Raw genomic sequence first — 72,089 nt, forward strand, 5'->3', positions numbered from 1 at the left:
CCCTGCTGAAAAACCCCCAGCATGGACCAGCATAGATGCTGGTTTTGCTGGTAACCAGCCTTCGCTGTATTTTTGTGGTGATAAGCCTTCGCTGTATCTTTGCCGGTGAGCAGCCTTCGCTGTGGTTAGAAAGATTAATAAATCAGACTACCCAAACCATCTCAACTGGAACAACAATCTCAGTAACAGATGCAATAAATCCAACTAACAGATCGGATTACATGTTATTTATCTTTGTGTAGCATAATATTAATGAATCAATCAATGTACATGCAAAAACACAACAACAAAAAGATATTGAAACAAACTATTCTAAAAATCAACAGCAATGGAGCATGCTGTGAAATATGATAATGATGGGCATGGTCAGACCAGCTTGACCATGCTGGATCAGCATGGACCAGCTTGGTCACCAGCATATCAGTATCACCAGCCTAAGCTGGTATGTGTCCAAAACACAATGAAGGCAAGTCACCAGTGTCCAAAACACAGCAAAGCCTAGTCACCTGCAAAAACATCTAGACCATGATGGTAAACCAGCATAACCAGCTAGACCATACTCGTCAGACAAGCATGACCAGCATCCAACCAGCACTGACTAGCATAGACCTGCATGGACCAGCAAATATCAAATCAAATTGTATTTGTCACATGCACCGAATACAACAGGTGTACACCTGAAATGCTTACTTACAAGCCCTTAACCAACAATGCAGTTTTAAGAAAGAATACCCCAAAAAAGAAATCACACAAAAAATACAATATAAAATAATATGAAATAAAAGTAACAAATATTTAAAGAGCAGCAGTAAAAATAACAATAGCGAGGCTATATACAGGGGGTACCGGTACCGAGTCAATGTGCGAGGGCACCGGTTGGTCAAGGTTTTTGAGGTAATATGTACAGTGAGGGAAAAAAGTATTTGATCCCCTGCTGATTTTGTACGTTTGCCCACTGACAAAGAAATGATCAGTCTATAATTTTAATGGTAGGTTTATTTGAACAGTGAGAGACAGAATAACAACAAAAAAATCCAGAAAAACGCATGTCAAAAATGTTAGAAATTGATTTGCATTTTAATGAGGGAAATAAGTACTTGACCCCCTCTCAATCAGAAAGATTTCTGGCTCCCAGGTATCTTTTATACAGGTAACGAGCTGAGATTAGGAGCACACTCTTAAAGGGATGGGTAGTAGTGCAGTTCTGTTTTTGTCGTGTGTCTGTAAATAGCCTGTAAATACCCTGTTTTTTTGTATTTTTCGTACATATTTCCCTATCAGACTTTTCATCCTTCTACAAAATATACTTTCCTGCAACCCGCCTCACTCAATGTGGAACGGATTCTATTATTGACTTACCTTTATCTGGAGTCTCCAGTTGAAACTAGCTAGCCAGCTGACTGGCTACTTGCTATTAGCCACAGCTGGCGGTATTTCACCCAGAGCATTGGATTTTTTTTTCTGCGGGATTGATTTGGTCACTGGACATTAATCACCGGATATTCGGCCAGTCTGCACAGCGTGTTGTCGACCCAGAACATATCGGTTTTTCCGCCGGAATCACTGGACCTTTAACTCCAGATTCATCGCTACCAGCTAGCTGCAACGGAATGGACGCTGTGGTCTGGCTAATCATCCTGAGCTAGGCCCATCTCCCGGCTATCTACCTCTCTGTCAACCGGACGGGACCACCTAGTGTTGACACGGAGCCCCGCCGATCCTACACGACTGGTCTGCCGACGAAATCGTCTGATGTGGTTAGGACGTTAACCACGAAGATTCCATCTGCTAGCCCCGGCCCGCTAGCACACGCTAGCCGTGGCCTCTTACTCGAACTATCCTATTGCTGTTCACCGGACCTTATGATAACTCAGCTATACAGCTGATGTCTGCTGGACTGTTCCTTTTTACGGTACTACATCCTGTGTATGTTTAGCCTCAGCCCAAACATGGTTAGCTTATTGTTGTTTCGGTTATTTCTAATTGTACTATTTCACTGTAGACCCCCCAGCCCAGCTAAACCTGCCTTAGATAGCTCCTTTGTCCCACCCCCTATACACGCGGAGACCGACTCAATTGATGCCTCCAGCGATGCTATCTCTTTCATTGTTACCCAACGCTTAGGTTTACCTCCACTTTACTCATATCCTTCCATATCCTTGTCTGTACATAATGCCCTGAATCTTTTCTATAACACCCGGAAATCTGCCCCCTTTATTCTATGTACCCAACGCACTAGAAGACCAGTTCTTAAAGCCTTTAGCCGTATCCTTATTCTAGTCCTCCTCTGTTCCTCTGGTGATGTAGAGGCTAACCCAGGCCCTGCAGCCCTCAGTATCACTCCTACTCCTCAGGCGCTATCATTTGCTGACTGTAATCGCAAAAGTCTTGGTTTCTTGCACATAAATATCAGAAGTCTACTTCCTAAGTTTGAGTTATTCACTGCGTTAGCACACTCCGCCAACCCTGATGTTCTAGCAGTGTCTGAATCCTGGCTCAGGAAGGCCACCAAAAATTCTGAAATTTCCATCCCCAACTATAACATTTTCCGTCTAGATAGAACTGCCAAAGGGGGTGGAGTTGCAATCTACTGTAGAGATAGCCTGCAGAGCTCTATCATACTATCCAGGTCTGTGCCCAAACAGTTTGAGCTTCTACTTCTAAAAATTCACCTTTCCAGAAATAAGTCTCTCACAGTTGCCGCTTGCTACAGACCCCCCTCAGCCCCCAGCTGTGCCCTGGACACCATATGTGAATTGATTGCCCCCCATTTATCCTCAGAGTTCGTACTGCTTGGTGACCTAAATTGGGATATGCTTAATCCCCCAGCCATCCTACAATCCAAACTAGATGCCCTCAACCTCACGCAAATTATCAACGAACCTACCAGGTACAACCCTAAATCCGTAAACATGGGTACCCTCATAGATATCATCCTGACTAACATACCCTCTAAATACACCTCAGCTGCCTTCAACCAGGATCTCAGCGATCACTGCCTTATTGCCTGCGTCCGTAACGGGTCCGCGGTCAAACGACCACCCCTCATCACTGTCAAACGCTCCCTAAAACACTTTAATAAGCAGGCCTTCCTAATTGACCTGGCCCAGGTATCCTGGATGGATATAGATCTCATTCCGTCAGTAGAGGATGCCTGGTTGTTCCTTAAAAGTAATTTCCTCTCAATCTTAAATAAACATGCCCCATTCAAAAAATACAGAACTAAGAACCGATATAGCCCCTGGTTCTCCTCAGACTTGACTGCCCTTGACCAGCACAAAAACATCCTGTGGCGTACAGCATTAGCATCAAATAGCCCCCGCGATATGCAACTTTTCAGGGAAGTTAGGAACCAATATACACAAGCAGTCAGGAAAGAAAAGGCTAACTTTTTCAAACAGAAATTTGCATCCTGTAGCACTAACTCCAAAAAGTTTTGGGACACTGTAAAGTCCATGGAGAATAAGAGCACTTCCTCCCAGCTGCCCACTGCACTGAGGCTAGGAAACACTATCACCACCGATAAATCTACAATAATCGAGAATTTCAACAAGCATTTTGCTACAGCTGGCCATGCTTTCCATCTGGCTACCACTACCCCGGCCACCAACTCTGCACCCTCTGCTGCAACTTGCCCATGCCCCCCCCCCGCTTCTCCTTCACACAAATTCAGACAGCTGATGTTTTGAAAGCGCTGCAAAATCTGGACCCCTACAAATCAGCTGGGCTAGACAATCTGGACCCTTTCTTTCTAAAACTAGCCGCCGAAATTGTCGCAACCCCTATTACTAGTCTGTTCAACCTCTCTTTCATAACGTCTGAGATCCCCAGAGATTGGAAAGCTGCCGCGGTCATCCCCCTCTTCAAAGGGGGTGACACTCTAGATCCAAACTGCTACAGACCTATATCCATCCTGCCCTGCCTTTCGAAAGTATTTGAAAGCCAAGTTAACAAACAGATCACCGACCATTTCGAATACCACCGTACCTTCTCCGCTATGCAATCCGGTTTCCGAGCTGGTCAAGGGTGCACTTCAGCCACGCTCAAGGTCCTAAACGATATTATAACCGCGATTGATAATAGACAGTACTGTGCAGCCGTCTTCATCGACCTGGCCAAGGCTTTCGACTCTGTCAACCACCGCATTCTTATTGGCAGACTAAATAGCCTTGGTTTCTCAAATGACTGCCTCGCCTAGTTCACCAACTACTTCTCAGATAGAGTTCAGTGTGTCAAATCGGAGGGCCTGTTGTCTGGACCTATGGCAGTCTCTATGGGGGTGCCACAGGGTTCAATTCTTGGGCAGACACTTTTCTCCGTGTATATCAATGATGTCGCTCTTGCTGCTGGTGACTCTCAGATCCACCTCTACGCAGACGACACCATTTTTTATACATCTGGCCCTTCATTGGACACTGTGTTAACAAACCTCCAAACGAGCTTCAATGCCATACAACACTCCTTCAGTAGCCTCCAACTGCTCTTAAACACTAGTAAAACTAAATGCATGCTTTTCAATCGAACGCTGCTGGCACCCGCCCACCCGACTAGAATCACCACTCTCGACGGGTCTGACCTAGAGTATGTGGACAACTACAAATACCTAGGTGTCTGGTTAGACTGTAAACTCAACTTCCAGACTCACATAAAGAATCTCCAATCCAAAGTTAAATCTAGAATCGGCTTCCTATTTCGCAACAAAGCCTCCTTCACTCATGCTGCCAAACATGCCCTCGTAAAACTGACTATCCTACCGATCCTTGACTTCGGCGATGTCATTTACAAAATAGCCTCCAACACTCTACTCAGCAAATTGGATGTAGTCTATCACAGTGCCATCCGTTTGTCTCCAAAGCCCCATACACTACCCACCACTGTGACCTGTACGCTCTTGTTGGCTGGTCCTCACTACATGTTCGTCGTCAAACCCACTGGCTCCAGGCCATCTATAAATCACTGCTAGGCAAATCCCCGCCTTATCTTAGCTCATTGGTCACCATAGCAGCACCCACCCGTAGTCTGCGCTCCAGCAGGTATATCTCACTGGTCATTCCCAAAGCCAACACCTCCTTTGGCCGCCATTCCTTCTAGTTCTCTGCTGCCAATGACTGGAACGAATTGCAAAAATCTCTGAAGCTGGAGACTCTTATCTCCCTCAATAACTTTAAGCATCAGTTGTCAGAGCACCTTACCGATCACTGCACCTGTACACAGCCCATCTGAAATTAGCCCACCCAACTACCTCATCCCTATATTGTTATTTATTTTGCTCTTTTGCACCCCAGTATCTCTATTTGCACATAATCTCTTGCACATCTATCATTCCAGTGTTAATACTATTGTAATTATTTTGCACTATAGCCTATTTATTGCCTTACCTCCATAACTTGCTACATTTGCACACACTGTATATATATTTTCTGTTGTATTTTTGACTTTATGTTTTTTACCCCATATGTAACTCTGTGTTGTTTTTATTGCACTGCCTTGCTTTATCTTGGCCAGGTCGCAGTTGTAAATGAGAACCTGTTCTCAACTGGCTTACCTGGTTAAATAAAGGTGAAAAAAAATAAAATAAAAATAATAATAATAATAATCTCAGCTTGTTACCTGTATAAAAGACACCTGTCCACAGAAGCAATCAATCAATCAGATTCCAAACTCTCCACCATGGCCAAGACCAAAGAGCTCTCCAAGGATGTCAGGGACAAGATTGTAGACCTACACAAGGCTGGAATGGGCTACAAGACCATCGCCAAGCAGCTTGGTGAGAGGGTGACAACAGTTGGTGCGATTATTCGCAAATGGAAGAAACACAAAATAACAGTCAATCTCCCTCGGCCTGGGGCTCCATGCAAGATCTCACCTCCTGGAGTTGCAATGATCATGAGAATGGTGAAGAATCAGCCCAGAACTACACGGGAGGATCTTGTCAATGATCTCAAGGCAGCTGGGACCATAGTCACCAAGAAAACTATTGGTAACACACTACGCCATGAAGGACTGAAATCCTGCAGCGCCCGCAAGGTCCCCATGCTCAAGAAAGCACATATACAGGGCCGTATGAAGTTTGCCAATGAACATCTGAATGATTCAGAGGAGAACTGGGTGAAAGTGTTGTGGTCAGATGAGACCAAAATCGAGCTCTTTGGCATCAACTCAACTCGCCGTGTTTGGAGGAGGAGGAATGCTGCCTATGACCCCAAGAACACCATCCCCAACGTCAAACATGGAGGTGGAAACATTATACTTTGTGGGTGTTTTTCTGCTAAGGGGACAGGACAACTTCACTGCATCAAAGGGACGATGGACGGGGCCAAGTACCGTCAAATCTTGGGTGAGAACCTCCTTCCCTCAGCCAGGGCATTGAAAATGGATCGTGGATGGGTATTCCAGCATGACAATGACCCAAAACACACAGCCAAGGCAACAAAGGAGTGGCTCAAGAAGAAGCACATTAAGGTCCTGGAGTGGCCTAGCCAGTCTCCAGACTTTAATCCCATAGAAAATCTGTGGAGGGAGCTGAACGTTCCAGTTGCCAAATGTCAGGCTCGAAACCTTAATTACTTGGAGAAGATCTGCAAAGAGGAGTGGGACAATATCCCTCCTGAGATGTGTGCAAACCTGGTGGCCAACTACAAGAAACGTCTGACCTCTGTGATTGCCAACAAGGGTTTTGCCACCAAGTACTAAGTCATGTTTTGCAGAGGGGTCAAATACTTATTTCCCTCATTAAAATGCAAATAAATTCATAACATTTTTGACATGCGTTTTTCTGGATGTTTTTGTTGTTATTATGTCTCTCACTGTTCAAATAAACCTACCATTAAAATTATAGACTGATCATGTCTTTGTCAGTGGGCAAACGCACAAAATCTGCAGGGGATCAAATACTTTTTTCCTTCACTGTACATGTAGGTGGAGTTATTAAAGTGACTATGCATAGATAATAAACAGAGTAGCAGCAGCGTAAAAGTCTGGGTAGCCATTTGATTAGATGTTCAGTAGTCTTATGGCTTGGGGGTAGAAGCTGTTTAGAAGCCTTTTGGACCTAGACTTGGCGCTCTGGTACCGCTTGCCGTGCGGTAGCAGAGAGAACAGTCTATGACTAGGGTGGCTGGAGTCTTTGACAATTTTTAGGGCCTTCCTCTGACACCGCCTGGTATAGAGATCCTGGATGGCAGGAAGCTTGGACCCAGTGATGCACTGGGCCGTACGCACTACCCTCTCTAGTGCCTTGCAATCGGAGGCCAAGCAGTTGCCATACCAGGCAGTGATGCAACCAGTCAGGATGCTCTCGATGGTGCAGCTGTATAACTTTTTGAGGACTTGAGGACCCATGCCAAATCTTTTCAGTCTCCTTAGGGGGAATAGGTTTTGTCGTGCCCTCTTCACGACTGTCTTGGTGTGCTTGGACCATGTTAGTTTGTTGGTGATGTGGACACCAAGGAACTTGAAGCTCTCAACCTGCTCCACTACAGCCTTGTCATTGAGAATGGGGGCATGCTCGGTCCTCTTCTTTTTCCTGTAGTCCACAATCATCTCCTTTGTCTTGATCACGTTGAGGGAGAGGTTGTTGTCCTGGCACCACACCGCCAGGTCGCTGACCTCCTCCCTATAGGCTGTCTTGTTGTTATCGGTGATCAGGCCTACCACTGTTGTGTCATCGGCAAACTTAATGATGGTGTTGGAGTCGTGCCTGGCCATGCAGTCATGAGTGAACAGGGAGTACAGGAGGGGACTGAGCACGCACCCCTGAGGGGCCCCCGTGTTGAGGATCAGCGTGGCGGATGTGTTGTTACCTACCCTTACCACCTGGGGGCGGCCCGTCAGGAAGTCCAGGATCCAGTTACAGAGGGAGGTGTTTAGTCCCAGGGTCCTTAGCTTAGTGATGAGCTTTGAGGGCACTATGGTGTTGAACGCTGAGCTGTAGTCAATGAATAGCATTCTCACATAGGTGTTCCTTTTGTCCAGGTGTGAAAGGGCAGTGTGGAGCGCAATAGAGATTGCATCATCTGTGAATCTGTTGGGGCGGTATGCAAATTAAGTGGGTCTAGGGTTTCTGGGATAATGGTGTTGATGTGAGCCCTTGAAATGTATGCTGATCTACAATGGGGGGAAAAAGTATTTGATCCCCTGCTGATTTTGTACGTTTGCCCACTGACAAAGACATGATCAGTCTATAATTTTAATGGTAGGTTTATTTGAACAGTGAGAGACAGAATAACAACAAAATAATCCAGAAAAACGCATGATTTGCATTTTAATGAGGGAAATAAGTATTTGACCCCCTCTCAATCAGAAAGATTTCTGGCTCCCAGGTGTCTTTTATACAGGTAACGAGCTACTTTACTCCTAACCTCTAATTTCTCCATGTTAATACAACCCCACACATCCCCGCATATACCTAGTGTCAAATATGGAGATTAATTTAAAATAGATTATGTCCATTCCAATGATTTAGTTGACTGAATTAATCAAAAGTGTAATCATTGGTGCGCCGGATCGATAGGGCAGCAGGCAGTCATGTCCAAAAACACAGGAGATCTCAAGCGACACATGCTGCCTTTCTTCTAGGTCACTCCGTCTGCGATATCAATCACAGGGGAAATTAACTAGAAGAGAAATGTAAATCTGTCATTTACTGTATTAATTAGGGAATTGAGTCAATTAAAGCTGACATCATCAGAGTAACGGAGATATATATATATATATATATATATGTATATACAGTATGTCCCATCCAGACCCTCCTCCGGTCACACACAGGTTCACAGGTTACGGGTTAACATTCCATAGCAAATCAAAAACTTTTTTATAGTCCATATTCAAACTGAGATTCTCCTTTTCTCTGGTCAAGTCTTGAAAAGTCACAAGACAAACATACACTCTAAGGGCAGATACCACAAGTTGGAGACATACAGGGTGGCTTCTCTCTGTGGTTTTGTTGATCCCCATATAATCTTTGGTTATTTACCTAACAGAGGAGTGAGTAGCCATTTGGCTCTGATTGAACATCTGAGTGACTCTGAGTAGCTTAACTGGAGATTATTGTCCCCTACGCCGCTGGACTTGTTTTTAAAGTTATGTCATAAGTAGCCTTGCACGGGCTGGAAAGGCAGGAGCCTATCTCCTATTTCTGTAGAGTGAGGCAGCTTAATATACAAGCACACCCCCTGGGCGCTAATCTATCACAGAACCTTACCCCAGATCTCCTTAATGCTGCGTGCCAAGCAGAGCCACATCATGTCCCATTTTTACAGTCTTTGGTATCACTCGGCCAGGGATTGAACTCACAACCTTCCAATCTCAGGACGGACACACTAACCACAAGGCCACCGAGTTGTCATTGTTTTAAACTACTGTGAAGTCTAATGCTAACCATGAAAACAAAATGCTAATCTGTATGGCTAAGCTCCTGAACATGACAACTTTAGGAAAAACACCAAAATATGGCCAGGGACAGCTAATGAAAATAAATAACAACAACAGGATCACAATCAGATCGACAACGTGAAAACAATAGGCTTCAGACACCCCAGGGCTCAGGATATAATCTGTCTTGCAACTGAACAAGGAGATGAGGATTGGGTGAGGACTGGTGTGTGTGTGTGTGTGAGAGAGCAGAGGGGGGCTACAAATGCCGCAATAGGCTGCTGTTCATTTGAGGCATGGGGCTTGTGTTAAAATGAGAGGAGTAAGTCCCCCATGGCCCCCCTCTAGCCCCGACCCTAATCTTATCTCATCACACAGGATCAACTAATCTGCTTCATGACAGATTATGAAACCAATCGTGATCAGCAGTGTAGTGGCGACACTGCATGGGATGGAGAGGCTGGGGACTCTGGGGGTTTGTTACTCAGCTATTGTAGTATACTGTAGGATCCAGTGGATATATACAGTGATGGAAAAAATGATTTGATCCCCTGCTGATTTTGTACGTTTGCCCACTGAAAAAGAAATGATCAGTCTATAATTTTAATGGTAGGTATATTTGAACAGTGAGATACATAATAACAACAAGAAAATCCAGAAAAACTCATGTCAAAAATGTTATAAATTGATTTGCATTTTAATGAGGGAAATAAGTATTTGACCCCTCTGCAAAACATGACTTAGTACTTGGTGGCAAAACCCTTGTTGGCAATCACAGAGGTCAGACATTTTTTGTAGTTGGCCACCAGGTTTGCACACATCTCAGGAGGGATTTTGTCCCACTCATCTTTGCAGATCTTCTCCAAGTCATTAAGGGTTCGAGGCTGACGTTTGGCAACTCAAACCTTCAGCTCCTTCCACAGATTTTCTATGGGATTAAGGTCTGGAGACTGGCTAGGCCACTCCAGGACCTTAATGTGCTTCTTCTTGAGCCACTCCTTTGTTGCCTTGGCCGTGTGTTTTGGGTCATTGTCATGCTGGAATACCCATCTACGACCTATTTTCAATGCCCTGGCTGAGGGAAGGAGGTTCTCACCCAAGATTTGACGGTCCATCGTCCCTTTGATGCGATGAAGTTGTCCTGTCCCCTTAGCAGAAAAACACCCCCAAAGCATAATGTTTCCACCTCCATGTTTGACGTGGGGATGGTGTTCTTGGGGTCATAGGCAGCATTCCTCCTCCTCCAAACACGGCGAGTTGAGTTGATGCCAAAGAGCTCGATTTTGGTCTCATCTGACCACAACACTTTCACCCAGTTCTCCTCTGAATCATTCAGATGTTCATTGGCAAACTTCAGACGGCCCTGTATATGTGCTTTCTTGAGCCGGGGGATCTTGCGGGCGCTGCAGGATTTCAGTCCTTCACAGCGCAGTGTGTTACCAATTGTTTTCTTGGTGACTATGGTCCCAGCTGCCTTGAGATCATTGACAAGATCCTCCCGTGTAGTTCTGGGCTGATTCCTCACCCTTCTGATGATCATTGCAACTCCACGAGGTGAGATCTTGCATGGAGCCCCAGGCCGAGGGAGATTGACTGTTATTTTGTGTTTCTTCCATTTGCGAATAATCGCACCAACTGTTGTCACCTTCTCACCAAGCTGCTTGGCGATGGTCTTGTAGCCCATTCCAGCCTTGTGTAGGTCTACAAACTTGTCCCTGACATCCTTGAAGAGCTCTTTGGTCTTGGCCATGGTGGAGAGTTTGGAATCTGATTGATTGATTGCTTCTGTGGACAGGTGTCTTTTATACAGGTAACAAACTGAGATTAGGAGCACTCCCTTTAAGAGTGTGCTCCTAATCTCAGCTCGTTACCTGTATAAAAGACACCTGGGAGCCAGAAATCTTTCTGATTGAGAGGGGGTCAAATACTTATTTCCCTCATTAAAATGCAAATAAATGTATAACATTTTTGACATGCGTTTCTGGATTTTTGTTGTTGTTATTCTGTCTCTCACTGTTCAAATAAACCTACCATTAAAATTATAGACTGATAATTTCTTTGTCAGTGGGCAAACGTACAAAATCAGCAGGGGATCAAATACTTTTTTCCCTCACTGTATGTGGGGTGGGGGGGTGTTTGTGTGGCATGTGTGTGTGTGTTAGATAGTCTTACCTGGGCCAGTATCCACTAAGCGTCTCAGAGTAGGAAATTGGTCGTCAGTGCTGAAAATTGAGACATTTTACTCTCATGGGTAAAAATAAAAGATATGTATGAAGCCTCTTTAGTCATAAGACTCCCACCTAGTCAACCGATATTTATGAGACCTTGTGAGCTGTCCTAACCAGTTAAGAGTTAGCAGCAGGTGTCTTGATAATACACTGAACAAAAATATAAACGCTGAAATAAAAGATCCCAGAAATGTTCAGTTAGCACAAAAACCTTATTTCTCTCAAATGTTGTGCACAAATTAGTTTACATCCCTGTTAGTGAGCATTTCTCCATTGCCAAGATAGTCCATCCACCTGACAGATGTGGCATTTCAATTAACTGATTAAACAGCATGATCATTACACAGGTGCACCTTGTGCTGGGGACAATAAAAGGCCACTCTAAAATGTGCAGTTTTGTCACACAACACAATGCCACATATGACTCAAGTTTTGAGGGAGCGGGCAATTGACATGCTGACTGCAGTAATTGCCACTAGAGCTGTTGCCAGAGAATTGAATGTTAATTTCTCTACCATAAGCCAATGTCATTTTAGAGAATTTAGCAGTACGTCCATCTGGCCTCACAACCGCAGACCATATCTAACCACGCCAGCCCAGGACCTCCACATCCGGCTTCTTCACCTGCAGGATCATCTGAGACCAGCCACCCGGACAGCTGATGAAACTGTGGATTTGCACAACTGAAGAATTTCTGCACAAACTGTCAGAAACCATCTCAGGGAAGCTTATCTGCGTGATCGTCGCCCTCACCATGGTTTTGACCTGACTGCAATTCGACATCATAACCGACTTCAGTGGGCAAATGCTCACCTTCAATGGCCACTGGCACGCTGCAGAAGTGTGCTCTTCACTGGTTTCAATTGTACCGGGCAGATGGCAGACAGCGTGTATTGCATCATGTGGGGGAGCGGTTTGCTGATGACAACATTGTGAACACAGTGCCCCAAGGTGGCGGTTGGGTTATGGTATGGGCAGGCAAAAGCTATGGACAATGAACACAATTGCATTTTATCGATTGCAATTTGAATGCACAGAGATACCGTGACGAGAGCCAGAGGCCCATTGTCGTGCCATTCATCCGCTGCCATCACCTCATGTTTCAGCATGATAAATCAAATTGTATTGGTCAAATACACATATTTAGCAGATGTTTTTGCGGGTGTAGCGAAATGCTTGTGTTCCTAGCTCCAGCAGTGCAGTAATATCTAACAATTCACAACAATACACACAGATCTAGAAGTAAAGTATTGGAATTAAGAAATATATAAATATTAGGATGAGCAATGTCGGAGCCCTTTATTAAAGATAAAAAACGGAAATATGACATTTACATAAGTATTCAGACCCTTTCCTCAGTACTTTGTTGAAGCACCTTCGGCAGCGATTACAGCCTCGAGTCTTCTTGGGTATGACACTACAAGCTTGGCACACCTGTATTTTGGAATTTTCTCCCATTCTTCTCTGCAGATCCTCTCAAGCTCTGTCAGGTTGGATGGGTAGCGTCGCTGCACAGCATTTTTCAGGTCTCTCCAGAGATGTTAGATCGGGTTCAAGTCCGGGCTCTGGCTGGGACCCTCAAGGACATTCAGAGGCTTGTCCCGAGCCACTCCTGCGCTGTCTTGGCTGTGTGCTTAGGGTTGTTGTCCTGTTGGAGGGTGAACCTTTGCCCCAGTCTGAGGTCGTGAGCGCTCTGGAGCAGGTTTTCATCAAGGATCTCTCTGTACTTTGCTCAGTTCATCTTTACCTTGATCATGACTAGTCTCCCAGTACCTGTCGCTGATAAACATCCCCACAGCATGATGCTGCCACCACCATGCTTCACCGTAGGGATGGTCCAGGGTTCCTCCAGACGTGACGCTAGGAATTCAGGCCAAAGAGTTCAATCTTGGTTTCATCAGACCAGAGAATCTTGTTTCTCATGGTCTGAGAGTCCTTTAGGTGCCTTTTGGCAAAGTCCAAGAGGGCTGTCATGTGCCTTTTACTGTGGAGTGGCTTCCGTCTGGCCACTCTCAATAAAGGCCTGATTGGTGGAGTGCTGCAGAGATGGTTGTCCTTCTGGAAGGTTCTTGGTCACCTTCCTGACCAAGGCCCTTTTCCCCTGATTGCTCAGTTTGGCCGGGCGGCCAGCTCTAGGAAGAGTCTTGGTGGTTCCAAACTTCTTCCATTTAAGAATGATGGAGGCCACTGTGTTCTTGGGGACCTTCAATGCTGCAGAATTTGTTGGTACCCTTCCCGAGATCTGTGCCTCAACACAATCTTGTCTCGGAGCTCTACGGACAATTCTTTTGACCTCATGGATGGATTTTTCTCTGACATGCACTGTCAACTGTGGGACCTTATATAGACAGTTTCCAAATCATATCCAATCAATTACATACAACACAGGTGGACTCCAATCAAGTTGTAGAAACATCTCAAGGATAATCAATGGAAACAGGATGCACCTGAGTCTCATAGCAAAGGGTCTGAATACTTATGTAAAAAAAGGCATATATTGTATATATATATATATACAGTGAGGGAAAAAAGTATTTGATCCCCTGCTGATTTTGTACGTTTGCCCACTGAAAAAGAAATGATCAGTCTATAATTTTAATGGTATGTTTATTTGAACAGTGAGAGACATAATAACAACAAGAAAATCCAGAAAAACGCATGTCAAAAATGTTATAAATTGATTTGCACTTTAATGAGGGAAATAAGTATTTGACCCCCTCTCAATCAGAAAGATTTCTGGCTCCCAGGTGTCTTTTATACAGGTAACGAGCTGAGATTAGGAGCACACTCTTAAATGGAGTGCTCCTAATCTCAGCTTGTTACCTGTATAAAAGACACCTGTCCACAGAAGCAATCAATCAATCAGATTCCAAACTCTCCACCCATGGCCAAGACCAAAGAGCTCTCCAAGGATGTCAGGGACAAGATTGTAGACCTACACAAGGCTGGAATGGGCTACAAGACCATCGCCAAGCAGCATGGTGAGAAGGTGACAACAGTTGGTGCGATTATTCGCAAATGGAAGAAAAGACTGTCAATCTCCCTCGGCCTGGGGCTCCATGCAAGATCTCACCTCGTGGAGTTGCAATGATCATGAGAACAGTGAGGAATCAGCCCAGAACTACACGGGAGGATCTTGTCAATGATCTCAAGGCAGCTGGGACCATAGTCACCAAGAAAACAATTGGTAACACACTACGCCGTGAAGGACTGAAATCCTGCATCGCCCGCAAGGTCCCCCTGCTCAAGAAAGCACATATACAGGCCCGTCTGAAGTTTGCCAATGAACATCTGAATGATTCAGAGGAGAACTGGGTGAAAGTGTTGTGGTCAGATGAGACCAAAATCGATCTCTTTGGCATCAACTCAATTCGCCGTGTTTGGAGGAGGAGGAATGCTGACTTTGACCCCAAGAACACCATCCCCACCGTCAAACATGGAGGTGGAAACATTATGCTTTGGGGGTGTTTTTCTGCTAAGGGGACAGGACAACTTCACCGCATCAAAGGGACGATGGACAGGGCCATGTACCATCAAATCTTGGGTGAGAACCTCCTTCCCTCAGGCAGGGCATTGAAAATGGGTCGTGGATGGGTATTCCAGCATGACAATGACCCAAAACACACGGCCAAGGCAACAAAGGAGTGGCTCAAGAAGAAGGACATTAAGGTCCTGGAGTGGCCTAGCCAGTCTCCAGACCTTAATCCCATAGAAAATCTGTGGAGGGAGCTGAAGGTTCGAGTTGCCAAACGTCAGCCTCGAAACCTTAATGACTTGGAGAAGATCTGCAAAGAGGAGTGGGACAAAATCCGTCTGACCTCTGTGATTGCCAACAAGGGTTTTGCCACCAAGTACTAAGTCATGTTTTGCAGAGGGGTCAAATAAGATGTTTTTGTTGTTATTCTGTCTCTCACTGTTCAAATAAACCTCACATTAAAATTATAGACTGATCATGTCTTTGTCAGTGGACAAAATCAGCAGGGGATCAAATACTTTTTTCCCTCACTGTAATATATATACACACACACACACACACACACACACACACACACACACACACACACACACACACACACACACACACACACACACACTACCATTCAAAAGTTTGGGGTAATTTAGAAATGTCCTTGTTTTCGAAAGAAAAAAAGTCCATTAAAATAACATCAAATTGATCAGAAGTACAGGGTAGACATTGTTATTGTTGTAAATGGATATTGTAGCTGGAAATGGCTGATTTTTAATGGAATATCTAAATAGGCGTACAGAGGCCCATTATCAGCAACCATCAGTCCTGTGTTCCAATGGCAAGTTCTGTTTGCTAATCCAAGTTTATCATTTTAAAAGGCTAATTGATCATTAGAAACCCCTTTTGCAATTATGTTAGCACAGCTGAAAACTGTTGTGCTGATTAAAGAAGCAATAGAACTGGCCTTCTTGAGACTAGTTGAGTATCTGGAGCATCAGCAATTGTGGGTTGGATTACAGGCTCAAAATGGCCAGAAACAAATAACTTTCTTCTGTGTACTACTCCCTTCACAGAACAGCGCAAACTGGCTCTAACCAGAATAGAAAGCGGAGTGGGAGGACAAATATATTAGAGTGTCTAGTTTGAGAAACAGACACCTCACAGGTCCTCAACTGGCAGCTTCATTCAATAGTACCTACAAAACACCAGTCTCAACATCAACAGTGACGATGCGACTCCGGGATGCTGACCTTCTAGGCAGAGTTGCAAAGAAAAATACATATCAAAAACTGGTCAATAAAAATAAAAGATTAAGATGGGCAAAAGAACACAGACACTGGACAGAGGAAGATTGGAAAAAAGTGTTATGGACAGACGAATCGAAGTATGAGGTGTTCGGATCACAAAGAAGAACATTAGTGAGACGCAGACCAAATGAAAAGATGCTGGAGGAGTGCTTGATGCCATCTGTCAAGCATGGTGGAGGCAATGTGATGGTCTGGGGGTGCTTTGGTTGTGGTAAAGTTGGAGATTTATACAGGGTAAAAGGGATCTTGAAGCAGGAAGGCTATCACTCCATTTTGCAACACCATTCCTATACCCTGTGGACGGCGCTTGACTGGAGCCAATTTCCTCCTACAACAGGACAATGACCCAAAGCACAGCTCCAAACTATGCAAGAACTATTTAGGTTAGAAGCAGTCAGCTGGTATTCTGTCTATAATGGAGTGGCCAGTACAGTCACCGGATCTCAGCCCTATTGAGCTGTTGTGGGAGCAGCTTGACCGTATGGTACGTAAGAAGTGCCCATCAAGCCAATCCAACTTGTGGGAGGTGTTTCAGGAAGCATGGGGTGAAATCTCTTCAGATTACCTCAACAAATCGACAACTAGAATGCCAAAGGTCTGCAAGGCTGTAATTGCTGCAAATGGAGGATTCTTTGACGAAAGCAAAGTTTGAAGGACACAATTATTATTTCCATTAAAAATAATTAATTCTAACCTTGTCAATGACTACATTTCCAATGAATTTTGCTATATTTCCTGTTCAAATTCATTTCATGTATGTTTTCATGGAAACCAAGGACATTTCTAAGTGACGGTAGTGTATATATAGTACCAGTCAAAAGTTTGGACACTCCTACTCATTCCAGGGTTTTTCTTTATTTTTACTATTTTCTACATTGTAGAATAATAGTGAAGACATCAAAACTATGAAATAACACATATGGAATCTCCTAGTAACCAGAAAAAGGGTTAAACAAATTGAGATTCTTCAAATAGCCACCCTTTGCCTTGATTACAACTTTGCACACTCTTGGCATTCTCTCAACCAGCTTCACCTGGAATGCTTTTTCAACAGTCTTGAAGGAGTTCCCACATATGCTGAGCACTTTTGGGCTGATTTTCCTTCACTCTGCCGTCTGACTCATCCCAAACGATCTCAATTGGGTTGAGGTCGGGGGATTGTGGAGGCCAGGTCATCTGATGCAGCATTCCATCACTCTCCTTCTTGGTAAAATCGCCCTTCCACAGCCTGGAAGTGTGTTGGGTCATTGTCCTGTTGAAAAACAAATGATAGTCCCACTAAACCCAAACCAGATGGGATGGCGTATCGCTGCAGAATGCTGTGGTAGCCATGCTGGTTAAGTGTGCCTTGAATTCTAAATAAATCACAGACAGTGTCACCAGCAAAGCACCCCCACACCATAACACCTCCTCCTCCATGCTTTACGGTGGGAACTACACATGCAGAGATCATCCGTTCACCCACACCGCGTCTCACAAAGACATGGCGGTTGGAACCAAAAATCTCCAATTTGGACTCCAGACCAAAGGACAAATTTCCACTGGTCTAATGTCCATTGCTCATGTTTCTTGGCCCAAGCAGGTCTCTTCTTCTTATTGGTTTCCTTTAGTAATGGTTACTTTGTAGCAATTCGACCATGAAGGCCTGATTTCCATAGTCCCCTCTGAACAGTTGATGTTGAGATGTGTCTGTGACTTGAACTCTGTGAAGCATTTATTTGGGCTGCAATTTCTGAGGCTGGTAACTCTAATGAACGTATCCTCTGCAGCAGAGGTAACTCTGGATCTTCCTTTCCTGTGGCGGTCCTCATGAGAGCCAGTTTCATCATAGCGCTTGATGGTTTTTGCGACTGCACTCGTTCAAAGTTCTTGAAATGTTTTAGATTGACTGACTTTGATGTCTTAAAGTAATAATGGACTGTTGTTTCTCTTTGCTTATTTGAGCTGTCCTTGCCATAATGTGGACTTGGTCTTTTACCAAATAGGGTTATCTTCTGTATACCCCCCCTACCTTGTCACAGCACAACTGATTGGCTCAAACACATTAAGAAGGAAAGAAATTCCACAAATTCACTTTTAAGAAGACTCATCTGTTAATTGAAATGCATTCCAGGTGACTAACTCATGAAGCTGGTTGAGAGAATGCCAAGAGTGTAGAAAGCTGTCATCAAGGCAAAGGGTGGCAATTTGAAAAATCTCAAATATAAAATATATTTTGATTTGTTTAACACTTTTTTTGGTTACTACATGATTCCATATGTGTTTTTCATAGTTTTGATATCTTCACTATGATTCTACAATGTAAAAAACAGTAAAAAATTAAGAAAAACCCTTGAATGAGTAGGTGTGTCCATACTTTTTGTAACGATCCCGGCAGTCTGAGTCGGGTCCTGTCTGTGGACTAGTTTTTCTGCTCGTGATCTCCAGTTTCCCGAGGGTTCTGGAACGCTCCGGGGAGCTCTCTTGATTTCCGCACCTGCATCCCATCAGCAATCTGCACACCTGGTCCTGATCATCACCCTTCTTAGGCTCTGGCCTAACATCCATTCCCTGCCGGATCGTTAGCCATGAACATCACTCGTCCGGAACCTTCATCCTACCTCTGCCTGGTGGTCGGCGGCTGCCGAGCCATGATTGGATCAACCACTGCACCCCCAACAACTAATCAACGCCGCCCGCTCTGTTCCCTGGATTATTCAGCATCACTCTTGAATTTGTAAATAAACACTCACCTTCGTTTCAACTTACCTTGTCCTGGTCTGCTTCTGGGTTCTGGCTTTGTAACTCGTGACAGAACGATCCGGCCAGTAATGAACCCAGCGGACCTGGACTCTGTTCGCCATGCCATTACCCATCAGGAGAAGATGTTGGGCCATCATAGCACGGAGCTACAGGAGATCGCGTTGGCAGTTCGGAACCTTTCTACCGGTCTGACGGAGGTCCAGAACCAGCGCAAGTTTCCGGTGGAGGATCCACTACCGGTTTCACCCATCTCGCCTGCCGCGTCTGGAGCGGTGTCCTTCCGTGAGCCCAAGGTTCCGACGCCGGATAAGTATGAGGGGGAGCTGGGAAGATGCCGTTCTTTCCTTATGCAGTGTGGGTTAGTGTTCGATCTACAGCCCTACTCTTATGCCACAGACAAGGCTAGGATAGCCTTTGTGATTGAGTTGCTGCGTGGTCGAGCGCTGGAGTGGGCTTCAGCCGTTTGGGAACGACAAGACCCCTGCATGGCTTCATACCAGGGGTTCACGGCCGAGCTGAGGAAGCTTTTCGACCATTCCGTCCGAGGGAGGGACGCAGCTAGGCGCCTGTTTTCGCTTCACCAAGGAACTCGCAGCGTGGCCGACTTCGTGATCGAGTTCAAGACGTTGGCTGTGGAGAGTGGGTGGAATGAGGAGTCTCTGCAAGCGGCCTTTTACCAGGGTCTGTCGGAGCAGCTCAAGGATGAGTTGATCTCCTATCCGGAGCCTAGTGACCTGGACAGCTTGGTAGCCTTGTCTATTCGGGTGGATAATCGAGTCCGAGAGCGAAGGAGGGAGAAGCAATGGGGTCCGTCCAATCGATCAGCTTCTCAGGTTCCAGTCGGGTCGGGGAATGGACCAGAATACGTCGATCATCGTCCACCACACAGGATTAGTGGAGAGGTCCTGTCTCCCGATTCGGAACCAATGCAAGTAGGGCGGCACGGGTTAACCAAGGAGGAACGCCAACTCAGACGTAGGACTAACTGTTGCCTCTACTGTGGTGGTTCGGGACATTACTTCGCCACCTGTTCCCGGCGGTCGTCCAAACTGCGCGGCTCGCTAAAGTTGGGAGGACTTTTAGCGAGCCAGTTTCGACCTCTCAATACCTCTGTCAGACCCCGTTTCCGGCTACCCTTGTGAACAGGAATCAGAGCTTAGCGATTAACGCTTTTATCGATTCAGGTGCCGATGGAAGCTTTCTTGATGCCGAGTTGGTGGAACAGCTGGGGCTTTCCAAGGAGCAATTGCCGGAAGCCATTGAAGCGACCACTCTGAACGGCAGTAGTCTGGCACGTATCACGATGAGGACTGAACCGGTTAAGATGCTGTTGTCGGGAATCATTCGGAGATGATTTCATTCTTCATTCTGCCGTCTTCCCATGTTCCTCTGGTCCTTGGATACCCCTGGCTGAAGGAACACAATCCCACGTTCGATTGGGTGACGGGCAAGGTAACGAGTTGGAGCCTTGATTGTCATGCTAACTGTCTCAAGACTGCCTGTCCCCATTCGGTTCCCAGTCAGGTGATTGAGGCTAAACCCCAGATTTGTCCCTGGTTCCCGAGACATATCACGATTTGGGGGAAGTGTTCAGTAAGCAGAAGGCTCTGTCACTCCCTCCCCACCGACCATATGATTGTGCCATCAACCTGTTCCCTGGAGCTGTCTACCCCAAGGGAAGGTTATACAGTATCTCCCGCCCTGAACGTGAGGCTTTGGAGACCTACATCAAGGAGTCCCTAGCTGCTGGTCTCGTTCGTCCCTCGTCATCACCCCTGGGGGGCAGGATTCTTCTTTGTGGGTAAGAAGGATGGCTCTCTTCGACCGTGTATTGATTATCGGGGGTTGAATGACATCACGGTCAAGAACAAGTATCCCCTGCCCTTGATGAGTTCTGCCTTCGACTCCTTACAGGGTGCTACGGTGTTCACCAAGCTAGACCTACGCAATGCGTATCACATGGTCCGGATCAGAGAGGGAGACGAGTGGTTGACGGGTTTCAATACACCGATGGGTCACTTCGAGTATCAGGTGATGCCGTTTGGACTGACCAATGCTCCAGCGGTATTCCAGAGTATGGTGAACGACGTCCTGAGAGATATGATCGGTCTCTTTGTGTTTGTTTATCTGGATGACATTCTGATCTTCTCGAAGGAACCTTCCGACCACGTCCAGCATGTCCGGCAGGTTCTGCAGCGATTGTTGGAGAATCGCCTGTTCGTGAAGGCCGAGAAGTGCGAGTTTCACGCCCACACGACATCCTTTCTCGGGTACATCATCTCCAGGGGAGAGATTAGGATGGACCAGGAGAAGGTTAGAGCGGTTCTGGAATGGGCCCAGCCCGGTACGAGATTGCAGCTCCAGAGATTTTTGGGGTTTGCGAATTTCTACCGCAGATTCATCCGGGATTACAGCCGTGTGGCCGCTCCGTTAACTGCCTTGACTTCCAGTATCAGGAGCTTCAAGTGGAATCCGGAGGCGGATCGAGCGTTTCTGGATTTGAAGAGGCGATTCACCAACGCACCGATTCTCTCTCAACCGGACACGGCCCGTCAGTTCGTCGTTGAAGTGGACGCGTCTGATGTGGGAGTTGGCGCCATCCTGTCGCAGCGATGCTCCACGGACAGTAAACTCCATCCCTGCGCCTACTACTCGCCGCCTTTCGCCTGCGGAGAGGAATTACGATGTGGGTAACCGGGAGCTTCTCGCGGTGAAACTTGCCTTGGAGGAGTGGCGCCACTGGTTGGAGGGGGCGGAGCAACCGTTTATTGTCTGGACTGACCACAAGAATCTTGCTTACGTGCAATCGGCTAGACGTCTCAACTCCCCGGCCAGGCCAGGTGGTCGTTGTTTTTCGGACGATTCAATTTTTCCCTGACGTTTCGACCTGGATCTAAGAACGGCAAGGCGGACGCCTTGTCTCGGATGTTCTCCAAGACGGAGGAGAGTGGGTCCAAGACCGAGACAATTCTCCCCCGGAACTGCGTCGTGGGAGCTGTTAGGTGGAAGATTGAGGAGGAGGTGATGGCGGCCCTTCGGACGCAGCCCGGTCCCGGTAACGGTCCACCCGGTCGGTTGTTTGTGCCTGAGTCGGTTCGTCCTGCGGTCCTCAAATGGTCCCACGCCAGCAAGATGGCTTGTCACCCTGGCGTGGCTCGGACGATGGCGTTTCTTCGCAGACGCTTTTTGGTGGCCTGCCATGGCCGAGGATACTCGGGGTTATGTTGCTGCCTGTCCAGTGTGTGCGCAGAATAAGAGTACCAATCGGCCCAGCTCTGGACTACTTCACCCCCTTCCTATTCCCCGCGACCATGGTCGCATCTGGCCCTGGACTTTGTCACTGGGTTGCCCGCTTCTGAGGGGAACACGGTCGTTCTGACTATCGTGGACAGATTCAGCAAGTTCGCCCACTTTGTGCCAATTGCCAAGCTTCCCTCTGCCTCGGAGACGTCCGAGATCCTGGTTAGGGAGGTTTTCAGGGTCCACGGTTTGCCCAGTGATATCGTTTCCGACCGTGGCCCTCAGTTTACCTCTGCTGTCTGGAAGTCCTTCTGTTTGGCCATTGGAGCTACAGTCAGTCTCACATCTGGTTTTCACCCCCAATCTAATGGTCAGGCGGAGAGAGCCAACCAGAAGATGGAATCCACGCTACGCTGCCTGGCCTCTTCCAACCCCACCTCCTGGGTCTCTCAGTTGCCTTGGGTTGAGTATGCCCACAATACTCTCCCCTACATCTGCCACTGGGATGTCTCCCTTCCAGTGCCTGTATGGCTACCAACCTCCCTTGTTCCCTTCTCAGGAGAAGGAGCTCTCAGTGCCTTCTGTTCAGGCCCATATTCGTCGTTGCCACCGGACCTGGCATCGGGCCAGAAAGGCACTCCTTAGAGTTTCGGACCGGTATCAGCTCCAGGCGAATCGTCGCCGGATCCCCGCTCCCACCTATACCATCGGAGATAGGGTCTGGTTGGCCACACGGGATCTTCCTTTACGGACTGAGTCTAGGAAGTTGTTACCGAAGTTCATTGGTCCGTTTGTGGTGGAGAAGGTGATCAATCCGGTGGCAGTTCGACTCAAACTCCCGAGGACGCTCAGAGTCCATCCCACCTTTCATGTCTCCTGCCTCAAGCCTGTTTTCCTCAGTCCTCTGTTGCCTCCTCCGCCTCCTCCTCCTCCTCCTCGGATGATCGGAGGTGGTCCTGCCTACACGGTGCGACGCATCATGGATTCCAGACGGCGGGGCCGGGGTTTCCAGTATCTCGTGGACTGGGAGGGGTATGGTCCTGAAGAGAGGAGTTGGATTCCGCGGCGACAGATCCTAGATGCTGACCTCATCCGTGACTTCTACCGCCTCCATCCTGGCGCTCCGGGGAGTCCGCCCGGTGGCGTTTCGCCGGAGGGGGGTACTGTAACGATCCCGGCAGTCTGAGTCGGGTCCTGTCTGTGGACTAGTTTTTCTGCTCGTGATCTCCAGTTTCCCGAGGGTTCTGGAACGCTCCGGGGAGCTCTCTTGATTTCCGCACCTGCATCCCATCAGCAATCTGCACACCTGGTCCTGATCATCACCCTTCTTAGGCTCTGGCCTAACATCCATTCCCTGCCGGATCGTTAGCCATGAACATCACTCGTCCGGAACCTTCATCCTACCTCTGCCTGGTGGTCGGCGGCTGCCGAGCCATGATTGGATCAACCACTGCACCCCCAACAACTAATCAACGCCGCCCGCTCTGTTCCCTGGATTATTCAGCATCACTCTTGAATTTGTAAATAAACACTCACCTTCGTTTCAACTTACCTTGTCCTGGTCTGCTTCTGGGTTCTGGCTTTGTAACTCGTGACACTTTTGGCTGGTAGTGTATATATACATTTGCAAAAATGTCTAAAAACATGTTTTTGCTTCGTCAGTATGGGGTATTGTGTGTAGATTGTTGAGAAATAAAAAAGTAATACATTTTAGAATAAGGCTGTAACGTAACACAATGTGGTAAAAGGGAAGGGGTCTGAATACTTTCCGAATGCACTGTATACTTGGAAGCGGTAGATGGTGTGAATGCCTCCTGAGTTGGACTAGAAATCCACTCCAAATACCTCTTCTCTGCCGGTGGCGTCTTGGAGCAGCCTCTGAGTTAAGTTAAATTGCCTTGGGGGGTATGAACAAAGGATCCAATTTAGGAAAGTCGTATTTCTGGTCGGAATGCTGGTGAGTTACCGCTGCTCTGATATCCAAAAGTTATTTCTGTCTGTATGTAATAACACAAAAAAACGTTCTGGGCTAATAATGTAAGAAATAACACCTTTTTTTTAATACTGCAAAGTTGCTTAGGAGCTGGAAGCAGAGTTGCCATGTCTGTCGGCGCCATGTCGCAAGTATCTGTACACAATTCCTTTAAGCTGAAAATGTCCCAGTTCTTCCCTGGCCTACATTCTCACCAGACATGTCACCCATTGAGCATGTTTGGGATGCTCTGGATCTACGTTTACGACAGCGTGTTCCAGTTCCCGCCAATATCCAGCAACTTCGCACAGCCATTGAAGAGGAATGGGACAGCATTCCACCGATCGCAATCAACAGCCTAATGAGCTCTATGCGAAGGAGATGTGTCGCGCTACATGAGGCAAATGGTGGTCACACCAGATACTGACTGGTTTTCTGATCCACGCCCCTACTTTTTTTTTTTATGGTACTGTATCTGTTACCAACAGATGCATATCTGTATTCCCAGTCATGTGAAATCCATAGATTAGGGCCTAGTGAATTTATTTTAATTGACTGATTTCATTATATGAACTGTAACTCAATAAAATCTTTGAAATTGTTGCATGGTGCGTTTATATTTTTGTTCAGTATAGTTACCTAAGAGGGTGGAGAAGACGGGGGGTCAGTATGAAAAATGTATGAACTCACTAACTGTAAGTCGCTCTGGATAAGAGCGTCTGCTAAATGACTAAAATGTAAATGTAAGACATGAAAGAGGAGCAGGGTGTGTACACGGCTATGGACTGACGCCATCCAGGCAAGGAAGGCACTCTATGGGCCTATCACACACCTTATTGGAGTTTTAAATACTCCTCATTTGCATTTTATACTGGAGGGGGTTTATGGGTAATGCAAATAGAGCCCCCCCCCCCAAAGCCCACCAACCACCCTTTCCATCTTCTCTTTCTCCCTCTCTCTTGATTAAGGTATCAAGCTCTTATCACACGCCTCATCTCCCATTCTGCTCCTCTCTTTCTCTCTCTTCGCTCCACTCGCTATCAGCCTATCAGAGGCACTCTCAATGTTATAGCCATCCTTACCATAGACTATCATTAAAATGTTATAGCAACCACCCTGACCATCCTGTAGATCACGAGCATTCTCTATGATACAGCCTTGCATACTCCCCCATAATGACATAGGTAAACAGGTTTTATAACAGGGTGCTGCAGTAGTATAATGGCTGTTAGTTCTGGGTGCTAGAGTTAACCAACCAGGTAGAGGAGATGCAAGATGGTCTCCAGTCTTCCCTGGTCGTCTCCTTCACATCAACATGGTCTAAAGATGAATATGTAAAATCCTCAACCTATTAAAATCCCATTCGATTTATCAGCACTCCCGCGCTTCATAAATGAATCATGTTATACTAAAGAGTCTTAGGGCCTCTTTACAATACACTACTTTGACAACACAAACTAGGTCTAAGAGAAAGATACTTCTGTAGTGTAAAGGGAGAATCTAGATTCAAATCTCTCTTTAAGAAGTACTGTGGAAGACAACTACACCAGATACCCCCCTCTGACTGGTACAGTGTAAGGTCAATAGAGCCCCACAGTGGAGGTGTCATAATACCCATAAAACCTAGCGGTAAAACAGGGAAATGTTCCAATAATTTTTCCACCATTCATTTTTCCCATAGGGGATTTTAAAAAATATATAATAATAAGGCCTGTGTAAAATGTCGACTTACCCTGACGTTTTGATAACCATAGAAATCTCTCTCGGACAAGACTTTTATCAATATATTAGGCTCTATTTACTCTCAGATTTGAAAATTGTAATTAGCATCAAAGTAGACATCACGCAAAACTACAAATCCCTGCAAGCTCCTGCACGTCATCTCTAGCTGATACCTTTGCTAACAGGTATTGTGTCAATTTAAAACTTGCACAAGACAGTTCACAGAATTGTCCATTTAAAGAAATGTAGCCTATTTATTCATTACTACATTTAGCTAACATTAGATAGTTAATACAGAGATTCTTACATTTGCCTTGATTTGGCAGTCTCATCCACATCATCATGGCATTTGTAGGTCTTTACAATAGCCACATTAGCAGCTAATTAGCATTTCATTTTTGGGGGGTAAATACAGGTGAATATATTGATAAAAGTCACCTTGTCCTAGAGAGATTTACACGGTTATCAAAACTTCACGGTTGTGGGAGGTGGTGAAGCCTGCACCAAAATTAAATACAGGCCTTTACCCTATCAGGTCCTGACTCTCTCATGCATTTATTAAATTGACCAATTCAACAGCTGTAGGGGAACTGAGGGAGAGAGCGGGTTACATGCTGACTAGACCGGGCGCGCGTGTGCGTCATTGCGCACATGTTGATTTTGTCCACCCACACCAGACGCAATCAGGACACGCAGGTGGAAATATCAAAACTAACTCTGAACCAAATATATTAATTTGGGGCCAGGTCAAAAAGCATTAAACATGTATGTAAATTTAGCTAGCTAGCTTACTGTTGCTAGATAATTTGTCCTGGGATATAAAAATGGGGTTGTTATTTTACCTGAAATGCACAAGATCCTCTACTCCAACAATGAATCCACAGATAAAAGGGTGAACCGAGTTCGTTTCTATTAATCTCTCCTCCTTCAGGATTCTTCTTCTTCTTTGGACTTTATATGGCGGTTGGCAAACAACTTTAAGGTGCATTACCACCACCAACTGGACTGGAGTGTGGTACCTCAGTTCATCTTTCAATCACCCACGTGGGTATATGCTCCTAAAAACCAATGAGGAGATGGGACTTGCATCGCATCAAGTGTCACAAATAGAACCAAGTTCTATTTTAGCGCCTGCTACGCAGATGCTCGTTGACGCGCGCGAGCAGTGTGGTTGCAATGATTGTATAACATGTGTAAATTTACTTTGTGACGCGAGCGGTGTGGTCAGCATGTCAGGCTGATGTCATTGCATGATTTGATTCCATTTCCAGTGCTGCACCAGTCAAATCAGTGCTATTGGTGGCATAATTGACCTGTGCAGGGCAGTGTGTAAATGACCTTGGTGCTGAGGACAGAGTTGACTGGCTGCTGAGTCAGCAGAAATGTCTTTAACAGGAATAAAGAGGAGTGGGGGGGTGACTTTCAGTGGTTTCATCTTCATGCCACTTACATAGGCCACTTATGTGGTGGGCGAACTGACTGTTTAGGGATCTTAGTTGAAAATGCATAAGGGTTAGATATCTATGTTTGACTATCTGTCAGGTGCAGTGCATCTTCGTTTTAAACCACTACAAGATGGCATTTCCATATACAACATGAAATAATAAAGATGTTAACGTCATTTTCTAATTAAAGTGGGGTCATAATTTTTATAGGTGACTAAAGCCTCCCATCAGCTATCACCCACGAAAATCTGCTTCACCGGCCAAATGTAGTAGCCTAGGCCTACCACCAGACAGAAAAACATGACCTTACATCACCTCGTCTGGCAGACAGACAGGCTGTTTTTCACAACAGACCGCCTCCCCTCTAGTCTACGGGACCAGAATCCGGGATGGGACTGGCAGGATTTGAGGTTCGGGAGGGAGCGCGATAGCCATCAGGGCAGAGCTTTGTCTTCACCTGCCGCTGACGCACCAAGATTCAGGACCAATGACTCTGCGTCATTATAAAAACAAAAATATATAATATAACCATATTTGGGTAATGATTTTTCTGTTTTCTGTGTTGAGAGGTGCTCTCTCCTCTCTCCCTGCGTGAAACGTAGGCTATCTGTGCTCAAATACGGAATACAGGAAGCATCCAACGGGCCTTCTCCCCTTTTGCTCACAGTGAAGGCAAATGTACTCTTGCATTACGGTTGGGAGCCTGGGCGCAGTAAAAATAGGCCAGTGGGCGCGCGCGCCTTATGTAACAAACTACAGAGCGCGCCGTGGGATCTTGCTGCTTTCAAGGCAACTGGGAACTCGGAATTCTCTGACATCCGACTTCAGTGCGTTCAAAGCAACTGGGAACTCTGAAAAAAACGAGCTTCGACTGGGAATTTTTTTTGAACGTTCATCCAACTCGGAATTCCAAGTCAGAAATTTGGGGATCTTTCTAGAGCGCCGACTTTCCGACCGAAGAACACTGACATCATGATTAAACCTACTTTTTTGCCCCCAAACAACGAGGTCAAATCATGATGTCAGTGATCTTCAGGTCGGAAAGTAGAAGCTCGTTTTTTCCGAGTTCCCAGTTGTCTTGAACGCTCGGAAGTCTGAGATTTCCGAGTACCGAGTTCCCAGTGCTTTGAACGCAGCATTTCTCTCACTCTCACACGTTTTTTTTTTTTTTTTTTTTTTTACAATTTCACAGTTTAATGATTCTGCTCTTGCCAAATTCGGTAAGAGAGGAAACGAGGGAGAGGGCTCTCAGGCCACCATGGCGCAGGCATGAATGTAGGGTATTATCGGGGGACGCAGGAGCAATATCGAGTGTTGCCTGCGTCAGTGGCTCTCCTACTCTCCCTCCCAGCCTAGCTGTGTCACAGAGCCGCAGTCTCGTGATGCTTGTTTACTTCTGAAGTAGGAGGGCAGAGGCTGGGTACAGACTGGGAACAGTCACTCACCCTCCCCTCGCATGCGCCTCATCACGTTGTAAATCGCAGTTGATGCCAATTGACGTTGCGAGCATGGATAATCCATTGAAGAATCTACTAGATCATGTATCATGGCGTGTTTTTAGAATTGTGCTATAACTTGTGTAAAAAAATAAGAAGAATGCGAATAGACCTAATTCTTTATATCGCCTTGTATTACATGCCTAGTATTGCCATTGTTATTTATTGACAGCACATCTCCAACTTCTCATAATAAAATAACATTATGTATAACATAGGCGTACATTCCCACAAACTTCTATCAGTTTATCCACTCTGAAACCTCTGACATACTGCCCTTAGCCTATTTCATATCAATAAGCGGATATAATTGAGCTTGTCCTCCATAATTGTTATTGCGCACTAACCCAACACAAGACATCATCAATGCTATATTGCGCACAAACCTAATAAATACATCAATACTTAACCCAAAATAGCCACTAAGGTCTGTGATACGCCTCTTCATACATCATTTGATAATAGGCTACATAGCCTGAGTTGTCCTGGGAGACGAGGATACACGTACGCATTTAATATGCATACAGGCCTAGTAAACGCATCATAGGCTACATATATGACCGGTCGGAAGCCGCATTCACGTGCTAGTCGGAACTAGGAAACTCGGAAATTTCCGACTTGCTAACTGGTTGAACTCGGTACTTGTATAACCACAAAGAGTTAGTTAGCAAATCGGACATTCCAACTTGCACATGAACAACATCAATAGTACCCATATTGAGTCGCAAGAGGGCAGGAGTGTGTATGAGAGTGAGTGCATTGTTACAACACTACATAGCCAGTAACAATTTAAATGTCTATATTATTTTTAAACTTTTGTGAGTGTAATGTTTACTGTTTTTTTTATTGTTTATTTCCCTTGTTTATTTCCCATTTGTTTCTTGTCTATTTCACTTGCTTTGGTAATGTAAACAAATGTTTCCCATGCCAATAAAGCCCATTGAATTGAATTGAGTGGGAGGGCTTTAACGTCTGACGGACTCTTTTCACTATCATTCAGCCCTCTCCACCACCAATGAGCACAATAAGTAGGCGGATTTGCAGGTACGCCCCGTCGGCTCGCATCGCCCCAGTGTATTTTTTTCCTCCCCTTCTCTTTTTTTAGTAACCAAAGCTGGATGTCTACAACGTCACATATTGTTTCCCTCTTCACTCCGGTCACTTAAGCGATATGGGTTATTTACTGTTAAACTGCTACAGACGCCGAATGCACAGCCGGCGCCTGGAGTGAAACAGTGCCTCAGAAATACGGACGATACAGTTTCTCTCCAGCCTTCGATAAATGAGATATAACAACAGGTTAAGGAAAGTGAGACTTGTTTTTTAAAGCACGATAGAATGGCGAGTCCTCCAAATACTGGCGGAGGACACTTGTTATCCAACGCGAACATTAGTAACAACAAGATTAAGAAATGTGGATACCTCAAGAAGCAGAAGCACGGACACAAGCGCTTCTTCGTTCTGAAGGAGCCGGACGAGGGCTTCCCTGCCCGGCTGGAGTACTACGAGAGCGAGAAGAAATGGAAAAACAAGTCAGCGGCAAAGAGGGTTATTCCACTTGACTGCTGTCTCAATATCAACAAGAGAGCTGACGCCAAACACAAACACCTTATCGCCCTCTATACCAAGGACGAGTATTTTGCCGTGGCGGCAGAGAATGAAAAGGAGCAGGAGAATTGGTACCGAGTCTTAACGGATTTAATGAGCGAGGGGAAAGTGTACTCCGACGGCTCTGCTTCCAATTCCGCGTCTTCGCTGGTGGGGTTTGATGAGGCGAACTACGGGATGATTACGCCGGTAACAGCCGCGTATAAGGAGGTATGGCAAGTGAACCTGAAATCCAAAGGGCTGGGGCAGAGCCGGAATCTGACCGGGGTGTACAGGCTGTGTTTATCCAGTCGGACTATCAGCTTCGTAAAGCTCAACTCGGATGTCGCTTCCGTCAGTTTACAGCTGATGAACATTCGGAGATGCGGGCACTCAGAGAGCTTTTTCTTCATCGAGGTCGGACGGTCAGCAGCCACGGGACCAGGCGAGCTGTGGATGCAGGCTGACGACTCAGTGGTGGCGCAAAACATCCACGAGACTATCCTGGAGGCGATGAAAGCCATGAAGGAGCTGTCAGAGTTTCGGCCGCGCAGCAAGAGCCAGTCGTCGGGCACTAACCCCATCTCCGTGCCCACCCGGCGGCACCTCAACAACCTTCCTCCGAGCCAGACCGGGCTCCAGCGGCGGTCGCGCACTGACAGCATGGCGACGACTTCCCCGGTTAGTAAATTTACCTCCTGCCGGATACGCACTGCCAGCGAGGGAGAAGGCACCATGGCGCGCCCAATGTCTGTCAATGGGAGTCCCCTCAGCCCCGTTATTCAACGGACCCTATTAGGGAGATCAAACACCATTACAGCCCGGCCCTGCCTGACATTTGAATCCTCCTCCCTCCAGCACAGTAAGTCCATGTCCATGCCTCTGTCTCACTCCCCACCCACAGCCACCCCCAGCCCTGTCAGCCTGTCCTCCTGCTCGGAGAGCAGTGCTCCTTGCCCCTCCAGCTGCAGTGCCTCTGTCTCCCCCAGTGATGGGGGCTTCATCTCCTGTGATGAGTATGGCTCCAGCCCTGCAGGCCTGCACCTCACCCTCCGCAGTAACACCCCAGAGTCCCTGAGGGAAGACACACCCCCCTCCCGGGACAGCAGCGACCTGCACGGCTACATGGTGATGGAGAGACAGAATTGTTACCGCCGGTTACCAGAGCTGGACAAGGCATACCGGAAACGCACATACTCCCTCACCACCCCGCGCCAGCACAGGGCACTGCCCCAGGTCTCCTCTGCCTCATTGGACGAATATACGCTCATGAGGGCCACCTACACCAGTGGTGGCCAATCGGGTCGCAGCTCTCACATGGCTTCCCCAAAAGTTACCTATCCCGAGGACTATGGCGATGTCCAGATAGGCTCCAACAGTCACCTAGGTGACAGTGGCTACATGCCCATGACTCCGGGCGTGGCCCCTCAGACAAGGGGGCTCAAAGGTAATGCTTACATGCCCATGAGCCACATGTGTGTGTCAGCCCCCAAGCAGATCATCAATCCCCGCTCTCACCCCTCTCCAGCTGGGATGGGTCCCCGTACAGATTCCCCTGGCAGCGTGTCTCTGGAGGACAGCGGCTACATGAGGATGTTCTGCGGGGCCAAAATGTCTGTGGACAGCTCAGATGAGAAACTCACCAATGGGGATTACCTCAACATGTCCCCTGTGGACCCTCTGGTGTCCTTCACCCCCCCAGACTACTTCCTCACAGACACTACCCCCCAGCCTCACCCTCACCACAGACAGCCTTACTCCATCAGTTCCCTGCCCCGCTCTCTCAAAGCTCAGCCCCAGAAGAACGGGGTCACAGACACAGACCAGTACGTGGTGATGAGTCTACAGAGGCAGAGGATAGAGGAGGAGTCCAACTACTGTCCCATCTCACCAGTCTCCATCAGTATGCCCCCCACCAACACCCTCTCCTCAGCCCCCTCGCCCCTCAGAGCCGGAAGGGTGACCCAGGAGGGGGGTCTGGTCCACAGGGGAAGGGTGAGTCGGCCTACCCGGCTGGCCCTGGACTCTCTGAGGACACTGCCCTGTATGAGTGAACACCCCCTCCCCTCTGAGCCCAGAAGTCCCGGGGAGTACATCAACATCGACTTTGGCAACGCCACACAATACCCGCCTGTCTCTGCCACGACTGAAAGCTCTGGTTCATCGCTGGGCTCGGTGGATGGGCCGATGAGGAGTTCCCCGCCACTCTCCGATTATGTCAACATGGACATCAGCTCATGCTCTTTTAAACATGGGGATTCCCCTTCTTCAACAGGGCGCATGGACCAGAGTCCTGTGCTCCTCATGTGTCCCAGCCAGCCTCACAGAGAGGAACAGAGGGAGAGAGAGGAGGAGAGGGAGAGAGAGGAGGAGAGGAAGAGAGAGGAGGACCATAGGGAGAGAGAGGAGGAGGAGAGAAAGGGAAAGGAGGAGAGAGTCGTAGTGGAATATCCTCTCCAAAAGCTTGTGAGCCCTGTGTGCCCAGTTGGCACTGTAAAAGACGACTACACTGAGATTACCTTCAGTCCTACCAACCCCTCTGCCTCTCTCCCTGCCACCCTGTGCCCCTCTGACACCACCACCCCCCTGCCTACCAGCCCCTCGTCCTGCATCCAGAGACTCACCCTAGGGGGAGAGGGTGTAGTGGTGGTCCCCCCTGTCCCTGTGGAGTCCTTCCTCCTGGGGGGTCCCTCCATCCCGCCCGTCAACCCAGACAGGGGGGCTAAGGTGATCCGGGCCGACCCCCAGGGGCGCAGGCGCCACAGCTCCGAGACCTTCTCCTCCACCACCACGGTAACGCCAGTGTCTCCGTCGTTCGCCCACGATGCCAACAAGCGACACAGCTCGGCGTCGGTGGAAAATGTGTCGCGGCTGGTCCGGAGCTCGGAGGGCTCAGACGAGGAGTATGGGAACAGCAACAGCCCCATGTGCCGGGAGACGTCGGCGGGCTACCAAAACGGACTCAACTACATTGCCTTAAACCTGATGGAAGGGAGCCAGGGGGGCTGCAGCAGTCTGGGGGGCTGTGAGGGACTGCTGAGGTTCAAGGCAGCGTGTGGATGCAAGGGGGGCATGAACGGTTTCAACGCCAGCCCCTATGCCACCATGGGCTTCAAGGAGACTGCAACAGCAGTGAAAGGTGAGCCACTGCCGATTCTGTGTGTGTGTGTGTTTTCACATGCTTATCATGAGCCCATACGTTCATTCAGACAGTCAGTGTGTGTCAGGGCATAGAAATAGAATGAATAGAAAGGATGCCTCCATTTAAGTCAATGATGGCATAATGGGTGGACTAGCCATTTTGAGTGTACCCATGACAGGAAGTAGAAGCAGGAAGCGTACACTTCAATGTGTGCTGTGATTTGTTGAGCCAACTCATCTGACAGTACAAAAAATACATTCCATTGCATGAGCCACATCCGTTAGCTTCATTTGAATTAACATTTTACATTACCATGGCAATCCAGCATCAGATAGAACATTCCAAAATACCATGGAAATTATTGCATCAAATTACCAGGCAGCCATTGCGAGTGTACCCATGAGTTTTCAAGTTAAATTGCCAGGGTTAGAGGTTCCATGCCCCTCTATTCATTATATTTCTATGTTGTTTTCACTGCGTCCTACTAAACCCAAAATTCTAATAATACCAGATAATTTAGACTGCCTTTGTGGCACTGACAGCGGCTGCCTGCTTGCATGCGATTGTGATGATGCAGCAGTGTGGCACGCAGACCCCAGTTTTCTTTCCCTCATGGTCTGAAACCAACCCACTGTAGCCTACTGTACATGACTGTATCGACTGGCAGTGAAAGTGAGTTCTGCTGCTCTGCTCCAGTGCTGCATGCTAGGAACTCCCAGTCACTTTACCCAAGTGGAAAAAGCAACTTGTTCTCTAAGTATTTCGTATTATTCTGAGATTCTCCATTAAGTGTGATATGTTAAGTTTCGTATTGGTTACATAAGACATACTTAAGGCATAAGTATAACGCAAACGTCTAGCAACCCAAAGGTTGCAAGTTTGAATAGCACCATGGACAACATTAGCATTTTTAGCTAGTTAGCAACGTTCAAACTACTTGCTACTTTTTAGATACTTTGCAACTACTTCCCCTTCTCCTAACCTTAACCCTTTACCCTAACTCCTAAACTTAACCCAAACCTTAACCCCTAGCCTAGCTAACGTTAGCCACCTAGCTAGAATTCGTAAAATAATCTAAGTTTAGCAAATTCTTAACATATAGTATGTTTGACAAATTCGTAACATATGGTATGTTTAGCAAATTCGTTAAATATAATATGAATTGTAATTTGTAACATATCATACGAAATGGGTGATGGACAACCAAAATGAAGACATACCATACGAAATGTAACATACCATACTAAGTGGCGTGTTTCGGATTTACATACAGAATAATACGAAATGCTCTGAGACCAGGTTGGAAAAAAAACAACGGAGGTGCGCAGTACATAGGCACTAGCTATGTAGGCTGTGGATTTGATAGGACTGTTGACGCATCCTATATTTAATGTCGGGTTGGTTTTTCACACGCCCTTAGTAATTAGTTTGAGAGATGGCATTATGGTTTTGAGCAACCTACTCATGAGAGACATCTTTAAAAAACATGTTTGCGGAAGCGACGCAGTCTTATATATTGAAACGCGGCAATGGCTATTACCCCACTTTTTTACGTGACAGTTTTATGTGCTGTATATTCATGGCAAATCAATCTTTACATTGGAACAAGGAAAAAACAAACATGTTTTTCAAACTGTTTAGTGTTTATTTTTGTTATTACAAGTCCGTTTTAAACAAATGTATTTGGTGCATACTGAATATAGCGTGACTACTAACTACACCATAGATATTATTTCCTTCTCTAAACATGATTTATCAAACATGGCGGAAGCAATGATAAGTGACCTGCCAAGTTGGAGCACCATAAGAAATGTAGGCTACTAGCCCTGGTATTCAGCGTATATAAACTGTGATATTTGGATTGGATTTGGAGTAGCCCGTCACACCCATTCAGTACATCATCAAGGCAAAGGCTGCGGGAAATACGCATGGTGTCGTGATGTAAATTATTGAAGTTGTTTGTATTCTGGATCAATGTGTGCGCTCGAGCCCCAGCCAGCGTTTCCTGTGACGCAGTTGTTCTTTTGGACCAGACTACGCTAGTGCAAATGTACGAAGGCTGCCTACTGAGACAGGAGAAAACATCCCAACGGGTTGGTTCACCTGATGCTAAAGATTTTTTGCTCAGCATGCCAGAACAATCCATAAGGAATATATGGGCCAGGGGTTTTCTTCTTTATATAACACAGTTATATGTGCTCTGAGAGTATTAGGATACGAGTCAGCCAATATAGTGGAAAGTTGGCTAAAACTGCTTCTGTTCAAAATGAACACAGAAAATAAATCGATTTAGGGAACAAGTTCGTTAACCTACCAAATCACACTTCAACCCCGTCCGTAAATATTGATTCGTCCCCTTACGGGATGGGAGGTTGGGGAAACCAAAACATTACCTTTCACCTCGTTCCGGGTTTATGTCTACTGTAGCATCAGTAGCCTGCTATACAACAGTAAATAACAGACTCCCCATATATTTGGTTGGCACATTGATGGTGAAATATTAATTACTTGTAGGCCTATAGGCAGTGGGTACACAATGTTGTTGTTGAGGCTGGCCACTGATTCAGGGATCTGCAATGCCCTGGTAAAGGGAGTGCTCTCTCTCTCCTTTCCTCATCCACTTTCACTCTTCCTCTGTCTCCCTCTCTGGCTGTAAACGGTAGGGCTGGGTTCAGTCAGTGCACTGGGTCCCCCAGAAAAACAAGTGAGTCAGTTGTTTATCACTTGTCAGGTATTGGGTTTCATGTTAGGAATGCAGTGTACAAAGGCTGCTGGGAGAGGTGAATGCTCACTTGTTTTTCTAACCTACTGGGGGGATTGGAGATCAGCAAGAAATCCGGAATCCTCCTACTAGGATTTCTGGAAAATGTTGCAACCCTAAGCATGTCTGCTGACTGAGTTGTTTTGTAGATATAGCTGTCATTTCCACAGTAGTGTTTGTTTTCCTACTATTCCACGAACTTGAGCAGAATGAAAGCATGGCCCGAGGCTACAGAAGGAGAGGAGATGGGGGAGGAGGAATGGAGACAGAGGAGTGACATGTATTAGTTTGTTTTTCAAAATCAGGACAAAACAGACCACAGTGGGAGGGAGGGGGGAAGAACAGAGGAGAGGGGAGGGGAGGGGGAACAGAGGAGGAGGGGGGGGAGAACAGAGGAGGAGGGGGGGGTGAACAGAGGAGGAGAGGGGAGAGAACAGAGGAGGAGGAGGAAGAGGAGGGGGGGAGAACAGAGGAGGAGGAGGAGGGGGGGAGAATAGAGGAGGAGTGTGGGGGGAGAATAGAGGAGGAGGAGGGGGAACGGAGGAGGAGGAGGGGGGGACAGAGGAGGAGGAGGGGGGGAACAGAGGAGGAGGAGGAGGGGGGGAACAGAGGAGGAGGAGGGGGGAGAACAGAGGAGGAGGAGGAGGAGGAGGGGGGGAGAACAGAGGAGGAGGGGGGGAACAGAGGAGGAGGAGGAGGAGGGGGGGAACAGAGGAGGAGGAGGAGGAGGAGGAGGAGGGGGGGAACAGAGGAGGAGGAGGGGGGGAACAGAGGAGGAGGAGGAGGAGGGGGGAGAACAGAGGACGGGGGGGAGAGCGAGAAGGAGCCGAGTTGATCCAGTACGAGGTGATCTGGTACGAGGTGGCCGTGGACGGCTTGCTTGGTTATTTATGGCATTCCTGAAAAACAAACGATCAGCCGGAGAGAAAGAAGAACGTGTTTACTGTGTGACAGCTGCTGTGTGTATCTATTTGTAGGTTGCTTTGGCCTTGTGTGTTTGGGAATGAGATATCTGTGTTTGAGATGTATTTGTTTATTGGTTAATTGACTCACTGAGCTGATGGCCCGTCCAAAGCTAGTGTTTTTGGCATTGTTGTTGTTTTGGTTTGGAGGTAGGCATGCACTCACTGAGAGGGGTGGGGGGGATCACTGAGTGGGTTGGGGGCTGTTTAAATTTCAAAGCATGCCCCCATATGGCCCACCCCTGCCCCTCTCCCCTCTGACCTTTGAACTGGCCCTGGGTGTGTGAGGTCTCTTGGTTTAGCAGTGAGGAAGGGAACGCAACAAGCAAACACCAGTTATTAGCAAACAGAAGAAGAAGAAACATGCACAGTATTCAGCTCTCCTATGGCCTCTAGTCTGTCTCTGTCTCTCTCTCTCTCAATTTCAATTTCAATTTAAGGGCTTTATTGGCATGGGAAACGTATGTTAACATTGCCAAAGCAAGTGAAGTAGATAGTAAACAAAAGTGAAATAAACAATAAATATTAACAGTAAATATTACACTCAGAAGTTCCAAAAGAATAAAGACATTTCAAATGTCATATTATGTGTGTATATATATATATATATATATATATATATATATATATATATATATATATATACAATGTTGTAACAATGTGCAAATAGTTAAAGTACAAATGGGAAAATAAATAAACATAAATATGGGTTGTATTTACAATGGTGTTTGTTCTTCACTGGTTGCCCTTTTCTTGTGGCAACAGGTCACAAATATTGCTGCTGTGATGGCACACTGTGGATTTTCACCCAGTAGATAAGGGAGTTTATCAAAATTGGGTTTGTTTTCAAATTCTTTGTGGATCTGTGTAATCTGACGGAAAAATGTGTATCTAATATGGTCATACATTTGGCAGGAGGTTAGGAAGTGCAGCTCAGTTTCCACCTCATTTTGTGGGCAGTTTTCACATAGCCTGTCTTCTCTTGAGAGCCAGGTCTGCCTATGGCGGCCTTTCTCAATAGCAAGGCTATGCTCACTGAGTCTGTACATAGTCAAAGCTTTCCTTAAGAGTGGGTCAGTCACAGTGGTCAGGTATTCTGCCACTGTGTACTCTCTGTTTAGAGCCAAATAGCATTCTAGTTTGCTCTGTTTTTTTGTTAATTCTTTCCAATGTGTCAAGTAATTCTCTTTCTTTTTTCTCATGATTTGGTTGGGTCTAATTGTGTTGTTGTTGTTCTCCTGGGGGTCTGTTTGTGTTTGTGAACAGAGCCCCAGGACCAGCTTACTTAGGGGACTCTTCTCCGAGTTAATATCTCTGTAGGTGATGGCTTTGTTATCGAAGGTTTGGGAATCGCTTCCTTTTAAGTGGTTATAGAATTTAACGGCTCTTTTCTGGATTTTGATTATTAGCGGGTATCGGCCTAATTCTGCTCTGCATGCATTATTTGGTGTTATTCGTTGTACACAGAGGATATTTTTGCAGAATTCTGCATGCAGAGTCTCAATTTGGTGTTTGTCCCATTTTGTGAATTCTTGGTTGGTGAGCGGACCCCAGACCTCACAACCATAAAGGGCAATGGGTTCTATAACTGATTCAAGTATTTTTAGCCAGATCCTAAATGGTATGTCAAATTTTATGTTCCTTTTGAAGGCATAGAAGGCCCTTCTTGCCTTGTCTCTCAGATTGTTCACAGCTTTGTGGAAGTTACCTGTGGTGCTGATGTTTAGGCCGAGGTATGTATAGTTTTTTGTGTGCTCTAGGGCAACGGTGTCTAGATGGAATTTGTATTTGTGGTCCTGGCAACTGGACCTTTTTTGGACACCATTATTTTTGTCTTACTGAGATTTTCTGTCAGGGCCCAGGTCTGACAGAATCTGTGCAGAAGATCTAGGTGCTGCTGTAGGCCCTCCTTGGTTGGTGACAGAAGCACCAGATCATCAGCAAACAGTAGACATTTGACTTCAGATTCTAGTAGGGTGAGGCCGGGTGCTGCAGACTGTTCTAGTGCCCTCGCCAATTCATTGATATATATATGTTGAAGAGGGTGGGGCTTAAACTGCATCCCTGTCTCACCCCACGGCCCTGTGGAAAGAAATGTGTGTGTTTTTTTGCCAATTTTAACCGCACACTTGTTGTTTGTGTATATGGATTTTATAATGTTGTATGTTTTTCCCCCAACCCCACTTTCCATCAATTTGTATAGCAGACCCTCATGCCAAATTGAGTCAAAAGCTTTTTTGAAATCAACAAAGCATGAGAAGACTTTGCCTTTGTTTTGGTTTGTTTGTTTGTAAATTAGGGTGTGCATGGTGAATATGTGGTCTGTCATACGGTAATTTGGTAAAAAGACAATTTGACTTTTGCTCAGTACATTGTTTTCACTGAGGAAATGAACTAGTCTGTTGTTAATGATAATGCAGAGGATTTTCCCAAGGTTGCTGTTGACGTATATCCCACGGTAGTTATTGGGGTCAAATTTGTCTCCACTTTTGTGGATTGGGGTGATCAGTCCTTTGTTCCAAATATTGGGGAAGATGCCAGAGCTAAGGATGATGTTAAAGAGTTTAAGTATAGCCAATTGTAATTTGTGGTCTGTATATTTTATCATTTCATTGAGGATACATCAACGCCACAGGCCTTTTTGGGTTGGAGGGTTTGTATTTTGTCCTGTAGTTCATTCAATGTAATTGGAGAATCCAGTGGGTTCTGGTAGTCTTTAATAGTTGATTCTAAGATTTGCATTTGATCATATAGATTTTTTTGCTGTTTGTTCTTTGTTATAGGGCCAAAAAGATTGGAGAAGTGGTTTACCCATACATCTCCATTTTGGATAGATATCTCTTTGTGTTGTTGTTTGTTTAGTGTTTTCCAATTTTCCCAGAAGTGGTTAGAGTCTATGGATTCTTCAATTACATTGAGCTGATTTCTGATATGCTGTTCCTTCTTTTTCCGAAGAGTTTTTCTGTATTGTTTTAGTGATTCACCATAGTGAAGGCATAGGCTCAGGTTTTCTGGGTCTCTATGTTTTTGGTTGGATAGGTTTCTCAATTTCTTTCTTAGGTTTTTGCATTCTTCATCAAACCATTTTTCACTGTTGTTACTTTTCTTCAGTTTTCTGTTAGAGATTTTTAGATTTCATAGAGAAGCTGAGAGGTCAAATGTACTGTTTATGTTTTCTACTGCCAAGTTTACACCTTCACTATTACAGTGGAACGTTTTGTCCAGGAAGTTGTCTAAAAGGGATTTAATTTGTTGTTGCCTAATTGTTTTTTGGTAGGTTTCGACACTACTTTCCTTCCATCTATAGCATTTCTTAATATTATTCAGTTCCTTTGGCTTTGATGCCTCATGATTGAGTATTGCTCTGTTCAAGTAGACTGTGATTTTGCTGTGGTCTGATAGGGGTGTCAGTGGGCTGACTGTGAATGCTCTGAGAGACTCTGGGTTGAGGTCAGTGATAAAATAGTCTACAGTACTACTGCCAATAGATGAGCTATAGGTGTACCTACCATAGGAGTCCCCTCAAAGCCTACCATTGACTATGTACATACCCAGTGTGCGACAGAGCTGCAGGAGTTGTGACCCGTTTTTGTTGGTTATGTTGTCATAGTTGTGCCTAGGGGGGCATATGGGGGAGGGAATGCTGTCACCTCCAGGTAGGTGTTTGTCCCCATGTGTGCTGAGGGTGTCAGGTTCTTGTCCAGTTCTGGCATTTAGGTCGCCACAGACTAGTACATGTCCCTGGGTCTGGAAATGATTGATTTCCCCCTACAGGATGGAGAAGCTGTCTTCATTAAATTATGGGGATTCTAGTGGAGGGATATACAGTGAGGGAAAAAAGTATTTGATCTCCTGCTGATTTTGTAAGTTTGCCCACTGACAAAGACATGATCAGTCTATAATTGTAATGTTAGGTTTATTTGAACAGTGAGAGACAGAATAACAACAACAAAATCCAGAAAAACGCATGTCAAAAATGTTATGAATTGATTTGCATTTTAATGAGGGAAATAAGTATTTGACCCCTCTGCAAAACATGACTTGGTACTTGGTGGCAAAACCCTGGTTGGCAATCACAGAGGTCAGATGTTTCTTGTAGTTGGCCACCAGGTTTGCACACATCTCAGGAGGGATTTTGTCCCACTCCTCTTTGTAGATCTTCTCCAAGTCATTAAGGTTTCGAGGCTGACGTTTGGCAACTCGAACCTTCAGCTCCCTCCACAGATTTTCTATGGTATTAAGGTCTGGAGACTAGCTAGGCCACTCCAGGACCTTAATGTGCTTCTTCTTGAGCCTCTCCTTTGTTGCCTTGGCCATGTGTTTTAGGTCATTGTCATGCTGGAATACCCATACACGACCCATTTTCAATGCCCTGGCTGAGGGAAGGAGGTTCTCACCCAAGATTTGACGGTACATGGCCCCGTCCATCGTCCCTTTGATGCGGTGAAGTTGTGCTGTCCCCTTAGCAGAAAAACACCCCCAAAGCATAATGTTTCCACCTCCATGTTTGATGGTGGGGATGGTGTTCTTGGGATCATAGGCAGCATTCCTCCTCCTCCAAACACGGCGAGTTGAGTTGATGCCAAAGAGCTCGATTTTGGTCTCATCTGACCACAACACTTTCACCCAGTTCTCCTCTGAATCATTCAGATGTTCATTGGCAAACTTCAGACGGGCATGTATATGTGCTTCTTGAGCAGGGGGACCTTGCGGGCGCTGCAGGATTTCAGTCCTTCACGGCGTAGTGTGTTACCAATTGTTTTCTTGGTGACTATGGTCCCAGCTTCCTTGAGATCATTGACAAGATCCTCCCGTGTAGTTCTGGGCTGATTCCTCACCGTTCTCATGATAATTGCAACTCCACGAGGTGAGATCTTGCATGGAGCCCCAGGCCGAGGGAGATTGACAGTTATTTTGTGTTTCTTCCATTTGCGAATAATCGCACCAACTGTTGTCACCTTCTGACCAAGCTGCTTGGCGATGGTCTTGTAGTCCATTCCAGCCTTGTGTAGGTCTACAATCTTGTCCCTGACATCCTTGGAGAGCTCTTTGGTCTTGGCCATGGTGGAGAGTTTGGAATCTGATTGATTGATTGCTTCTGTGGACAGGTGTCTTTTATACAGGTAACAAGCTGAGATTAGGAGCACTCCCTTTAAGAGTTACCTGTATAAAAGACACCTGGGAGCCAGAAATCTTTCTGATTGAGAGGGGGTCAAATACTTATTCCCCTCATTAAAATGCAAAATCAATTTATAACATTTTTGACATGCGTTTTTCTAGATTTTGTTGTTGTTATTCTGTCTCTCACTGTTCAAATAAACCTACCATTAAAATTATAGACTGATCATTTCTTTGTCAGTGGGCAAACATACAAAATCAGCAGGGGATCAAATACTTTTTTCCCTCACTGTAGGTAGCACACAGGATTACATTTTTCTCTGTTGAGATAATTTCCTTTTGAATTTCTAGCCAAATGTAAAATGTTCCTGTTTTGATTAATTTAATAGAGTGAGTTAGGTTTGCTCTATACCAAATTAGCATACCTCCTGAGTCCCTTCCCTGTTTCACACCTGGTAGTTTGGTGGATGGGACTACCAGCTCTCTGTAACCTAGAGGGCAACCAGTGGGTCCGTCTCCTCTATACCATGTTTCTTGTAGGATGACAATGTCTGTATTTCCGATTTCTTTGGTGAAGTCCAAGTTCCTGCTCTTTAGGCCAAAGGCAGATGACCTCAGGCTTTGGATATTCCAGGATGAAATAGTGAAGGCTTTGTGTTCCATAAAGTGTCTAATGTTGTTGGTCGTGTGGTTTGGCCTCAGGCCAGTAATTGTGAGCAGAGCCTGCTGAGCATCTCTTACATGCCATTGGCTTTGGCTAGTATAAGAGTGGGGGTTGGGCTTGTTTGCCTGCTCACGGCCTGGGCGTACAGTGGGGAAAAAAAGTATTTAGTCAGCCACCAATTGTGCAAGTTCTCCCACTTAAAAAGATGAGAGAGGCCTGTAATTTTCATCATAGGTACACGTCAACTATGACAGACAAATTTAGGAAAAAAAATCCAGAAAATCACATTGTAGGATTTTTTATGAATTTATTTGCAAATTATGGTGGAAAATAAGTATTTGGTCACCTACAAACAAGCAAGATTTCTGGCTCTCACAGACCTGTAACTTCTTCTTTAAGAGGCTTCTCTGTCCTCCACTCGTTACCTGTATTAATGGCACCTGTTTGAACTTGTTATCAGCATAAAAGACACCTGTCCACAACCTCAAACTGTCACACTCCAAACTCCACTATGGCCAAGACCAAAGAGCTGTCAAAGGACACCAGAAACAAAATTGTAGACCTGCACCAGGCTGGGAAGACTGAATCTGCAATAGGTAAGCAGCTTGGTTTGAAGAAATCAACTGTGGGAGCAATTATTAGGAAATGGAAGACATACAAGACCACTGATAATCTCCCTCGATCTGGGGCTCCACGCAAGATCTCACCCCGTGGGGTCAAAATGATCACAAGAACGGTGAGCAAAAATCCCAGAACCACACGGGGGGACCTAGTGAATGACCTGCAGAGAGCTGGGACCAAAGTAACAAAGCCTACCATCAGTAACACACTACGCCACCAGGGACTCAAATCCTGCTTAAGCCAGTACATGTCCAGGCCCATCTGAAGTTTGCTAGAGTGCATTTGGATGATCCAGAAGAGGATTGGGAGAATGTCATATGGTCAGATGAAACCAAAATAGAACTTTTTGGTAAAAACTCAACTCGTCGTGTTTGGAGGACAAAGAATGCTGAGTTGCATCCAAAGAACACCATACCTACTGTGAAGCATGGGGGTGGAAACATCATGCTTTGGGGCTGTTTTTCTGCAAAGGGACCAGGACGACTGATCCGTCTAAAGGAAAGAATGAATGAGGCCATGTATCGTGAGATTTTGAGTGAAAACCTCCTTCCATCAGCAAGGGCATTGAAGATGAAACGTGGCTGGGTCTTTCAGCATGACAATGATCCCAAACACACCGCCCGGGCAACGAAGGAGTGGCTTCGTAAGAAGCATTTCAAGGTCCTGGAGTGGCCTAGCCAGTCTCCAGATCTCAACCCCATAGAAAATCTTTGGAGGGAGTTGAAAGTCTGTGTTGCCCAGCGACAGCCCCAAAACATCACTGCTCTAGAGGAGATCTGAGGAATGGGCCAAAATACCAGCAACAGTGTGTGAAAACCTTGTGAAGACTTACAGAAAACGTTTGACCTGTGTCATTGCCAACAAAGGGTATATAACTAAGTATTGAGAAACTTTTGTTATTGACCAAATACTTATTTTCCACCATAATTTGCAAATCAATTCATTAAAAATCCTACAATGTGATTTTCTCGATTTTTTTTCTCATTTTGTCTGTCATAGTTGACGTGTACCTATGATGAAAATTACAGGCCTCTCTCATCTTTTTAAGTGGGAGAACTTGCACAATTGGTGGCTGACTAAATACTTTTTATCCCCACTGTATGTGTGACTTTCATGTTGAGGCCCTCTTTGCGGGAGTGGGGGGCATGGGGTGGGTAGGAGGGGCATAGGTCTGATCTGAGGGGGCCTAAATGGGGTGTGGGCATGGTTGACTTGGGGGGTGTTAATTGGTGGGGGGGGGGGGGGTGTAGATGTGGCTGATGGTGCTGTGGTCTGGATGTAGGTCCTCTCGGCGGGGGTCCTCTATGTGTAGGTCTGGGAGAAGGTGGGCACTGCTGCCTTGTGTAGGTGGACCTGGTCGTAAAGGCTGTTCACGTCCAGGGTGGAGTGGTGGGCCAGGTAGACATTTGGTTTTGATGCACAGTCACGGGAAATACTTGCGTTTACCTGCTGTATGGTAGCAGGGTGGAAGTATTTTCGTGGTAGCAGGGTTGAGATAACCACTTGTGCGTTGGGGAAAGTAGAATAAGCTTTTTCTATCACTCCCTTGAGTGCTGTGGCCACCCTTTCCTGCTGTGTTCTCAGGTCGTTTGTGCCTGTGTGAATTATTATGTGGCTGGGTGATCCTAGTTGGCCCTCAGACAGAAGGTCTAGGGCGCGCTGAGGGTTTGGACACTGTGTGTTTGGGATTTATTTTTATTTTCTTGTATGTATTTCCCGTTAGAGTCCATAAGGAGTACTATCTGTGGCTTGTGTATGTCCTCAGTGAGTGTGGGGGGGTCGTCATGAGGGCTATCAGGGTGGCTGACAGGGGGGGTGCTCAGAGGGGTTGGGATCCCCTGGGCTTGGGGTTCTTCATTTGTTTGTCTGGCTGCGGTGTCGAGACTTTGGCCAGGATCTGAGGTGGGCTGTTCTGCTGGCTTCTCTGCGGGGGTGGCCAGCTCACTAATGGGTTGTTCTCTGTCACCCGTCATCATTCTCACCCTCTCCTCCAGCACTCTGATCCTCTCCTCTAGTGCTCTGTTCTCCTCCTGCTCCTGCTCTTTCACCTGTTGATGTTGTCTCACCAAAGTCCAGAGTGCAGATATGTCTCTCTCTACATCCAGCTCTCCAGGTCTAGTTAAGGGGGTGTTGTTGTGCTGGACTGTTGTCTGGGTCTGTGCTGACTGGAGTGTGTTCCCCTGCTGTTCCAGCTCCACCTGCCTTACCCCCAGCTGGGTGAATTTGTCCTTCATTTCAATGAGGGAGTAGTACTCTGTGCTGGGAAGTTGACATTCCGCTTGGGGTTATTCTGTGGGGTTATTTAATGAAGAGGTCTGGTCTGACCCGCTCTGGTCTGACCCGCTCTCAAGGAGAGCTTCTCCTGCTGAGCTATTTCTTTGATTAGATGAAAGTCCTTTACTTTAACGATGACCGCTTCTCCATCCTAGAGGGGGAGATCAACCATTTCCAGGCCCAGGGACATGTACTAGTCTGTGGCGACTTAAATGCCAGAACTGGACAAGAACCTGACTCTCTCTCTCTCTCTCTCTCTCTCTCTCTCTCTCTCTCTCTCTCTCTCTCTCTCTCTCTCTCTGTGTTTTTCTCTGAAGCTCTTTCTTATCATTCCTCTCTCCTCTTTCTTCACGTCTTCCTCTTTTTTAGGAGAGCTCTCTCTCTCTCTTTTGGGCTGTCAGGTGTTTGATAGAGACACTCATTCTATCCATGTTTTTATTTGGGAGCTCTGACCTCTTCCCCCCTTTTGTTTCCCTCTCTACCTCAGTGTGTGTGTGTATGTTAGCAGATGGTGGGGGCCGGGGTCTTGCACCTGCCCCTCCCAGCAGTGCTCACTGGTTATCTGGCCCTTCAGAGGCAATGACTGAGCACCATCTGCGAGAGAGAGAGAGAGAGACCAACTATCACTCTAACCCCCTACCCTCACTCTATCTCTCTCTTTTCTCTCGCTCTCTTTCACTCACTCACTTTTTCCTCTTTCTCTCTCTCTCTCTCTTGCTCTCTCTGTCCCTCCCTCTCTCTCTTTCTCTCTCTCTCCTCTTTCTTTATTTCTATCACTCTCTTTCTTTTTCTAGCATTAGTTTATGTTTACTGTAAGTCATGTGATTGAGTGTCCCAGTCAGTTGGTCTATGCCCTCCTCCCAGAGAGCCCTCTGTCTATAGCTCCTAGTTCCAGCTGAGGGCCTCTGGTTGGCTTTAAGAACAGGCCATGGAGGTTTGTTTAACAACTAATTAAACAATTTGTAAATTAGATAGCTAAATAGCCCCATTACAGGAATTCCTTGAATTGCCTCCTGTTTTATGGACTTTTTAACTGAATTAGTTAACTAAATGAACTTCACTGAGGTGGTGTGATTTGAGAGGATAGCATAGCAGTGCTGAAAAAAGGCTGATTGACTTGTCAGCTGCTGTGTGTGGTTAATTATAGATACATCCTATAATAATACCTAGACATAGTGGCGTATTTCGAATAACTTTTGTCCTCACCTGTCCTCACTCCCTGCCCTCTCTCTGTCTTTCACCCCTCTCTCACCTGTCCTCACTCCCTGCCCTCTCTCTGTCTTTCACCCCTCTCTCACCTGTCCTCACTCCCTGCCCTCTCTCTGTCTTTCACCCCTCTCTCACCTCACCTCCCTCCCTGGCCTCTCTCTGTCTTTCACCCCTCTCTCACCTGTCCTCACTCCCTGCCCTCTCTCTGTCTTTCACCCCTCTCTCACCTCACCTCCCTCCCTGGCCTCTCTCTGTCTTTCACCCCTCTCTCACCTCACCTCCCTCCCTGGCCTCTCTCTGTCTTTCACCCCTCTCTCACCTGTCCTCACTCCCTGCCCTCTCTCTGTCTTTCACCCCTCTCTCACCTCACCTCCCTCCCTGGCCTCTCTCTGTCTTTCACCCCTCTCTCACCTCACCTCCCTCCCTGGCCTCTCTCTGTCTTTCACCCCTCTCTCACCTGTCCTCACTCCCTGCCCTCTCTCTGTCTTTCACCCCTCTCTCACCTGTCCTCACTCCCTGCCCTCTCTCTGTCTTTCACCCCTCTCTCACCTGTCCTCACTCCCTGCCCTCTCTCTGTCTTTCACCCCTCTCTCACCTCACCTCCCTCCCTGGCCTCTCTCTGTCTTTCACCCCTCTCTCACCTGTCCTCACTCCCTGCCCTCTCTCTGTCTTTCACCCCTCTCTCACCTCACCTCCCTCCCTGGCCTCTCTCTGTCTTTCACCCCTCTCTCACCTGTCCTCACTCCCTGGCCTCTCTCTGTCTTTCACCCCTCTCTCACCTGTCCTCACTCCCTGGCCTCTCTCTGTCTTTCACCCCTCTCTCACCTGTCCTCACTCCCTGCCCTCTCTCTGTCTTTCACCCCTCTCTCACCTCACCTCCCTCCCTGGCCTCTCTCTGTCTTTCACCCCTCTCTCACCTGTCCTCACTCCCTGCCCTCTCTCTGTCTTTCACCCCCTCTCACCTGTCCTCACTCCCTGCCCTCTCTCTGTCTTTCACCCCTCTCTCACCTGTCCTCACTCCCTGCCCTCTCTCTGTCTTTCACCCCTCTCTCACCTGTCCTCACTCCCTGCCCTCTCTCTGTCTTTCACCCCTCTCTCACCTGTCCTCACTCCCTGCCCTCTCTCTGTCTTTCACCCCTCTCTCACCTGTCCTCACTCCCTGCCCTCTCTCTGTCTTTCACCCCTCTCTCACCTGTCCTCACTCCCTGCCCTCTCTCTGTCTTTCACCACTCTCTCACCTGTCCTCACTCCCTGCCCTCTCTCTGTCTTTCACCCCTCTCTCACCTGTCCTCACTCCCTGCCCTCTCTCTGTCTTTCACCCCTCTCTCACCTGTCCTCACTCCCTGCCCTCTCTCTGTCTTTCACCCCTCTCTCACCTCACCTCCCTCCCTCCTCTTCTCTGTCTGATACAGAAACTAGGGCGGGATGTTCCATGGATAGATAAAAACTCTGTTAACGTTCCCTCCATTTAGCTGGGAGTTCAGGAGTATTACATTCTATTCAGTATTAGACATTGTTGAGTATTTTGTTTTGTTTTGAGTTAGATTTAGTGGAAGGGAGAACACACACACACACACACAGGTTTCCCAAACACTGAGGTGAGTTGCAGTTAGGATCACTTAAGCCTCATTGAGCTCATGTTCTCCTGACTTCTCGGGAACAGGCTTCACTACCTCATCCAAATACTAAAGTTACATCATAACACAGCTTTCATAACTCCTCTCCTCGCCTCAGAACAATGTGTATGTCTGTGTGCCAGTCAGTCAGCTGTAGGTGTGTGAGTAGTCCTCTGAGACATGGTTAGATTAGTGTGTTATGTTACGTTATGTTGGCCATTTGTGATGAGGTTTAATCTGTGTCCCGAAACGTGTGTGAGTGAATATGAAATATGACTTACAATCAGAGGAATTGCCTGTAATAGTAGTGATCGTTATTGTCCAACCTCGTTTAGTCCCCCTGCTGTCTGCTTATTGGGCCGTAGCCAAGCCATTGATACGAGGTCGCCTCACCCATTCCTTCTCATCTCGCTCCATTTTTCTTTGGTTCACTCTCTCTCCCTCCCTCTTCCTCTCTCAAATTCAAATTGAAATGTTCACATGTGGTTTATTAACACAACCCTGTGCCCCAACAAAAAATAATGTTGATAGTCTGAGCTATGCTAGGAGAACTACAGACCTGTTGTCTGAGCTATGCTACTGCTACAACTTTATACTTTGTGCTTTAAACTACGGTAGCATGTCTTCTCTTTTGTATATGCCTGTGGAGTGTGAGTGTGATGTAGAGTGTTCCTGGCCTGAGAGCAGCAGGTCTATGTATAGCCAGTGAGAAATAAATACATAATGTGGAGAGCAGTGTGGAAGGGGGGAGGGGCACCTTCCAGGGAGAGGTAGAGGGGTGTGTGTGGCGTGGCTGCAAGGGGGATGGGTAGGGGGTAACGGGTTTGTTTATCCCTCCCTTTACCCCCTCACTCTCTCCCTCTGATCAGCGTGTGTAAGATTAGCTGTATTAGGGGAGGTAGTCTCTCTCAGCTGACACACTGAGCAGGGCTTGTTCAGTCTCCACTGATAAAAGGGGATTGTGATGGCTGGGCAGGAGTGTGTGATTGGTAACCAGGGGTGTGTGTTTAGAAAACTGGGCTGTGTGTGTGAGATGATTAAGCTCTGATTCTCGGCAACTCTCCCTCATCCCCACTCCCTCACACCCCTGTGTCTGCAACCAACTGGTCTGGACCGGCCCTGCTGGGCCACACACACACACACACACACACACACACACACACACACACACACACACACACGACTGTCCCATGTCCTCACCACATTCCCATGTCAGGTTGACTGTGTTACTCTGGTTGTCCAACCCTCTCCCTGAATGGAGTGACTGGACCCTGGGTGTAATTGGCCCTGTGAAATTCAAACTACTTCTGTGAACTCTGCCGTCACACACACCACTCTGAGTGGTCAATTGTGTGTGTGAACACAGAAGTCAGAAGGTATTTTATCAGGTGTGGTTTTATGGTGAGGTTGGTCAGCCATGAGGTGTGGTTTTATGGTGAGGTTGGTCAGCCATGAGGTGTGGTTTTATGGTGAGGTTGGTCAGCCACGAGGTGTGGTTTTATGGTGAGGTTGGTCAGCCACGAGGTGTGGTTTTATGGTGAGGTTGGTCAGCCACGAGGTGTGGTTTTATGGTGAGGTTGGTCAGCCACGAGGTGTGGTTTTATGGTGAGGTTGGTCAGCCACGAGGTGTGGTTTTATGGTGAGGTTGGTCAGCCACGAGGTGTGGTTTTATGGTGAGGTTGGTCAGCCACGAGGTGTGGTTTTATGGTAAGGTTGGTCAGCCACGAGGTGTGGTTTTATGGTGAGGTTGGTCAGCCATGAGGTGTGGTTTTATGGTGAGGTTGGTCAGCCATGAGGTGTGGTTTTATGGTGAGGTTGGTCAGCCACGAGGTGTGGTTTTATGGTGAGGTTGGTCAGCCACGAGGTGTGGTTTTATGGTGAGGTTGGTCAGCCATTAGGTGTGGTTTTATGGTGAGGTTGGTCAGCCATGAGGTATGGTTCCCATTACCAGCCTAGGTCCTGGTTCCTGGTTGTCTGTCTCAGACAGAGCACGGCACAGGGTGACACTGTGTCTGTGGAAGTGGGTAGCCCCTCTAATATGATTAGCAAGATAATAGAGACTCTAATCAGCCTCCTGTGAGTGATTGTGAGTAGCGCAGGGTGAATCACTAGGGGTTTCACCTAGTAGGTGGGTATAGAGGATCAGTAGTCTGGGAAAGTACCAGTATTATAGTGTTTTGGTCTGACATTTTGTTTCAAGTTCTGGTGTTATGTCATTTATGTGTCTGTTTGTGTGTTTCTTTTCTAACACTGAGGGTTCTGAATCAGGGGTTTGTTTAAGAGTGGCGATCACGTCCAGCTCTGTGAAAACACCTCTTGTTCTCTGCTGGAAAAAGACAGTGGTGTAAAGTACTTAAGTAAAATTTTAAAGTACTACTGAAGTCGTTTTTTGGGGTATCTGTTTATATTTTTGACAACTTTTACTTCACTACATTCCTAAAGAAAAGAATGTACTTTTTACTCCATACATTTTCCCTGACATTCAAAAGTACTCGTTACATTTTGAATGCTTAGCAGGACAGGAAAATTGTCAAATTCATGCACATATCAAGAGAACATCCCTACTCATCCCTACTGCCTCTGATTTGGCGGACTCACTAAACACAAATGCTTCATTTGTAAATGATGTGTTGTAGCGTGCCCCTGACTATCTGTGAAAAAGAAAACAAAAGAAAATGGTGCCATCTGGTTTGCTTAATATAAGGAATTTGAAATGATTTATACTTTTACATTTGATACTTAAGTATATTTTTGAAATTACATTTATTTTTTATACTTAAATATATTTAAAATCAAATACTTTTAGACTTTTACAAGTAATATTTTACTGGGTGACTTTCACTTTTACTTGAGTCATTTTCTGTTAAGGTATCTTTACTTTGACTCAAGTATGACAATTGGGTACTTTTCCACCACTGGAAAAAGAGAGAGAGAGGGAGAAGAGGTAGTGAGTGAGCGGGAGAGGGAGAAAGGGAGACATAGAGGGGAAGTGCAGTGTGCTGTTAGCTGAGACTTCCACTGCCATGCCAGCACTGCATGCAAATCACACTGCACAAACAAGTACACAGGAGCAAGGGTCACATCACTGTTCCTCTGAGAGAGAGAGAGAGACTCTACTCACAGTGTTTACACAAGGCCGGAAAAACACACACTGTGTGTGTAAACTTACTGTACGTGTGTGTGTGTTTGTTTGTCAGTGTGTGTGTTTTTGTGTGTGTTTGTTTGCCTAGGCTGTTTATTTCAGTGTTTTTCAGTGTTTTCTGTTCCTCTTGGAGTGCTGTATGCTTAGGTGTGTTTTATTTTCTGTGCTGCTGCGTATGCTTCTATATGTTTTTCAATGTGTGTGTGTGTGGGTCAGTGTTTGTCGTCATTGGAGACTGTACTCCATCAGCTGCATAGTGCTAAACGTCGCTGTGTTTTTCCCCTGCCACTTCATTGTCTCCCAGCTGACGAGTACACACACACATACACTCACACACACACACACACACACACTCACGCACACACACACAATTTTCAATGGAAGAGATAATGAGAGCATAGTGGGAATGCATTTTTATTTGTGATTTGCTTGTAAATAATATGGCAGCCTAATTAATCAAACCCCTACCCTCTCCGTTTCTCTTTCTCTCCATTCAGACTGAACTCTGATGGGACCACCCCCCTCCTGTACCCCCTGTTCCCCTCTCTCTCTGTCTCTCCTGGCTGTGAACGAGGGAAAACTCCGCAGCCTAGTGACGAGGTCACCACGCCGACAGCTGGACCATGTGCTGCAGTAGACGACCTTTAACCTTCACCATCCCCTCCCCTAGGGGTCAACAGGACCGCCGCCGTCACGGCAACGTGGACACTTGACCCAGCCCCCCCCAAGTCTCCTGTCCTCACTCCCCCCTCTCGGCACCCAAACATTGAGGGGCTGTCGCTGCTGCTATCTAGACAACTAAAAATGATGTTCTATGTACATTCAAAGTTACTTCTGCAAAATTATATCATTATTATCATTATTATCACTTTTATTATTATTATTATTATTCCACTGGTTTTCTTTTGGCTTTGGCAGACAGGGCCAGTTAACCTCACGTTGAACTAAACCTCAAGATATGCGAAACACACGTTATACATACATACACATCACATATTTATTTATTTATATATGTGCACTTAGTGGTGTATATATGTGTGTGTGTGTGTGTGTGTGTGTGTGTGTGTGTGTGTGTGTGTGTGTGTGTGTGTGTGTGTGTGTGTGTGTGTGTGTGTGTGTGTGTGTGTGTGTGTGTGTGTGTGTGTGTGTGTGTGTGTGGATGTGTACACTGAATTTGTACTGAAGAGAGGTGGCATTTACGAATATATTCAACAACGTAGTGAGTTAGCAGTTGCTTAAAACCCCTACCTCAGAGCAAACCAGGTTAGTACTTATTTACACACCAGAAATATATATGGAGATATATTTATTTATTTTCAGAGGTGAATGTTTTTATGAACACCAATCCAAAGCCTTACTACTCTCCTGTCTGCCATTTCTGACGGACATTTAGTTTGGACCTATAAACACGCAGAAAATCAAAGACTTAAATCCTTTGCCATGGAGACAGAATGTTTGTCTGAACAGCCGGAGAGGAAGAAATGTCTGTCTGACCTCTTTCCCTCTGCTATCAAAGATTCTTGAGATTGTTACAGTTCGTTCACATATAGCTACTATATATTAATATGCCATAGTAATATATTTATCATTGCATACAAAGTTTACGAGAAGAAGCTGTTCGCCATTATTACACACGCAAGTAAAAGACAGGAGTATGGGATCCAGGTTGAGTTTTCTGGAGTAGGACACACATCATCATAAACACACACATCCGCATGTCCCAGCTTCACCTGGGCTGGTGGTCTGTTGTTAATGCCTAGAACACCATAATAGAGACAAAGCCTTTATATACTTTAATAGATTAGCTAGTTCACTCACAACGACCCACCTGTGACATGTTTTTCTCACCTGAAGCCTCAGCACGGAGCCTGTGGTTAGCTGTGATAGGCTATTTGACACAGAGGTGTGCTGGTGGGCAGACTTGACTGTTTTTTCAGAAAGGTTTTGACATGCTTGAAGCCATGGCTGCAGCTTTGGGCTGTGAGACAGAAAGTAAGGAGGAGACACACCATAGCTAACGCTGCACGGTCTTGCACTTACAAACTCCCTAGATTGTAAACACAAGACACTTGAATGTAGTCTATTCCATGTTTTCCTCTTGGGGAATGTAACCACCTTGACAACAAGAAGAAATACCACAACAATAATATCTACTACTACTGCTACAACATGCAGAATAAGACAAAAGAAACAGACAAAAACGTAATGAACGAAAAACTGAGTAAAGACGAAGAGTGTTGCTTACTTTGTCTGTATGAGTTCATTGGTACTCAACGTTCACCTATATACTGTAAAAATGTACAAATACAGAGAATAGAAGTGAGCGCAAGCTGAACCTTTGTTTGAGAGAAATTTTAAGTTAAAGATGATAAATTATGCTGTTTGTACTGTTTATGTGTTTGGAGTTAATTCCCGGAAACAATGAAAGCACTAATTATTAAGTTATATACCAAGCAACAATGTTTGGCCTGGATTTTTTAATTATTATTACAGGATGGACTTGTGAAATGATTGCCTCTACAAGGACTTTTTCTAATGCTGTAATTCCGAGAAATACTTTAAGAGAACAAATCATTAATTAATACTTGACGTACAAGTTTATTCTTGCTACTTAAGTACATTTCACGAATGGCACATGCAATATTTACATTTTTAAGAAATTAGTTTATAGAGCGGTACCAAATGTATAACTACTATGTTAAATGTTTGTTAAACCTTAAAACATTATTTTTTTGCTCTTTATTTTTTTTCTGCCAATTTATATAATGGAAAGTGTTCTGTTTGTTTTTGCTAATAGAGCCTATTGGTGATTTGACCAGTGTTTTTTTTGCATTTGGATAACGTTCCTGTTGGGTTTTTATTTAGTGTCTAAAGGTTACGATGATATGACGACCTAGCTTAACTTGCTGTGTCTTCCATTGTAAATACTTCATATCTCATTACTTATTGAAATGCTACTGAGAGATGATAATTTAAACCTAGTGTAGTTGCCATGGCTTTAGACTGTATTGATTCTTTATAGACACATGCAATAAAGAATAACATTGTTTAAGAAAGCTAACGACTCTGTCTCCTCTCTTTCTCCACAAACAAGTGTGGATTTTGTTTTGTTTTAATCTCTTATCTGAATGGCAGAAAGATGGAGCATAATCAGTCTCCACAGACACCAGATGTCTCAGTTCAGTTTTCAATAAATACAAGAAAAACGTCTCTCAGCTTGTCTTTTGTGTTGTAGCCACTCATGTTCATCTGTTCCCTCTCTGCTAGTCTCCCTCAGTGAGTATTGTAATATGACTTCTGCCCATTGAACAACACCCCAGTGGCAACATGAACACTGAGAAGAATTATCTTAGCATCTTCTAGCATTAGCACTGCTATTGTTTTGCCCCCCTCCAAAACCCCCTACAATAGTAATTAGACTAGCTTGTCATCAGCGACAGAACAGAGAGGGAATAAATAAAAGCAGTCATTGGGATTATGTTTCTGTGCCCTCAGCCATATGCTGTCAGATTATTCCTTCTCACAGCTGTGCTAATTGAAATGGTAATTAAGGCTGAAAAACTTTGTATAATTGTAACAGTAACAGCCTGGTTGGGATATTAGTGTGTGTGTGTGTGTGTTGTTGGGGGCAGGGTGTGTATGTATGGGGTGGGGGGAGTGTGTGTGTGTGTCTATATTGGGGGAAGGGGGTGTAATTATGTGTGTGTATGTTTGTGAAGGGGTTTGGGCGGATTGTTATTGTGTGCATATGCACTGAGTATACAAAACATTAAGAACACCTTCCTAATATTAAATTGCACCCGCCCTCTTTTGCCCTCAGAACAGCCTCAATTCGTCAGGGCATGGAATCTACAAGGTGTCAAAAGTGTTCCACAGGGATGCTGGCCCATGTTGACGCCAATGCTTCCGCACACTTGTGTCAAGTTGGCTGGATGTCGTTTGTGTGGTGGACCATTCTTGATACACATGGGAAACTTTTGAGTGTGAAAAACCCAGTAGCGTTGCAGTTCTTGACACAAAACGGTGTGCTTAGCACCTAATACCATACCCCGTTTAAAGGCACTTAAATCTTTTGTCTTGCCCATTCACACTCTGAATGGCACACATACACAATCCATGTCTCAATTGTTTCAAGGCTTAAAAATCCTTCTTTAACCTGCCTCCTCATCTACACTGATTGAAGTGGATTTAACAAGTGACATCAATAAGGGATCATAGCTTTCACCTGGATTCACCTGGTCAGTCTATGTCATGGAAAGAGAAGGTGTCCGTACTGTTTTGTACACTCAGTGTAGTATAAAATCAAATGTTATTTGTCACATGCTTCGTAAACAACAGATGTAGACTAACAGTGAAATGCTTACTTACGAGCCAGCTCTTCCCAACAATGCAGTGAGAAAGAAAATAGAGAAATAATAAAAAAGTTTAACACGTAATAATACACACAAAATGAGTAAGGATAACTTGGCTATATACACGGGGTACCAGTACTGAGTCGATGTGCAGGGGTATGAGGTAATTGAGGTAGATATGTACACTAACGGTCAAAGGGTTTTTCTTTATTTTTACTATTTTCTACATAGTGAAGACATCAAAACTATGAAATAACACATATGGAATCATGTAGTAACCAAACAAGTGTTAAACAAATGAAAATATATGTTATATTTGAGATTCTTCAAATAGCCACCCTTTGCCTTGATGACAGCTTTGCACACTTTTGGCATTCTCTCAACCAGCTTCATTAGGTAGTCACCTGGAATTCATTTCAATTAACAGGTGGGCCTTCATAGAAGTTAATTTGCTGAATTTCTTTCCTTCTTAATGCATTTGAGACAATCAGTTGTGTTGTGACAAGGTAGTTGTCACGATCGTCGGGTACAGAGGACCAAGGCGCAGCGTGAAAGGTGAACATATTTATTAAATAATTAAAACACGAACAAAAACAACAAACGATAACGTGACGTCCTCAGTCAAACACAAACCACACTGGAACAAGATCCCACAACCACTGTGGGAAAACAGGCTGTCTAAATATGGTTCCCAATCAGAGACAACCAGCCACAGCTGACACTCGTTGCCTCTGATTGAGAACCATTCTGGCCAACATAGAAATAGAACAACTAGACACGAAAAACAAATGAAAACTCACACCCTGGCTCAACATACTAGAGTCCCCAGAGCCAGGGCGTGACAGTAGTGGGGGGTATATAGAAGATAGCCCTATTTGGTAAAAGACCAAGTCCATATTATGGCAAGAACAGCTCAAATAAGCAAAGAGAAACAACAGTCCATCATTACTTTAAGACAAGCATGAAGGTCAGTCAATCTGGAAAATGTCAAGAACTTTGAAAGTTTCTTCAAGTGTAGTCGCAAAAACCATCAAGCGCTATGATGAAACTGGCTCTCATGAGGACCGCCACAGGAATGGAAGACCCAGAGTTACCTCTGCTGCAGAGGATACGTTCATTAGAGTTACCAGCCTCAGAAATTGCAGCCCAAATAAATGCTTCACAGAGTTCAAATAACAGAAACATCTCAACATCAACTGTTCAGAGGAGACTGTGTGAATCAGGCCTTCTTGGTCGAATTGCTGTAAAGAAACCACTACTAAAGGACACCAATAAGAAGAAGAGACTTGCTTGGGCCAAGAAACACGAGCAATGGACATTAGACCGGTGGAAATGTGTCATTTGGTCTGGAGTCCAAATTGGAGATTTTTGGTTCCAACCGCTGTGTCTTTGTGAGACGCGGTGTGGGTGAACGGATAATCTCCGCATGTGTATTTCCCACCGTAAAGCATGGAGGAGGAGGTGTTATGGTGTGGGGGTTCTTTGCTGGTGACACGGTCTGTGATTTATTTAGAATTCAAGGCACACTTAACCAGCATGGTAGTCCCACAGCATTCTGCAGCGATACGCCATCCCATCTGGTTTGGGCTTAGTGGGACTATCATTTGTTTTTCAACAGGACAATGACCCAACACACCTCCAGGCAATGGAAGGGCTATTTTACCAAGAAGGAGAGTGATGGAGTGCTGCATCAGATGACCTGGCCTCCACAATCCCCCGACCTCAACCAAATTGAGATGGTTTGGGATGAGTCGGACCGCAGAGTGAAGGAAAAGCAGCCAACAAGTGGGGAGGCAGGTAGCTTAGTGGTTAAGAGCATTGTGCCAGTAACCGAAAAGTCGCTGGTTCTAATCCCCGAGCCGACTAGGTGAAACATCTGTCGATGTGCCCTTGAGCAAGGCACTTAACCCTAATTGCTCCTGTAAGTCGCTCTGGATAAGAGCGTCTGCTAAATGACTAAAATGTAAAATGTAAATGTAAACAAGTGCTAAGCATATGTGGGAACTCCTTCAAGACTGTTGGAACAGGATTCCAGGTTAAGCTGGTTGAGAGAATGCCAAGAGTGTGCAAAGCTGTCATCAAGGCAAAGGGTGGCTATTTGGAGAATATAAAATATATGTTGATTTGTTTAACCCTTTTTTGGTTGCTACATGATTTCATATGTGTTGTTTCATAGTTTTGATGTCTTCACTATTATTCTACAATGTAGAAAATAGTAAAAAATTAAGAAAAACCATTGAATGTGTAGGCATTCTAAAACTTTTGACCGGTAGTGTACATATACATAACTAGGAATAAAGTGACAGATGGTAAACAATAGCAGCAGCGTATGTGATGAGTCAAAAAAGTTAGTGCAAAAACGGTCAATGCAGGTAGTCCGGGTAGCTATTTGGTTAACTATTTAACAAACTATTTAACAGACTTATGGCTTGGGGGTAGAAGCTTTTAAGGGTCCTGTTGGTTCCAGACTTGGTGCGTCGGTAGCACTTGCCGTGCGGTAGCAGAAAGAACAGTCTATGACTTGGGTGGCTCGAGTCTTTGGCCATTTTTTAGGGCCTTCTTCTGACACCACCTGGTATAGAGGTCGTGGATGGAAGGTAGTTCAGCACCAGTGATGTACTGGGCCATCCACACTACCCTCTGTAGCGCCTTGCAGTCAGATGCCAAGCAGTTGCCCTACCAAGCGGTGATGCAGCCAGTCAATATGCTCTCAATGGTGCGGCTGAATAACCTTTTGAGGATCTGAGGGTCCATGCCAAATCTCTTTAGCATCCGGCGAGGGAAGAGTCATTGTCGTGCCCTCTTCACGACTGTGTTGGTGTGTTTGGACCATGATAGATCCTTAGTAATGTCGACACAGAGGAACTTGAAGTTCTCGACCCACTCCACTACAGCCTCGTTGATGTGAATGTGAGTGTGATCGGCCCTCCATTTCCTATAGTCCATGATCAGCTCCTTTGTCTTGCTGACGTTGAGGGTGAGGTTGTTGTCCTGGCACCACACTGTCAGGTCTCTGACTTCATCCCTATAGGCTGTCTCAGTGCTTTCAGGTATCAGGCCTACCACCATTGGCAAACTTAATGGTGTTTGAGTCGTGCGCGGCTACGCAGTCGTGGTTGAACAGGGGGTACAGGAGGGGACTAAGCAAGCACCCCAGAGAGGCCCCCGTGTTGAGGGTCAGTGTGGCTGATGTCTTGTTGCCAACCCTCACTACCTGGGGGCGGCCTGTCATGAAGTCCAGAATCCAGTTGCAGAGGAAGATGTTCAGTCCCAGGGTTCTTATCTTAGTGGTTAAGCTTGGAGGGCACTATGGTGTTGAACGCTGAGCTGTAGTCAATGAACAGTATTCTCACATAGGTGTTCCTTTTGTGGGAAAGGACAGTGTGGAGTACAGTAGAGATTGCGTCATCTGTGGATCTGTTGGGGAGGTATGAAAATTGGAGTGGGTTCAGGGTGTCTGGGATGATGGTGTTGATGTGAGCCATGACCAGCCTTTCAAAGCATTTCATGGCCACAGATGTGAGCGCTACAGGGCGATAGTCATTTAGACAGGTTACCTTGGCGTTCTTGTGAACAGGGAATATGGTGGTCTGCTTGAAACACGTAGGTATTACAGACTGGGTCAGGGAGAGGTTGAAAATGTCAGTGAAGACACTTGCCAGCTGGTCAGCGCATGCTCGGAGTACGCGTCCTGGTAATCCGTCTGGGCCTGCGGCCTTCTGACTGTTAAACATGTGGGGATTTTTTTCAGCAGCAGGGACTGGGAGACTAGTCAGGATCGAGGGAAAGATGAACGGAGCAAAGTACAGAGAGATCCTTGATGAAAACCTACTCCAGATTGCTCAGGACCTCAGACTGGGGCGAAGGTTCACCTTCCAACAGGACTCCGACCCTAAGCACACAGCCAAGACAACGCAGGAGTGGCTTCGGGACAAGTCTCTGAATGTCCTTGAGTGGCCCAGCCAGAGCCCTGGACTTGAACCCAATCGAGCATCTCTGGAGAGACCTGAAAATAGCTGTGCAGTGACGCTCCCCATCCAACCTGGCAGAGCTTGAGAGGAACTGCAATGAAGGATGGGAGAAACTCCTCAAATACAGGTATGCCAAGCTTGTAGCATCATACCCAAGAAGACTTGAAGCTGTAATCGCTGCCAAAGGTGCTTCAACAAAGTACTGAGTAAAGGGTCTGAATACTTACGTAAATGTGATATTTCAGTTTTTTGTTTTTAATACATTTGCTAAAATGTCTAAAAACCATTTTTTTCTTTGTCATTATGGGGTACTGTGTGTAGATTGATGAAGGAAAAAAACAATTGAATCCATTTTAGAATAAGGCTGTAACGTAACAAAATTTGGAAAAAGTCAAGGAGTCTGAATCTGAATACTTTCCGAATGCGCTGTATATGTCACGGTGGCAAGGCATATGAACTAAAAGAATTTATTGAGCAAACAATGCAATTATCACAACACATAGGTTGTAATATGGCAATTTTTTACTGGCTTGGCTTCATTTACATTTTACATTTTAGTCATTTAGCAGACGCTCTTATCCAGAGCAATTAGGGTTAAGTGCCATGCTCAAGGGCACATCGGCAGATTTTTCACCTAGTCGGCTCGGGGATTAGAACCAGCGACCTTTCGGTTACTGGCACAACGCTCTTAACCACTAAGCTACCTGCCGCCCTCAGTGATTTTACCCACTCACCGCTACTGTTGACGTGTTGCTTGATTGAACCATTTTATGAGATAAAAGTGCTGTGATTGATTAAAATAGCGAGTTCTCTTTTTGCAGAACGGTGATCAGACATTTGTATGCAATAATCTTGAGATGATTTGACTGTTTTATGCAGAATTAGTGCAGTGACATTTGCAGGCCCTTGCATAATATGCAGGGAATTGTTGATTTTGCAAAAAAAATGTGCAATCCTGGACGGACTGAGGGATTCTGAAGGGAGAGGTCCCATCTGGTCTCTCTTAACGAGGTCTCATCCATCACTCCTCTCCTCCCTCTCTCTCTTCCTCTCTGCTCGTTAGGTCTAACTAAGCACACTAATTTATCCCATTAAATAATAAAACAGCCAAAGTGTTCTCCATGGACACCCCCCCCCACACACACGCACACACAATTGACCACTCACAGTGGTGTGTGTGACGGGTAGAGTGAGGGCAGAGTTTATAGCAGTAGTTTGAATATCACAGGGCCAATTACACACACAAACACACACACACATGCACACACACTCACACACACACACACAAACACTGTCATACTGTCATACTGTCATAATTACAAAATATTTTGTGAAAGGGTAATACCATACCATGCTGTATTTGAAAATATTGGAATGTATTTGAAAATACAATTTTCTGTTTATTTGAGGATTTGCAAGTACATGCCAATACTTTCCAAGTGTATTCTCAAGTACATTCAATTAAAATAAAAAATATCAGAATACTTACTTCCAAACATCTTTGAAAGTAATTGAAATACCCGAAATAGTATTTGAACCCAGGTCTTGTGTGTGTGCATGCGCGCCTATGTGTGTGCATGTGTGAGTGTGTTAAAAAGAAAGAGTATACAGTATGTGTGTATTTGAGAGTGTGTACTAAAGGTGGTTAGGGAGTGGGGTTGGTTCCTGGGTGTATAAAGGGAGAAATGTATCCTCCCCTCCTGGGAGGCATCAGCCATGCCACAGACTCTCACTATAACACCACAGGAAACGGAATGCTTCCGGAAGACAATCTGGGACAGTGATCATACATTAGCAATGCTGTGTGTATGTGTGTTTGTGTGTATCTGTTGGGGAAGGTGTGTGTATGTGTTCTGTGTTGTACTATTCTTGAGTATGTGATATTCCCACTAATAACCAGGCTTGTAGACCCTTTAACCATCTCCTCTCCCTCTACCTCTTCTCTCTCCACTCTCCTCTTCTCCTCTACCTCTCCTTTCTCCTCCCCCTCCCTCTCCGTCCTCCCCTCCCTCTCCCTCCCTTCTCTCCTCCCTCTCTCTCTCCCTCTCCACCTCCCTCTCCCTCCTCCCCCCCCTCTCTCTCCCTCTCCCTTCTCTCCTCCCTCTCCATCCCCTCTCCCTCCTCTCTCTCTCTCTCTCTCTCTCTCTCTCTCTCTCTCTCTCTCTCTCTCTCTCTCTCTCTCTCTCTCTCTCTCTCTCTCTCTCTCTCTCTCTCTCTCTCTCTCTCTCTCTCTCTCTCTCTCTCTCTCTCTCTCTCTCTCTCTCCCTCTCTCTCTCTCTCCTCCCCTATAGTCCATGTGGCCAGTCATGGTCCATAGGCATCTTCCCAGATCCATTACTGCCACTATGACAGGATTAGGAGGAGGAAAAAAGGAAGGAGAGACGAGGTTGGGAGAGGAGGAAAGCCTGCGTTTTGATCTGCCTCATCACCATGTACCTCAAACAAGAACATACACTACACACACATATATACACGCCTCGTTAACACCCACCATCACACACATTAATACAGTATACACCTACAGCTCATTGCTACTCACCACCATGAATACCCACACACACATACGCATACATGCACACACACGCACGCATGCACACACGCACGCACACAAGCACACACACACACACACACGACTCATTGCCACTTAGCACTCATTGAGTATGGTCCAGGTGGTGTTGCCCTGTTGCTGAGGGAAGGGAGGGGGAGTTTGAGGCAAGGGGGTAAGGAGCAAGGCTAAGGGCGGGATGTCTGGGAGTTGTAGTTATAGCTCCAGCAGAACAGGGTTGTGGAAGGGTGGGACGCCGTGTTTTGGCTCTTGAAATGAGAACAGGGTCAGGAGAAACACAGGAAACATCTCTCTCTACTGCTTGTTTTCTATGGCTCTTTCTTCAGTTTCCCCCGTCCTCCATCTTTACCATGTCTCCTCTTTTTTCCCTTTCCTTGCTTGCTTTTCTCTCTTTCATTGGGGAGATCACTTATGTCTCCCTCTTGCTTCATGACTGTATTAGGTTGTTTAAAACACCAGACACACAGACAGACAGACAGACAGACAGTGTTGTAACTAACTAGCTTGTTGTTGAGATCCTCTCTGCAAGTTCTGGTGAAATTATGTGCTTGAGGAAACATGCTCTCTATCTGTTGTGTTTTAGACACGCCCGGACATGACATACAGCAGATGTAAACACACACATGCACACACTCACGCACACACATGCATGCACACACACACACGCACACACACACGCACACACAGTCTTGTACAGCTAACCTTGTGGGGACACACAATTCAGTCTCATTCAAAATCCTATTTTCCCTAACCCCTAACCCTAACCCTACACACACCTGCCAGGGATGAGTCACTCTTGGGGGCTGGTTCGGGAGACAGAGCATGAGCTCATTGCATTATGTCCCTCACACTCCCTCTCTCTCTCCCTTTTCATCCCATCTTGCCACTCCTCCTTTCCCTCTCCCTCACTATCTCTCTCCTTCTCTCATGTCTTCTTCCTCCTTATTTCTTCCTCTCTTCATGTCCCCCATCTCTCTCTCCTCTTCCTCTCTCTCCCCCCCGGTTCTTCTCTCTCTGATCAGAGGCAGGAAGGGGTGTGGCTGAGGTGAGCTCCATTCAGCTGGTGGCCAGGTGTGGGCGAGGCCACAGTCACCATGGCGACCATGAGAACACTACCTGGAAAAACAGCTAGGAATGTCTGGAGATGGAAAACAAGCTGACCACACACACACAGCTGGGACATCTTGACTCATTTCTCAGGGCTTGGTGTCTGGGAAACACTTTCTAAAGTCATAAATTGGTTGTTGTTATGAAATCAAACCCCACTTACAAGAAACACTGCATCATAGGGAGAACTGGCAGGAATCTAGTTCTTTCTCAATAACTTCTTCACATTTACATCTTAGTCATTTAGCAGACAATCTTATTCAGCGCAACTAGGGTTAAGTGCCTTGCTCAAGGGTACTTTGGAGATTCAAACCAGCAACCTTTCGCTTACTGGCCCAACGCGCTTAACCACTAGGCTACCTGCCGCCCTACCTGCTGCCCTTTCATTACTACACTCTCCCTTTCTCTCTCTGTTTATTTCCTCAGCTATTTTCCTTCTTGCCCCTTTCTCCTTTGTTCAGACAGGCCTGTGGAATGCCCTTCTGGGAAATATCATATAAATCCCTCTTCCCTGTTTGTTCACCTTCAGGCAGACATAGTTCCGACTCCCATTCCAAGGCTCTTCTCAGAACCACTGGATTGTGTGTGTGTGTGTGTGTGCGTGTGTGTAGACGGTCTCTGACCTCTCTCACAAGGGCAATAATTCACCCCCACAGCTACCCATAAAACATCCCTCCTCATACAGCTTCCCATAACAACATCTCTCCCTCATACAGCTTCCCATAACAACATCTCTCCCTCATACAGCTTCCCATAACAACACCCCCCCATACAGCTTCCCATAACAACATCCCCCCTCATACAGCTTCGCAATAACAACATCCCCCCTCATACAACTTCCCATAACAACATCTCCCCTCATACAGCTTCCCATAACAACACCCCCCTTATACAGCTTCTTATAACAACACCCCCCCATTCAGCTTCCCATAACAACACCCCCCCTCATACAGCTTCCCATAACAACACCCCCCTCATACAGCTTCCTATAACAACACCCCCACCCTCATACAGCTTCCCATAACAACACCCCCCCTCATACAGCTTCCCATAACAACACCCCCCCATACAGCTTCCCATAACAATGCCCCGCCTCATACAGCTTCCCATAACAACACCCCCCTCATACAGCTTCCCATAACAACACCCCCCATACAGCTTCCCATAACAACACCCCCCCTCATACAGCTTCCCATAACAACACCCCCCTCATACAGCTTCCCATAACAACACCCCCCCTCATACAGCTTCCTATAACAACACCCCCCCACCCTCATACAGCTTCCCATAACAACACCCCCCCTCATACAGCTTCCCATAACAACACCCCCCCATACAGCTTCCCATAACAATGCCCCGCCTCATACAGCTTCCCATAACAACACCCCCCCTCATACAGCTTCCCATAACAACACCCCCCCATACAGCTTCCCATAACAACACCCCCCTCATACAGCTTCCCATAACAACACCCCCCATACAGCTTCCCATAACAACCCCCCCTCATACAGCTTCCCATAACAACATCCCCCCCTTCATACAGCTTCCCATAACAACAGTAAAAAGTAGGACTCTGACTCCATATTTGGTAATGCATGAGTGGTGTTAGATCGCTAGGTTGCCATAGGAAACACAATATAATATAGTTTATTATATTATACCCCAGGGAAAGGTCTGTGAGAGAGAGAGAGATAGAGAGAGAGAGCGAGAGAGAGGAGTGAGAAATAGAAAGAGAGAGAGAGAGAGCGAGAGAGAGAGAGAGTGAGACAGAGAGAGAGAGAGAGATAGAAGAGTGAGAAATAGAAAGAGAGAGAGAGAGAGAGAGAGAGAGAGAGAGAGAGAGAGAGGGAGAGGGAGAGGGAGAGGGAGAGGGAGAGAGAGAGAGAGAGAGAGAGAGAGAGAGTTAAAAGAAAGAAGAAAGAGAGAAAGATGTTGTTTTAGGTTTAGAGGCTTCAATGGAAAGAGGAAGTTTGGTTTGTTTACTATATTCTCAAACAACACGATTATGCAACATTGTAAAACAGTGACACGAGGAAGTGTGTTCTGTGTGTGTGAGTGAGTGTGTGTTGTGTGAGAGAATGGATCTCTCAATTGTTATCAAACAAAGTGTGTTCATACAGATAGGAAGTGCCATTTGAATAGGTGTTTCAAGTGAGAAAAAGACGAACTGAACAGAGGGCAGTGTGTGTGTTTGTTTTGGGTACTTTTTAGGGCATGTCTGTGTATAAGTCACAGCATGCTCATGTTTGTGTGTTTGTGAGAATGTTTTCCCATGATGTTTGGTCAAGCAGCACATGTACAAATATGGTCGAAGAATTCCTTAATTTCCAAGTTTGCATTCCTTCCTGTCAGATCTCTGGGAATCTTGTGGAATATCTCGGAATCTCCCAAGAACAGGCAATCAGACTCAGTGAGAGAGACAGAGAGGGAGAAAGAGAGAGAGAGAGGGGGGGGGGGGAGAGAGACAGAGAGAGGGGGAGAGCGAGAGACAGAGAGAAAGAGAGAGAAAGAGGTAGGGGAAAAAGGAGGGAGGGAGATACAAATCATGTGAGAAAAATACAAAAAGAGTAAGACAATGGATTGTGAGAGTGGGTCATTCTGTCCTCCCCAGTCTTTGTCCTACCTGCCTCCTTGTATTCTTGCTCTGTACTACGGTTCCTCCTCTATTTCACTCTGTTCTCTCCTTCTCTCCATTCTCTATTCCCTGGTGCTTATGCTTATCTCTCTCAGTCAGTGTGTGAGGCATGAGAGCAGAACAATGCCATATACCAACCAGGTCATCCCTGATACAAGTCAGTATTCCACGTCCATCCATGTCTGAGGATGTCGGCAGATGACGTGGAAACCGACCACTAGGGGCAACAGTGATTGCTGTTACCTGCAAGTAGGTTTCTGTTTTGCTTGGGGGATGGGGGATGGGGGATGGGTGTTAGCTACTGCCTCTGATTCAAAAGGTTGTAAATTCGATTCAAGCGATAGAAAATTGTTTTGGATATTTTTGTTTTAAGCCTATCCCAAACCTTAACCCTTACCTTAACCATTTTGAGTTAATACCTGAACTTAACCATAAACACTTTAAATTTGATGTTTGAGAAACATGGATGAACGTCTAATTCTGATGTGAGACTGTGAGAGCTGGTAGCCATATACAGCATGTTACCTTATACACTATGTTACCATATACACTATGTTACCATATACACTATGTTACCATAGAAGTCGGAAGTTAACATACACCTTAGCCAAATTCATTTAAACTCAGTTTTTCACAATTCCTGACATTTAATCCTAGTAAAAATCCCCTGTTTTAGGTCAGTTAGGATCACCACTTTATTTTAAGAATGTGAAATGTCAGAATAATAGTAGAGAGAAAGATTTATTTCAGCTTTTATTTCTTTCATCACATTCCCAGTGGGTCAGAAGTTTACATACACTCAATTAGTATTTGGTAGCATTACCTTTAAATTGTTTAACTTGTGTCAAATGTTTCGGGTAGCCTTCCACAAGCTACACCATTCCTCTTGACAGAGCTGGTGTAACTGAGTCAGGTTTGTAGGCCTCCTTGCTTGCAAACGCTTTTTCAGTTCTGCCCACACATTTTCTATAGGATTGAGGTCAGGGCTTTGTGATGGCCACTCCAATGCCTTGACTTTGTTGTCCTTCAGCCATTTTGCCACAACTTTGTCATTGTCCATTTGGAAGACCCATTTGCGACCAAGCTTTAAATTCCTGACTGATGTCTTGAGATGTTGCTTCAATATATCCACATAATTTTCCTTCCTCATGATGCCATCTATTTTGTGAAGTGCACCAGTCCCTCCTGCAGCAAAGCACCCCCACAGCATGATGTTGCCACCCCCGTGCTTCACGGTTGGGATGGTGTTCTTCGGCTTGCAAGCTCCCTCTTTTTCCTCCAAACATAATGATGGTCATTATTGCCAAACAGTTCTATTTTTGTTTCATCAGACCAGAGGACATTTCTCCAAAAAGTACAATCTGTCACGGATTCAGCCGAGGCTGCTCCTCCTCCCTGCTCGGGCAGGCTTCGGCGTTCGTCGTCCCCGGAGTACTAGCTGCCACCAATCTATGTTTCGGTGTTTGACTTGTTGTGTCTGATTGTGTACACCTGTTCCCCATTATGTTGTATTGTATTCCCTATTTAACCCTCTGTCGTGCATTGTGTGTTGTGTGTTATTGTTTGTGTCATCGACAGTGTACAGGTCGTTCATTTTCTCCGTTGTTTGGAGACTGTGTATTTCACTGGCGACTTTCATTAAAAGTACGGTTTCCAGTAGCTCCGTGTCCTGTGTATGACTTCGCCTACCGCATTTCACTGTCGCCGTTTTCTGACACAATCTTTGTCCCCATGTGCAGTTGCAAACCGTAGTCTGGCTTTTTTATGGCGGTTTTGGAGCAGTGGCTTCTTCTTTGCTGAGCGGCCTTTCAGGTTATGTCGATATAGGACTCGTTTTATAGATACTTTTGTACCTGTTTCCTCCAGCATCTTCACAAGGTCCTTTGCTGTTGTTCTGGAATTGATTTGCACTTTTCGCACCAAAGTACATTCATCTCTAGGAGACAGAACGCGTCTCCTTCCTGAGCGGTATGATGGCTGCGTGGTCCCATGGTGTTTATACTTGCGTATTATTGTTTGTACAGATGAACGCGGTACCTTCAGGCATTTGGAAATTGCTCCCAAGGATGAACCAGACTTGTGTAGGTTTACAATTTTTTTTCTGAGGTCTTGGCTGATTTCTTTTGATTTTCCCATGATGTCAAGCAAAGAGGCACTGAGTTTGAAGGTAGGCCTTGAAAAACATCCACAGGTACACCTCCAATTGACTCAAATTAGGTCAATTAGCCTATCAGATGCTTCTAAAGCCACAACATTATTTTCTTGAATTTTCCAAGCTGTTTAAAGGCACAGTCAACTTAGTGTATGTAAACTTCTGACCCACTGGAATTGTGATACAGTGAATTATAAGTGAAATAATCTGTCTGTAAACAATTGTTGTAAAAATTACTTGTGTCATGCACAAAATAACCGACTTGCCAAAACTATAGTTTGTTAACAAGACATTTGTGGAGTGGTTGAAAAACGAGTTTTAATGACTCCAACCTAAGAGTATGTAAACTTCCGACTTCAACTGTACACCATCTTACCATATACACTATGTTACCATATACACTATGTTACCATATACACTATGTTACCATATACACTGTGTTACCATATACACCATGTTACCATATACACCATGTTACCATATACACTATGTTATCATATGCACCATGTTACCATATACAGTGGGGAAAAAAGTATTTAGTCAGCCACCAATTGTGCAAGTTCTCCCACTTAAAAAGATGAGAGAGGCCTGTAATTTTCATCATAGGTACACGTCAACTATGACAGACAAAATGAGAAAAAAAATTCCAGAAAATCACATTGTAGGATTTTTAATGAATTTATTTGCAAATTATGGTGGAAAATAAGTATTTGGTCAATAACAAAAGTTTCTCAATACTTTGTTATATACCCTTTATTGGCAATGACACAGGTCAAACGTTTTCTGTAAGTCTTCACAAGGTTTTCACACACTGTTGCTGGTATTTTGGCCCATTCCTCCATGCAGATCTCCTCTAGAGTAGTGATGTTTTGGGGCTGTCGCTGGGCAACACGGACTTTCAACTCCCTCCAAAGTTTTTCTATGGGGTTGAGATCTGGAGACTGGCTAGGCCACTCCAGGACCTTGAAATGCTTCTTACGAAGCCACTCCTTCGTTGCCCGGGCGATGTGTTTGGGATCATTGTCATGCTGAAAGACCCAGCCACGTTTCATCTTCAATGCCCTTGCTGATGGAAGGAGGTTTTCACTCAAAATCTCACGATACATGGCCCCATTCATTCTTTCCTTTACACGGATCAGTCGTCCTGGTCCCTTTGCAGAAAAACAGCCCCAAAGCATGATGTTTCCACCCCCATGCTTCACAGTAGGTATGGTGTTCTTTGGATGCAACTCAGCATTCTTTGTCCTCCAAACACGACGAGTTGAGTTTTTACCAAAAGTTATATTTTGGTTTCATCTGACCATATGACATTCTCCCAATCCTCTTCTGGATCATCCAAATGCACTCTAGCAAACGGGCCTGGACATGTACTGGCTTAAGCAGGGGGACACGTCTGGCACTGCAGGATATGAGTCCCTGGCGGCGTAGTGTGTTACTGATGGTAGGCTTTGTTACTTTGGTCCTAGCTCTCTGCAGGTCATTCACTAGGTCCCCCCGTGTGGTTCTGGGATTTTTGCTCACCGTTCTTGTGATCATTTTGACCCCACGGGGTGAGATCTTGCGTGGAGCCCCAGATCGAGGGAGATTATCAGTGGTCTTGTATGTCTTCCATTTCCTAATAATTGCTCCCACAGTTGATTTCTTCAAACCAAGCTGCTTACCTATTGCAGATTCAGTCTTCCCAGCCTGGTGCAGGTCTACAATTTTGTTTCTGGTGTCCTTTGACAGCTCTTTGGTCTTGGCCATAGTGGAGTTTGGAGTGTGACTGTTTGAGGTTGTGGACAGGTGTCTTTTATACTGATAACAAGTTCAAACAGGTGCCATTAATACAGGTAACGAGTGGAGGACAGAGGAGCCTCTTAAAGAAGAAGTTACAGGTCTGTGAGAGCCAGAAATCTTGCTTGTTTGTAGGTGACCAAATACTTATTTTCCACCATAATTTGCAAATAAATTCATTAAAAATCCTACAATGTGATTTTCTGGAGAAAAAAAATCTCAATTTGTCTGTCATAGTTGACGTGTACCTATGATGAAAATTACAGGCCTCTCTCATCTTTTTAAGTGGGAGAACTTGCACAATTGGTGGCTGACTAAATACTTTTTCCCCCCACTGTACACCATGTTACCATATACACTATGTTACCATATACACTATGTTATCATATAAACTATGTTACCATATACACCATGTTACCATATACACTATGTTATCATATACACTATGTTATCATATACACCATGTTACCACATACACTATGTTACCATATACACTGTGTTACCATATACACTGTGTTACCATATTCCCCATGTTACCAAATACACCATGTTACCATATACACTATGTTATCATATACAATATGTTACCATATACACCATGTTACCATATACACAATGTTATCATATACACTGTTATCATATACACTATGTTATCATATACACTATGTTATCATATACACCATGTTACCATATACACTATGTTACCATATACACTGTGTTACCATATACACCATGTTACCATATACACTATGTTATCATATACACTATGTTATCATATACACTATGTTATCATATACACTATGTTACCATATACACTATGTTACCATATACACCATGTTACCATATGCACAATTTTACCATATACACCATGTTTAAATGTCCTAGCTGTGACTTTCTTTGGGTCGAGAGAGAGAGACATAGAGACAGAGACAGAGACAGAGACAGAGAGAGAGAGAGAGAGAGAGAGAGAGAGAGAGAGAGAGAGAGAGAGAGAGAGAGAGCCATCACTTACAGAGAGATGAACTTGGAGAAGAGTCCCCTAAGCAAGCTGGTCCTGGGGCTCTGTTCACAAACACAAACAGACCCCACAGAGCCCCAGGACAACAACGACAACACAATTAGACCCAACCAAATCATGAGAAAACAAAAAGATAATTACTTGACACATTGGAAAGAATTAACAAAAAAACAGAGCAAACTAGAATGCTATTTGGCCCTAAACAGAGAGTACACAGTGGCAGAATACCTGACCACTGTGACTGACCCAAACGTAAGGAAAGCTTTGACTATGTACAGACTCAGTGAGCATAGCCTTGCTATTGAGAAAGGCCGCCGTAGGCAGACCTGGCTCTCAAGAGAAGACAGGCTATGTGCACACTGCCCACAAAATGAGGTGGAAACTGAGCTGCACTTCCTAACCTCCTGCCAAATGTATGAC

General features: G+C 45.6%; 1 protein-coding gene across 1 annotated transcript; it reads left to right on the forward strand.

The window, feature by feature from the left end:
• The first annotated feature begins 30,083 nt into the window (after positions 1 to 30,083).
• On the forward strand, positions 30,084 to 53,137 carry LOC121536490 (insulin receptor substrate 2). The gene is made up of 2 exons (XM_041843805.2): positions 30,084 to 33,722; positions 52,590 to 53,137. The coding sequence occupies exons 1-2, from the start codon at positions 30,335 to 30,337 to the stop codon at positions 52,592 to 52,594; spliced, it is 3,393 nt and encodes a 1,130-aa protein (XP_041699739.1). The 5' UTR covers positions 30,084 to 30,334; the 3' UTR covers positions 52,595 to 53,137.
• Positions 53,138 to 72,089: the final 18,952 nt, after the last annotated feature.

This window comes from Coregonus clupeaformis, chromosome 23, assembly GCF_020615455.1.
Source record: "Coregonus clupeaformis isolate EN_2021a chromosome 23, ASM2061545v1, whole genome shotgun sequence".
In the NCBI taxonomy this organism is placed as follows: domain Eukaryota; kingdom Metazoa; phylum Chordata; class Actinopteri; order Salmoniformes; family Salmonidae; genus Coregonus; species Coregonus clupeaformis.

What these genes read in the sequence shown, in the direction of transcription:
- LOC121536490 (XM_041843805.2), top strand. Translation starts at nt 30,335, where the DNA reads ATGGCGAGTCCTCCAAATACTGGCGGAGGACACTTGTTATCCAACGCG.